This window comes from Helianthus annuus, chromosome 17 (genome assembly GCF_002127325.2).
Source record: "Helianthus annuus cultivar XRQ/B chromosome 17, HanXRQr2.0-SUNRISE, whole genome shotgun sequence".
Taxonomy (NCBI): domain Eukaryota; kingdom Viridiplantae; phylum Streptophyta; class Magnoliopsida; order Asterales; family Asteraceae; genus Helianthus; species Helianthus annuus.
Window position 1 is genome coordinate 159,315,844 of NC_035449.2, and position 72,089 is coordinate 159,387,932.

Here is a 72,089-nt window from a genome sequence, read left to right on the forward strand (position 1 = left end):
CCTTTTCATTGCAACCGTAACAGGTTGCATCCTTAATGTTCCGGCACTCGACAGATTTGTGCCCCTTCTTCTTGCAGATTCCACACGGTTTAGCCTGTGGGTCTTGGTTGCACTTGCCAAAATGCCTTTTGTGGCAAGTCTTACACCTGGGCTTATCACCAGTCTGCCCTTTCTTGGAACCAGAGTTCCCTTTTCCTTTCTTATTCGACTGGGAGGACTGATCATCCTCTCTCTTCTCTTCCCCTCTTCAGAATTTTTCTTCGCCCTGCTCCTCACAATATCCAAAGTGAGGGATAATGATAGATCCACAGCGGATCTATAGGTGGTTGGCTTTGAAGCCTTAACATTCCCCTTAACTTCAGGGCCAAACCACCAATAAAACGCGCAATGCGCTTGGGCTCAGGTGTGACTAAATACGGTACAAGCCTCGACATGGAATTGAAACTAGTCACATAGGATCTACAGTCTAGATCCTTCATCACGAGGGTGAGAAAATCAGTCTCTACGCGCTCTACTTCATGCTGAGGACAATAAGTGTCCTTAACCAGATCAACAAACTTCTCCCATGAGAGATTATACAAATGCACTTTCCCAGTGGATTGTACAAGCGCTTTCCACCATGTAAGGGCATCGCCCTTAAAAGATTGGGAGACAAACATAACCACATCTTCTTTAGCGCAACCGCTAATATCTATCACCGTTTCCATCTCATCTAACCACTTCATACAGTCTATCGCCCCTTTTTCTCCTGTAAAGTCTCTTGGCTTACAGGAAACAAAATATTTGTAGGTACAACCCTTGGCGTGCCTAAGGGTAGCTCAGGAACAACCTGCTTCTTGGGTACACTACCCTGGTTAGACGAGTGCAGGGACTCACTTTTCCTGTGAGTATGTGGTTGAGAATGGGTTTTCGAAAGAGTTTGAGACCGAACAACACTCGGCTCTTTAAACTTAGCCTCTACCGCTTGAGAAACTGCAGCGTGATCAAAGCTTGCAGTTCGGCACCAGTAATATTGATTCTGGTGTTGCCCTCTGCTGGATGACTGTTTGCTTCGTCTGAGCCAGCCATTTCTGATGCTATAATATAGACAATAATAATATTTAAATTACATATAGATTCATCGCATTGATGATCCAATGGTCATGGTATTATTAAACCATTTAGACCATTTCAAATCATAACTAAAAGTTAATAGAATGCATTATTCTTACATTATTGGGCAGGGGAAGGATAGAAATTTCACAACTGCCAATGTCGTAAAAGACATTTTATTCATTATTAAACTCGTCTCGAAGGACATTTAAATAGCTTAGGAAGCTTGTCACAAGGACGAGTTAAGATCTATCTAACGATCTCTAAGATCGTGATCTTTTAAGGGTTGAACAAAGTTCATCGCCTTTTTGACAAGAAGTTTATAAATTGTACTTTCATTGTCATTTTTACACCTTTGCTTAAAAGCATGCATCTCAAATGGATGTCTTGGTGTATACATCATATTGATGTTTACTAGCCATGATTCGCATTGATCATTTTGGCTTTATGTGACTTGGAAGGATCCAAGTACCTTTTGGAAGCTTGTGTGGTTTCTCGTACCGCACAGCTAGGAATGTTAACATGTTTTCAGATGTTAACAGAGATTTGCTATCTTAAAAAGGTTGTACCATCATAGCCAATTAATACTTTGGCTAGGTTATACCTCTAAGAGTTTCTTTGGCAGATCAATTATAAATTGAAAAGATATAACAGGGTAATAAAATACACAATTAAAAACCAAAGTTAAACTTCATTAACTGAAAACAAGTACAACTGCCCTAAACGGGACTTAGAAAAAGACAAACTACCCGCAGGGGCATACAGAAAGGAAAATAAGTCCACGCAGGGACTTGATACAGAAACAAACAAATGTCCACGCAGGGACACGATTACAACAACCAAGAAAACAAAACAACCTCTACTTCTTCTTCCCTTTGATAAGGTTCGCAAGGCCTTTCATGAAGCTAGTATGCTTTCCTTGTTCTTCCTAGCCTTGTTCTCAACCTTATCTAGCCTCTCCAGATTTCCTGGGTTTGTTGCTGTTGCTGAAGCTGCTGGGGAGGAGGCGGCTGGTATGGCGGGTACTGGTAACCCTGACCCGGGTATCCAGCTGGATGCATAGAAGGGTAAGTAGAAGGATAGAGGTGGTGATACTGCGCAGCCGTAAGGTACGGGTCTTGAGATATATAGTCCGAGGGGTACCCGATGGGTTCTCATAAGGATTGTACCCGGAAGGACCTGGGTACGTCGGGATTGGGTTATCAAAACCCACAGGCGGCTCAGGTGGTGCATAAGAAGCTTGCGGAGGATTAGCCTCCGGTGCCGCGTTTGAGGGCCACCCATCTGGGGGTCCTCTGGAATAGGGGGATAGGAACTCGAACCATGAGGAGAACTGAAACGGGGTCCTCCTCTTACGGACATGCGTGCGTTCCTCCTTCGCCTCGGAGGCTCGGGAGGTGGCTGCGGTGGCTGCTGCGGTGGCTCCTCTACCGGGAGTGGTGGTGGTGAGACAGCTTGAAGTTGAGGATCTTCCAAAGGTGGTTGGGCTGGAGAGCTATGGTAAGATGGGGTAAAGAACCAATCATATGTAGCCATTTTCTCCTGGAACGAGTCGGGCCCATGGTAAGGGGATCCCTGAAACGGAGACCCACTAGATATGCTGATAGGGTGGCCCGGGGTTCCTGTTTGCATCTTCCGGGTCGGGGTCATCATCCATTTCCATCTCCTGAGAGAAATGGTCCTCAGGGCCCAATGGGTTGTAGCCAAGAAAATCATTAACATAATCGGCTGGGTTGAACTGTCCCGGGAGTAGGGGAGTCAGAATGATGAAACGAGTGAGATTGCAAAGAGTGATGCGACTGGTAAGATCGTGCGAATGGTGAGATTGATGAGAGTGGTGAGAGTGTTCGGGCTCGACTGGAGCAAATGGCCCAAAGACGGGTGAAAGAAGGCGATGAGCTTAGCGAGACTGAGTGTCTTGCCGGCTCAAAAGGTTGACCCCACATATCGTGAGAGTCGAGGAGGAAAAGGACGTCGATGGAGTGCGTCTGTGTGATGGTCCAACTGATGACGGTCCCACGCATGGGACCTTGCCTCGTCCTGTTACTCTTGGAGGCATGATGGTGAATTTCCTGTTGAAACAAGAAAAACAAAAATAAAATAAAACATAATAACACAAAGGAAAAGTAAAGATGCATCCTAGGTCATTTGCCTAGACTCGAGAGTCTACGTAATGTGCTTATTATGTCATTGAGATTAAACACAAAAGGTTAGTGTTTAATTCACTCAATGTTGGCTCTGATACCAACCTGTCACACCCAATATTCCACGTTCCGGTGGGCCCGGCGGGGATATCGTGACGTAGTTGATATATCATTGTCAACACACACATATAATATAGCACAGCGGAAGGCTGGGTAAAAAAAAACTATTACAAACCATACTGTCTGTCGATTTCAAGTACATGATAATACAGACTGGAATGTAATAAGATCCACAGGCGGATCATAAAGTACAAAGAAACATAAACTACAGACTCCGGGTATCTATGGGATTTCCAAGATCCTCTATAACACCCTATAGCTCCAGCCTATTTCGAGAAGTACCTGTCAATTCAATCTTTAGGAAAATACGTCAGTATGCACTGGTAAATACAATTTAACTGACTCGTTTTGAAAACATTTAAGAAAATTGATTTAGATGCACATGGCACAAATCCTTTATAACTTGGGACAATCTTTATTAAGATCTTGTATACAGCTTTATATATTTGTCATACAAGTGGGGCCGGTTTGGAAGCCGGACATGATTAACTGACTCACCACTTATAGAACCCACAAAGGAGTTATCCACAACTTGTGGGTAATTTAATATTTAGCATTTGCATCTGTCAGGTGCATGCCTGCACCCCGTGCATAGGTCGTGGCTATTAATAATTTAAATGAGCCGAGGATATCCAGGACACGGTCGTTAACCCCCAAATGTTTATGTTATCAAATAATACAGATTAAAACGGGTCATGCGGATTTATTAAATCACAATCTGACAAAATAATCCCATACCCGACCAAGCGGTATTAAGATACCGTATCCCAAGCCCGTATAGGGAAAATAAGTTAAAAGTATTTAGCTGGTGGTAGCAGTAAATTCCTAAGGTTCTTGAAAGGCACTTTTTACCGGAAGCTATTAATCTGTATGGAAGGTTTAATTATCTATTAGGATTAACGGGTCGTTAATTAAGTCAAGGACTTAGACCGGCTAGCTAGAAGGAAACCTTACGGACCTAAACGGTAAATTAAGCGGAGACCGGGATAGAAGTGATTTAGACCCGACAACTTGGATACTAGTATAACATGGGTAAACTAAATACATTCTGGAAAATGAGGATTTAATGACAAGGTTAAGCCCGTATCGGCTATTTACGTAAACTAGTCACGTAAACCGATCCAAATGCGTAAATGCGTAACGGGTAACCAAATAAATTAAATACAGGTCTTAATCATTATTATGCTCAAAATATGTTAATATATCAGTAGTATATCAACATTTATGCCCAAAAAGCAATTTAAACCAAAATAAGTCCCACAAGGGTATTTTGGTAATTTTAATGCTCATAAAAGAGTTTATTTATAAAACTAAGTTCCAGGTCTGATTAGATTAATAAAAACATGTACTTTAATGTGTTACATCAATAGGATACTTAATATATGAAAAATATACCCTTTATTACTAACTATGCACCGTAAGGGCGTTTTGGTAGTTTTACATAGGCTTAAAAGGGTTAAAATAGACTTCTGAGTTTTAAAACTTTAGTTTACTGTAATTTATGTAAATTAGCTTAAAACATCAGTAGGTTATGAAATTTATATGATAAATATAGTTTGATCCATACTAGGTGCTAGAAACGCTAAAAATGTGATTAAAAGGGCTATTATGGTAAAAATAGGAAATCTGAGATTTTGGTCAGTTTATAAAGTTCAAAATATTATATTTATCATATGGAATCAGTATCAAAAAGTTTGGCATTAAAATGTAGGTAAAACTCATTTTATTGATGAAAAGGGTAAAACCGGTAGTTACCGAAAAATTAGGCTATAATCCTATGTTATGCTCAGCCTAAAAATAATTAGAAATATTCAAAAATCCCAAAATATCATTTAACATCAGTAGGCAAAGAGTTTGGTGTCAAAATAGGGTTTAGATAAGCTTCATGCTAATTATGCCTTTTAAATACTAAAAGTTCCTTAATTACGCTATTGAGCATAACTCCCATTCTAGACTTCAAACTGATGTCAAATTTTCTATACATGTCTAAATATCAGTAGCAAAGGTTTTAGTTCATTCACATTGCTAGAAATCTTGGTTTTATGCAAAAAGGGCGTTTTAGGCATTAATGAGCATAATTACGATCAAGAGCATATATTACAAACGATTAGGCACCATGCAATATAACTTCATAGGGTTATACTACAATGCACTATGGTCCTAATGGAAGCTTAAAACATGGAAGAATTAAGATTGAACGGGTCAGAACTGAAAGTCAAAGCAAAAGTCAAGCTTTTGCGACGTTCGGTTATAATCTGCCCTTAGACTATTAATTGTCGGATTAGGACTGATAAAACATGTTTAGATAGTCATTACCAAGTCATTAGAATGTTAAAATGTAATTTAGAACCTCTGGTTTATTAATTAAAATCATTTTTATTTCTGTCCAGTTTGACTTTTTGTCAAACTACTTTGACCCGACATTTAATCAGTCAAACGAGATAATTAGGAGACACCCTTTCAGGGATTAATCATCTATACTAATGTGGTTTCATAACCACTTTCAATTTGATCAGTGGTTAAGCCACATGTAATTAAAACGAAAGTCAAACTAATTATACACTAAGTTTGACTTTTAAGTAATTAGACTAAATTAAACAACTAAATAAGTAATTAGAAGCTTACTTAAGGTCCTAGCAAACTTTTCTACACTTGTAATCCTCTAGTTACTGCTGAGAGCTCCAGAGCAAGTCCCACAATTGAATTGTTGCAAATGATGTTCAAGAACACAAGAGGAGCTCTCCTTATATAGTGATTTCCATGGATTTAGATTACTTCCAGGTGTTTTAGGAGGCCCTGGGATCACCCCAGGTGTCCTAGCTATTGTAATAAACCGACTTACAGCTCCCTAGGTCGTTAAAAACTAGGCTAAGGCGGTGTAACAGGTTAACCCGCACCTGGCAGCAAGTTTCTGTATCTGGCAGTCCCTCGCGGGCCGCGTAAGACCTAAGGGGTGTCTTACGCGGGCCGTCTGAACCTGGTTAACTGGTAAATCAAGTTTCCTTGTTGGCAGATTCAGTCCCTTTTCGTTTAAACCCCTTTTTAACTTCATTTTTGACATGTAAGGCCCTTGTAGTTAGCTTGGTGAAGCTCTAGGGTGAATAACCAAACTTCGTTAGGCTCGGGTTCGTTAAATTTCTTCATGAAAGCAAGTTTTATTAAGTTAACGCTTTTAACCCAAAATTTAGAAAACACGCTTAACCATCTCGGAATCACGTGAAATTTTTATCACACATTCTCGGGAGTATATTTGAATATTATGAAGATTCGGTTTCGTTAAAAGGCCATTCAGAGGTCAGAATTGACATATTGACACTTTTAACCCTTGTAATTTAAAATTTTCCGATTATTTTCACAAACGGCTTCGTATACCCAATCAATCACCCATTTAAGAATATTTTCTTCACGTGTGGTCATTCAGAGGCTCAAGTTTGGCATGTTGACACTTTTAGTCCTTTCGTTTGCATATTTTCACTTGTTGTCAACTTTAGTCCCCTAAACTCCATCTTTCGCATAACCGGAGTTTAGGACACGTGTCTATGTATAATTGGACACGTTTTTACGTGGTGTTACAGGAGTCTTCCTACAACAGTATTTATCACACCACCGTTTAAACCGCTATGTGTGAAGCGTTAGATGGAACGTAATAAGTCAATCCCCGTCGTGTTGAACAGAGACCGAAGATAAACAATCTACTGGTCCGAGATGGTCCAGGAAAAACTAGAGGCAAGATCGTTCAGATACGTGATCATATCGAGACAGCCACGGAATAAAGAAGGATTACGCCGATGAGCGGCGGAAATCGTAAGAATTTGAGATAAGAAGTATGACTTTAATGGGAGCCTCGCCTAGAGAAGGCGTAGTGTGAGTTGGAAAACTAAAAGGGTCGAATCCCCGATGTAGGGATCGGAACCATTGCTCACAAGATGAAACTTCTAGAAAAGATCCGTAGTGATTGCGACACATTCTATGTGTCTAGTCTTTAAAGGAGTCTGACTCAAGGAACAGTCGTAGTTCCCACAAATAAGATTCACGTCAATGACAAACGACAGGAATTACTATAGAAACCTGTTAAGGTTTTGGACCAAGAGTCCACAATACTATAGAAACCTGTTAAGGTTACGGACCAAGAGTCCACAAGATACAGAAAAGACATGATTGATTTACTTAAGTATGATAGAATTCATAACATGACCCAGAGATACATGGGAACATGAAGACAAATTTTAAAACATAAGTGACCACATTTGATTCACAACTCCCCTGCGACCGATGGCATCGCTTGAATTTCGGGACGAAATTCTTTTAACGGGGAGACTGTGACAACCGTCACTTTTCCGTACATTCCGTACACTAATTGAACAGTAATTTGTGCTTTAATAACTGTGCATGATCTAGTTTACAAGACAAATGAATTTTTGATTACTGTTATATACATACAATGGCATTTCATGATACAAGACTTTATTCGTTGCTACATGCAACACAAGATAGTTCAAATGATACACAGAACAGAATTGGCACCATTATCAGACAAACTAAAAATGCTGACTAAGTTCAGTATATAGACAGACAGTATTTTGAGGCCCAGTATGAGCCAGAGATGACGTGTTACACTAGTATAGTGTGTAGGGAAGTAAGGACCACAAAATTGCTTTTCTAGGTGATAGATAAAGTGCCGGAAAGTGCCTAAAAACCACATAAAGTGCAGAATTCTGCATAAATCAGCAAAAATTCAGCATTTTAACAAGTTTATTATGAGCAAAAATATGACAAAAGGGTCCTGTATATGCTTTCCTAACTGTCGGGAATTAAAAGTGTCACTAAAAGTTACATAAAAGACACTTTACGTTATAACTTAGCACTTTAACGGAACAGTATACAACCGAACAACCGGACATTACCCGGAACATAAAAATATTGCTTGAAGCATTGTTTTACTTTTCTGAGCTAGTTATGATCCCCGAACACCCTAACACCCACTAAAGTATCTAGTAACTAATTACACTAACTAGATACTTGGAAATTGATTACAAGGTAACTACATTGGTTCAAATATTACATTTAACCCCCCCCATACTAATTCACGGTCACATTTAGGGCCCCACCTTAATCTTTTAAAAGATCTACTAAATCCCATTAAATCTTCCCAAAATCTTGCATAAGATGTGTAGTGTACTATTGGAGACATAAGGACCATTGGACAAAGGAATTATGAAATATAAGTAGTCATCTTCTCCAACATTTCTCAACAAACACAAAGAACCTCCATCACCACCCCACCTCACGGCTACACCCATTACCCCACCACCTCCATTTTCGGCCATCATTCAAGCAATCCAAGTGTATCTCAAGGTGATACAAGGTGATTTATGAGGCTCGGTGCTCGCGGAACTTGAAGGACCTCTCTTGTGTGCTATTATCCACTCCATTTTCACTTGTGTTCTTCCTAGCTTGAAGCTAGTAGTAAGACTCTTAAAAACTCTTGTTACTTCATATTTTTAGTGGTTAAAAGATATAACATGTTGAAAATCATATGAACACTAAAGATCATACACTTGAAGTTTGAACATAAAGCTAACATAAGATGAAATATTGTTAGAAGAAAGTTGTTTTGAATATGTTGATGATTATTTGTTGATTTCTTGGTAATATGAGGTTGATCATCATATTGAACTTGTTAAAGCATGATTAAAAACATGATTTAACAAGTTAGGAGATGATTATGTGTTTACATGTGATGATCATCTTCATGATTAGACATGAACTTGAAGATTAAAATGATTTCTTGAAAAATAATCATTAAAGTGAGTTGATAACCATGTTAACCCTAGATTTGAGAATGATTTTCTAAAAAGAACCAAGTTCAAAATGTGATTTTTAGAAGATCATGGTTTTACATAAACCTATATTATTTTTGGTGGAAGAACAAGTGTAAGAACACTAGAGAAACAAGAAAATGATATGCTAAATAGCATGGACAGCTCCATTTACAAAGGAAACTATGGCAAAATTTTCTAAAAATACCAAAACTTAGAAAATATTTTCTAAACAAGTGATTACCAATGTATTTTTAACTATGATTTTCTATATAAACCTTGCCATGGATTTTTGTAACAAAATACAAGTATTGGAGGTTGTTTTTTACAAATAAAGATGGGTAAATATGCATTTAGAATATATATTTACATTAAAGACATTGTGTGTGATTATGTGAAGTAGTTATATTATTTTAGGATTTAAAATAATATAACTCACAAATACCAAGAATTTACAACACCAAAATAATACCAAAAATTACATGGAATGAAATATATAAGTTACACACTTGATATTGTGAAACCGAACGCAATAACGTAACTTACAAAATATTTCGAGAAGTACCGTTACAATACATTTTTGGTAAATATTATTTTGGACACAAAAGAAACGAAAGTATGATTTTTAATATATCAAATTTTCGACAGAGAGGAAATATATTACTTTTGGAAGTAAAAATATATTTTCTTAGAATATTTAGAAAATATATGATTTTTGAAGAAAAATATATATTTTCTGGATGATACATTATTTTTGGACAAAACAAGTCTACGTATATTTTCTAAGTGAAAATGTATTATTTTGGAAACTACAAATACAAGAATACATGTATGAAATACTCCCATCCTTGGGAAGGAAACACGAAAACAAATACTTGAAAAGTATTATAACTCTGGATGATGTAAAGACATAAAGAAAACGTAACTCGAAACATGAATACTAAGGCAAGGCACGGCCCGCTCGTCTAATAGACCCTAGCACATTGTAGGTAGTCGTATTGGCTGACGATATTTGAGTTACGAGTACTGAAGACGCAAAACAGTGAGTTCATGCTCCCTCTTTTCTTTAACTGTTTTTGGTTTTATAACTCTCGGGGTGAAATATATGTTACGAATACTTGAACGGTATGAAATGCCTATGAGATACTAGATCATGTGAGCTTAGACTTAATATTGAAATGCCATAAATTCTTGGTGAAAACTAGTACCAAGTTGTAAATACATAATTAGGGACGAGGGTTAGATCTAACGGGTACGGCCGAACCCCACTCATGGTCACAACTAGTACCTAGTAGTGCTTCGGAATCCCAGTCGAGGTTAATCAACACAGTCAAGGGTAATCGACACAGTCAAGGTAAATCGACACAGTCGAGGTTAATGGACACAGTCGAGGAAAATCGACAAGGGTATGAGCCATTATGAGTGCTCCCTATGAGCCATTACGAGTGCTCCCTATGAGCCATAACGAGTGCTCCCTATGTCCTCACATGCCTTGTAAAACATTCATGTTCATACACGCTTTTCATACCTGTTTACAAAGGAGTCTCTCAAAGATTTACAAGAATTACATTATACAAACAACGCATGAACTCGCTCAACTTTTTGTTGATGTTTTCCAAAATTACATGTATTTCAGGTAACAGGATGGATCTTGGACGCAGGTGTCGTAACTAGAAGTTTAGATGTCATCCACTTTTGTTGGTTTGTAACCTAGTCAAAGGTTGTGTTTTAAAAACTTGAATAAACAATGTTTGTCATACATAAATTTTGTGAATGGATGAACATCGTTTTGATCATGTAGTTGTTTATTACGATTGAATGCAATGATATTAAACCAGTCACACATCATACGCTTCCACAAAAGACAGGGTGTGACAGTTTTGATGTTAGTGGGAAGAAGAAGGAAGAAGAAAATGATAAGATTGACTAAAATACACTTCCTCTTTATTTTAAATTTTGCCACATGTCCTAATCCTATTGCTTCCTATCCTTCCTAGCCAAAATAAACTTCCTATTTGATCCTCACCCTTGTTTTCAAACCAGATATTAACCTATGATATGAATTCTTTTTTATAAGCTCTGCCTATTTTTTGTATAAGTCTCTACTGCATGTATTGTGTGAAAATTGAAAGTTTTGCTTATATGTAATACGTCTTAACTCTTAGCATTCATTTTTTTAAGAAACAGTCATGCGACCATGATTTAAATTTACTTTTGCTGTAAAACAGTTTTTTCAATATTATTTTGAATGTTTAAAACATGACAATTAGATTTCTTAAATAGCATTAGACAAAAAAAAATGGAAATTTAACTCCTATTTCAAAACAATTAAAATGTTGATGATCGAACTAAGATTTAGGCTAAACAAAAATTGAGTACGACTTGAAAAAAACAAACGTATATTGTATAACAATATGTTTTTTTATATAAGATATTTTAGATAATCAATATTTTAACGTAAATTGCTAGTGTTGTTTAATTAAAATGTAAATGTTTAATGGGTCGATTGTAAAAAAAAAGTAAACAAAAACTTAATCAGTAACTAGATATGTAAAAAGGTCACCTATTTTATAAAATGGGTATGACTGTTTTTTTTCAAAGAAATATTTTAAAGATTTTATCATAAGATAGACTAGATTGATTTTGAAGTTAAGAAATAAGAAATTAAAAAAGAGTAAATGGGTAATTTCATAAAGAAAGGGGAAAGTATGTAATTGATTTTAAAGGTTGGGTAAATATGTAATAAGGGCTCTTAGTAAGGTGATATATGTAAAATCTCTTTTCATAATTATCAGCAACTATCAAAATTACTCTACAAATGATACTGTAGAGTATTTTTGATCTTCTGTAGAGTAATTTTGTAAATATTCTTGTAGATTAATTTTGTTCTTGTAAGGTAATTATCAAAATTACTCTACAAGTGTATCAAAATTACTTTGCGTCAAAATTACTTTACAAATGAATCAAAATTACCCTGCAAGTTTATCAAACAACATACAATTCAAAATTACTCTACAAATGATCCTGTAGAGTAATTTTGTAAACTGATCCCCTGTAGAGTAATTTTGATCTTGTAGAGTAATTTTGTAAACTGATCCTGTAGAGTAATTTTAATCTTGTAGAGTAATTTTGTTAACCTAAAACTTTTAGTGTTTTCCAATTTAACTTTACAACGTTTTTACTTTCAACTTTGATCTCCTATATTTTTCATCTTTCGCAAATTTTTCGTTTTACACTTCGTTCTAACTTTTGCGAGTTAATACAGTGCAACATGTGTGTGTGTGTGATTCAACGTTTTTACGTTTCGTTTTACGCTTGTTTTTAAAGTTTGCGAGTTAACACGACACAACTGCATGCGTGTGTAGTTCAATGTTATTACGTCGTCTATTTTTATCTCGTTTGACATGTTTGGCGTAACACGCGGGTCCTAGATTGAGTTAGTTATTCTTTATTATGTTATACGTTTTGGTCTAATTTCTTTGCATTAACACGTTGCAACTTTAGTGTTAGTGCTTGTTAATGGTGGTGTGACATTGGTGTTACGCCAGGCACAACACGGGCGATTAAGATTAATTTGTTTTAAGAATATTCCAAATATGTACTTGTATATGTGGTCAGTTGGTTCAATAAGGAATATGAAACATGTGCCTTAAATTGGTCCTAATTAATTACTTTGAATTGAACATGAGAAGCTTCCATGGTGCTCTACCGGTTACTTTATCAACCTTTCAATCAAATAAATGGTTGTTGAGTTTATTTTGATAAGGGAAGGTTAATTTTGTAAAAGAAGAAAGGGTAATTTTGTAAAACATTAAATAGTTTCTTTGTTTATCTCATTTATTATCATTTTTGACTAATTAATTAGTCATAAAACTATTATCCTCCACACAAACTTTTTTTTTACTACACACATCAAAAGTTATCCTACATATTTCGAAATTCATCCTAGACGTTGAAATTTATCTTACACAACTCGTAATTTATCCTACACAACTCGTAATTTATCATACACTTTAAATTATTGTATTTTATTTTTTTGAAAAAAACATATATTTTGAAGATAAGTTACAAAAAATTTAATGTAGCTATTTAAGAACAAGACTACAAATTAATAAGCTATGTAAATTTACCAATGTACCCTTTTAATAACATTAAATACTTATATTAAATGAAGTAAAATAAAACATTCTTATTGGTTGAAATTTCTTATTTTTTTTCTTACAAAAAATTTTTCTCATTTGAACTCTCCACTATTTTGATATAGCCTATCATTCTTTGATTTTTTTAAATTTTTTTTATTTTCTTCAAACGTCTATAATAATTTTTTATACGATTATTATTTTTAAAAGAATTGCATCATAAAATCAAATATTTATCAAATTGAGTATAGCCTTGTTATACTTTTTTTAAAAATTCGATAAATTGTGCGTAATTATGCTTTATAAATAATTATGAAAATAGGTTGCGTAATTATAAGCATATGTTACACAATTATCTTGTAAGACCATGTGTAGTAATCGTGTGATTTTTCAAAAAAAAAAACCTCAAACACGCCCAATCATGCCCCATATAATCCCCATGGGCGTTTTCTTTAGCGTTATTTTTCAAAAAAGCCCCAACGTTTTTTAAATCACGCCAAACATCCAATTGTTTGGCCAATCACATGCATTCATTCCTATGCTTGCCCAATACCATTTTTTGATGTTTTTTTATTTAATTGTTTTAACACCCCTTTTAATATAATGCCCGCATCCCCACTACACCCATTTTAGAAAAAACGCCCAATAATGCCCATTGCTGACTGTACGCCACCCACATAGCGGAAAACGCCCAAGGATAGGGGCTTTATTCCAACCAAACCACTACACCATGGTCTAAGTTGCATAATTTATGTAATTTTTGTGCGAGAATAAATAACTTTTATACATGAAATTGTGGTGGACAAACTTACCCCTTGCCCATGGACATGTGTCACCTTTTGGTGGCTTCGTATCCTTAGTACATATATGTATCTCATATAAGTATACATATGTAACTCGCAAATACATATAAATTTCTATAGCAAAAAATCAATAACATATAAAAGGATTAAATTTAAAAAAAACTTCTTAGTTTATAGTGTTTTTTTTTTGGTTTTTATATAGAATGTATAATCATGTAATGACTTATATAGAATGTGCAATCACGTAATAATTTATGTTGAATGTGTAATCACGTAATGATTTATGTTGAATGTGTAATCACGTATGCTGTAAAAAAATTAAGAAAATTATAGGAATAGTATGCTCAAATTAAAGAGAATGAAATGCTTGTTAATACGGTGTAATTTAAAAAAAAATATCGTATGGAAAAGTTACAGCCATTGAAATCAAGGGAGGAGGGAGAGTTTAAGTGAGAAAAGACCAGAATATCTTTTCTATTGGTTTTTCTCAATTGTTTGATCCTATTATTTACATAAATCTCACCGCCTAATTTTGATTCATTGATGGAAATCTGCGAAGGATTTCTCGCGTACATTTAGTAAGTTTTTTTTTTGTTCGTATTGTACAATATCTCCTCCCAATAGAACATCACACAACGAGGAGGGGGTTTTGTAACCATTTTTCCGGTTATTTTGTTATTATCTATATAACATTTATCAACTCGCATGAACAGTTTGGTTTTTTTTTTTTTTTTTTTTTGCTTTTTGACTTTTTTGCCTCCTTGGACCTAATTTACGATTCTGTCCCGCTTTAAAATTACGATTTAGCCAACAATTTAAAATTACGTTTTTACCTACCGTTCAAAATAAAGTTACGCTTTTACCTTGATGGTAAATTTAATTTTGGCCTCGATTCGAAATAAAGATTTTGCCCCGTTTAAATTTACAGTTTTGCCATTAGTTTTTGTTTCCCTTCTCCCGGGTAACTTACGCTTTTGCTCACATTTACCAACTCGCATGAACATTTTTTTTTTTTTTTGCTTTTTGACTTTTTTGCCTCTTTGGACCCAATTTACGATTTTGCCCCGCTTTAAAATTACGATTTAGCCATGAGTTTAAAATTACGTTTTTACCTACTGTTCAAAATAAAGTTACGTTTTTACCCTGATGGAAAATTACAATTTTGGCCTCGATTCAAAATAAAGATTTTGCCCCGTTTAAATTTACAGTTTTGCCATTAGTTTTGTTTCCCTTCTCCCAGGTAAATTACGCTTTTGCCCTCAATTTAAATTTACATCTTTGTCATCGGTTTGTTGCTTTCCCAGGAAAATTATGATTTTGCCCCCCAGTGTATAAGTACAGACACCACGAAGGGGGCATAGTGCGAGGCAACTGCCTGAAACCCCAATGGCCCAACCAATTTGTGATTTTCCCCGCTTTAAAATTACGATTTTGCCATTAGTTCAAAATTACGTTTTTACCCCAGTTCAAAATAAAATTATGCTTTTGCCCACATCTAAAAATTACAATTTTGCCCTCAGTTCAAAATTACGATTTTGCCCCGTTTAAATTTACAGTTTTGCAATTAGTTTTGTTTTTTTTCCTTCCAACCAAATCACATATTTGCCCTGAATTTAAATTTAATTTTGCCATCATTTTTCTTTGCTTTGCTGTGTCTTTTCTTTTTTTTTCCTTTTCCGCTTTATGTATATATTATAGTTATTATTGCGCGAAACTATTAACAAAAACTTTCGCAATTCAGTTGGTTGTATGAACATTCAAATATAGTGAGTATCTCGGTCCGAAGCCCTTTATGAGGGAAATTTTTTTATTATATGCTGCTAAATAAAAGTTTAAGTATCTATTATTTTTAATAATATTTTCCGTGATTTATTCGTTCTTTTTTCACTTTTACGTTGTTCTCTACTTTCTAAATTTGTTATTTTTATAACCAACCGGTATGGTACCGGTATTTACGGGTAAAATACCGATAGGTAACGAACTGAACGGGTATTGTGCTTATCCCGTTACAAAACAAAACGAATCGATAACGTTTGAATTCCCCACGGGCAGCGCGAGGAATTTCACTAGTTTCTATTCACAAACCACAAATAGGAAAAGTTAATAATAAGATCAACAAATGTTTTCTTTTTGTGGATCACTAAGAGTAAACGTCGTGTCATTCCGAAACCTCCACTAACCATCAAACCGTAAGAATGATACCATGCACAAGTTGTTTTTTTTCTTTGTCGTCACTAAAGAATCCAACCAAAAGATAATATCGGTCGACTTATATGAAGAAGGGGAAGAAATATGGAGTCGAACTAAAAAGCCATCGTTCATAATCGCCACCCTGCCAACAAGGCAAACATAGCGCCCCTGGGGCGCCATCATCCACACCAAGCAAATGAAATGGGGGCGTCATCCTTCTTCCGCCATGCTGCTAACGAGCAAAAAAGGGGTGCAGGTGGGGCCCACCTCTTTTCAACCAATAAAATCTTTTTTTTAATTTTGTTTAATAGAGGGGCGTTATACCACACCTGCAAGTTAAAGGAAGGACTTTAAAGCCTCCTATATGACGTGAAGGCTAGTTGGATATGACGTGATGTGATAAAGCTTATAGGGGCTTTATACCACACCCTCCGGCCTTATTAAGATTAAGGTTATTGGATTTTATCACCCCCAACTATCGGCCTTTAGCCGTTGCCACCCCCAACTAACACTTTGACACCCGGCACCCCCAACTTGACTTTTAGTTTGTGTTGGCACCATTCAGTTAAATATTTATTAAATGAGTTTGTTTCTTATCCTACGTGGCACAGACTTGATGAGATGGACAGGATTATGTGGCGAATATGTGGCAAGCAACTTCATCACCTTCCTTTATAACATAAGAGACTTTGACTTTGAAAACTCCACACAACCTCCATCAAACCCCAAATCTCACCTCGATTTCTCCATCTCAACAACAATGATCTATAAATTGTAACAATGGCCGGACTCCTTACATAATCATCGGCGCCACCGGCTTATTCCTCATCGGCGCTTCCGAATCCTTAATCTCCATCACCCTAACCCAAATCTCATCAACACCCTCAAAAAAATCAACCCCTTTCATCTTCTTCATAGCCTCTTTACTCTCCTTCTTATTCATATAAAAAAACGTCATTGATGCATTTCATCAAACACATGGTGAGCAAGAAACCAAACCCACATGAAAGCACGAACAAACGATTACCCTTTTCCATCATTGGAAGCCACGATCCTCATCCCATCAGCAGACCACTAAAGATCATCAATCCGACCAGACAACACCCGAAACTCATTCTTCAACACAAACCCATTATGCGGCCCCCAGATCCTCATCATCCCAGACACATCAGCGGAAGTGATCCACTCCCCATTAGGCGAAAACCTGGCCACAATGGTCTGATACGCGTGTTCGGAATACACCTGAACCTCCAATGGTCGATCAAGATAGCGAATAATCACCAATCGGTCATTACAGTAGAGAAATGCGTTGGTTTTTGGGTCGCAGGAGATGAGTATTCCTCTGCCGCGTTCGGTTGAGGGGTGCAGGCGTATGTTTCCACGAGATTTGCCATTGTTTTGGGAGCTTTTTGCAGGGGAAATGGGGGGAATTGGGTTTGCAAGTGATTATATATACATATAGTGCCACGCAGGTTTTTGTATATACATATATAGTGCCACGTATTCGCCATGTCATTCTGTCCATTCTGTCCACGTAAGTTTAAATGTGCCATGTAGGATAAGAAACAAACTCAGTTAGTAAATATTTAACTGAGTGGTGCCAGCATAAACTAAAAGTCAAGTTGGGGGTGCCGGGTGTCAAAGTGTTAGTTGGGGGGTGGCAACGGCCAAAGGCCGATAGTTGGGGGTGATAAAATGTCACACCCCAACCGATGGCGGAGACATCGGGGCGCGGCACTGAGCGAAATAGATTGTCCAGAAGTTTCCATAACAATTATATTTACCAAATATTTTAAGTAACATGTCCCATACCATGTCATATAAGATAAAATAATTATTACAGTACAAATCTAGGCAAATTGTTCTGTTCCGACAAGTCAGGTTTCATTAGTACAAACAACTATTTGTTGGTTACTAAGACTCTTTCCTAGCCTTGATTTCCAAGCAAATAGACACCTTAAGCACCTGTCACATACGTTAAAATAACAGTCAATACACATAGTGTAAAGGCGAGTATACAAGTTTGATAATAGCATATAGAGTTCGAAATAGTTTACGCATAACCAGCACGTACACTGGGTAAAACGAAGCATGTTAGTTATCGACATTAACCTATCTATACCAATGATTGCGGGTTAACTGCCCAAGGCAGTTCGTAATATATGATCACCACTGTAATCCATGCAAATAATTGTCCTTAACAACCCCCGTGTGAACGGGTGCTGAGTCCGAACTATAGTACTATCGTTGCTAAGGCATGTAGACAACATTCCATGTGTAAACATAACAAACAAGCATTCATTAAGTCACGTATAACATGCGGTAACGGTTAGCGTTAAAAGTATTGCGTGGTGTGTTCGATGTGATTTAGAATAAGTAACGTATGTAACACCCAAGAGTGCGAAAGCAAAAAGGGATCGAGTATACTCACAGCGGTTGATGGATTGAAGGGAGCGCTTGGGAGTAAGGTTAGCCTGAATAGTTCGATAGCATAACGATAAGTGAAGCGTATAACAAAACAAGTGTTGGTGGGTCAAACAGCTGGTCGATCGGATGGTAGTCTGATCGGACAGCTGATCGTGCGAGTGACAATCCGTTCGGACGATTGTCCGGTCGGATGGCCGTTCGAGTGGATTGTTTCTTTATTTAGGAAGGATGTGTTTGTGTATGATGGCTTGACTTTTGAAGTTTTTGTTGTAGCATTTGAAAACATTGAAGTGTCTCTACCTTCCAGGTCGGTCGATCGATCGGCCGGCAACCCGTTCGGTGGGCACCTCAGTGAGAACAAGTTCACAGCAGGTTGTCACTCGATCGGACAGCAGTTCGATCGAGTGGCATTCCTAGTGCATTGAACATGTTGAAAATTGTTTAAGTGTTGAAGTCTAATGGTCACACGTTCGAGTGGTTAACCCGATCGGATGGTAGTCCGATCGGACAACAACTTGTTCAACGATCAGACTTTGAATGTTTGATGAATAGTTTAAGTGTGGGACCCAAGGTGCAAGCCGTTCGGTTTGGCCAGTCGATCGGATTGGTTGTTCGATCGGATGACAGTCCGATCGGATGGCATTCCGTCTCCTGGTCGACCTGTTCGTCTTACACTTGTGTTGTCTTGATTGTTTGTCGTTTTTATCGAGGTGTTGTGATATCGTGCCAAACAACAGAAACTCTGTCAATACTTGGTTCTCCTGATCGGACAGGAATCACCCAAATCCGATTAGTGAACTGTTCGGGACGGTGTTTCACGTTTAACCCGAAATCGGTGAACCTCGTGGATAGAATCCAGTTCTCGAGCCACACAACCACTAGAATGATTAGTAGGTCGACACAAGCTCCGTTTCTACCGGTTTTGAAGGAATTGAGTGTAAAAGAGTTGGAAGAAAGTTAGAAAAACCATCTTTCAATCCTTTTTATAGTGAAGATGTTTAGATCTATGAAAGATCCTTGTTAGTTTATGTGGAAATCGGTTAGATCCAAGTTATTCTTGGTAGATTGAGGCCAAAACATGAAGTTCTTCAAGAACACATGATGACGTCATCCTAGAACACCTTGAATCTTGGTGATTTCATAGTTAAAAGTTAAGATTCAAAAGATAGAAAGGAGTAGGAGTGCGTGTAGATCAAGGAAGTACAAGATTTAGGACGAGATCTTACCGGAATCGAGAGAGAAATCTGAAGAAAAGTGAGGAGAGCGTGCTGTTCGGACAGAGAGTTGCCAAAAGTAGAAAGAATGAAAGTGACAGTAGGTATTTATAGAATTCCAAAAGAGGAAAGGGGCTGGTCGATCGGCCAGGCAGCTCGATCGGACAGCCTGTCCGATCGGACGGCAGTCCGAGCGGACGGCTGGTCGATCGGCTGGTTACCTGATCGATCGGTCGCCTGATTCGAGTGTTCGGTGCGTGTCCGAGTTTTGCTGTTTCGATTTCGATCGCGAGCTTTGCGATGCGATAGAGTTTCCTAATCAAATTACTTTTAATCCCAACTACTCATATCTCGCGCTATCTCTTCTCCACTAATTATCATACTATATCTACATACAAGCATCCTTATTTCGTATTCGTTTAGCGTTTGCGATTCGATTGCGATAGAATTCGATTGTGATTCGATTGATTACGACACATAACATAAATAAACATGCACAAGTAACACATAAGGCACACACACACACGTATAACAATCACCAAAATGCGTAACTCGAGTTGCGAGCGCGATGTTGATTAGATTAGTTCGATTAGCGTTTAATTGACTTTATCGTATTGTTACTTCCTATTGTTCACAGTCGTAAGGCGATTCTTAGCGATAAGTATACATCGATTACTGCGATTCTTAACAATTACTCCATATACTAATCTATAAGTCAAAGAAGTCAAAACAGGAATTGAGCAAGGAGAGACAGATTGCAATTAGCAATCTTTTCTTCCTTTGACTTCAATTTTGACCTTGACTTGACTTTTGAAAACAAGGGGTGTTACATAAAATCCAATAACCCTAAGGGGCCGTTTGGTTAGCGGAATGATTAGGAATTGGAAAATTTGTATCGGAATTAGAATTTGAAGGAATTTGATTTGGAATTTAAACATTCCAATTGGAATTGGAAATTGTTGGAATTGGAATCTCAATTCCATTTTTGTTGTGTTTGGTTGTCAAAATGAATTGGAACCCATCACCCCGACACCCACAACCACCAGTTCGGGTCGAAACGGTTCGGGTCGGGTCGAAACGGTTCGATTCGAAACGGTTCGCGTCGAAACGGTTCGATTCGAAACAGTACGATTCGAAACAGTACGATTCGAAACGGTACAGGTCGAAACGGTTCGCGTTGAAACGGTACGGGTCGAAACGGTACGGGTCGAAACGGTTCGGATCGAAACCAGTATGGGTCGAAACAATTCGGATTGAAACGGTACGGGTTGAAACGGTGCGGGTCGAAACAGTCAAAAATTCCAATGAATTTACTTTAATTCTTTCACATAGGGAAGGATTTTGAATTCCTTCGGTTAAAGGAATTTGAAAGAATTCATGCCTAATTCCAATTCCATGTCAACCAAACACATGAAGATTGAAATTGGGTTCCAATTCCATCAAATTCTGCGAAACAAACATCTTAAGAGATGGAATTCAAATTCAAATTCCAATTCCCTTAAATTCCATTGAATTCATGCGAACCAAACGCCCCTTAATATTAATTCTTATGTCAAGAAAGTATCCAATACATTCTTGTATATGTAAACTGTTGGTTCAATAAAGAATATGAAACAGGTACCTTAGATTTGTCCGTATTAATTGTATATGTAATCAGTTGGTTTAATAAAGAATATGAAACAGGTACCCTAGATTTGTCCGAATTAATTGTATATGTAATCAGTTGGTTCAATAAAGAATATGAAACAGGTACCTTAGATTGTCCGAATTAATTTTGAATTGAACATGAGAGCTTCCATGGTGCTCTACCGGTTACTTATCAACTTTTCAATCAAATAAAAGGTTGTTGAGGTTAAATTGATATAGTCTAACATTCTTTGATTTTTTTAAGTTCTTTCATTTTTTTTAAGTCTATCAATTTTTTATACAACATTTAAAAAAAACTAAACCATAAAATCAAGTATTTATTCAATGATATTACATCGCCTATTTTTTTCTCGTTTGACATGTTCGCCGCAACACACGGGTGCTAGATTGACTTAGTTATTCTCTATTATATTATACGTTTCGATCTAATTTATTTGCATTAACACGTCATAACTTTAGTGATAGTGACTGCTGATGGTGGTGTGACATTAGTGTTATGCCATGGGGGATTAAGATAATTTGTGTCAAGAATATTCCAAATATGTACTTGTATATGTAGTCAGTTGGTTCAACAAAAATATGAAACATTTGCCTTAAATTGGTCCTAGTTAATTTTGAATTGAACATGAGAAGCTTCCCTATTGCTCACCTTTCAATCAAATAAAAGGTTGTTGAGTTTATTTTGATATAGCCTTTCATTCTTTAATTTTTTAAATTTCTTTTTTTTTAAAAAACTTCTATAATTTTTTATACGACATTATTTTTTAAAAGAATTGTAGCATAAAATCAAATATTTTATCAAATTGAGTATAGTCTTGTTATAACTTTTTTAAAAAGTTGATAAATTGTGTGTAATTATGCTTATACGTAATTATGAAATCGGTTGCGAAATTATAATATACGTTGCGTAATTATAAGCATATGTTACGTAATTATCTTGTAAGTTGCATAATTATGTAATTTTTGTGCATGAATAAGTAACTTTATACATAATTTGTGACGGACAAACTTACCCCTTGCCCATGGACACATTGTCACCTTTTGGTGGTTTCGCATCCTTTGTACATATATGTGTCTCATATATACAAGTATACATATGTAACTCGCAAATACATATAGGTTTCTTTAGCAAAAATCAATAACATATAAAAAGATAAAATAAAAAACTTCTTATTCTCTAGTGTTTTTTTTTTTCGGTTTTCAAGTATCTTTTAAGTTTTCTTACAATCAGTGGCGCAACTTTCAAGGGGCCGAGAGGGGCGTCCGACCCTCCGAATTTTTCGCTTAGTAGTGTTATGTATGTATGTTTCGTATAGAATTTTTTTAGTATATATGTTTTCGACCACCCAGTTTTATAAAAAAATTACTTATATAGAATTTTTAGGCTCGGTGACTTCTAATCCCCGGTGAAAATTTTCAAGCTCGCCACTAATTACAATCCCTCTTTCGGGTATACGTACGTGCGCACATGCATACATACCTGTCAATATCGGCTCCTCTAGCATAATTAATTAACTATGTACAATCTGTTTATGTGAAGTTAATAGTATTGACTAAGCCATGTGCTAATTAGCCATTTCTGATATGAGTCCTTGTAATAAAAGTCAAATAATGTAAACCTTATATATATGGGTCATGTCACGTACGCTTTACATAATCACCTTTCATGTTCTTGCCTTCAAAGACATACATGGCAACCGGTGAAGAATTCAGTGAAAGTTACTTGTTGGTTAATGCTAAAGAAGCAAGTCTCTATGACATAGCTTGTATTTTGATCCGATCAACTAGTTTTTTGAACACTAAAAATTTTTACAACGAACAATCGGAACATGTCGGGAGGTCAGCCTGGGACGATGTTCGCCGGCGATTCGTCATATTCGCCTCCATCGTTGCGCAAAAGGTTCTTATGTGGGCAGAAAAGCCGATCGCTGGAATGGGTCTTTGATCGAGATATGGTTGAATCTTTTGTCTAGCAATGGAGGGTTGTTTGGGCTTCTGATCAATCATATACGAGGTTATTTCTTTAATTATGTATCTATTCTTTTTATAAAAGTTTGTGTTTTGGAGCAAGGGTGGAACCAAGGGTCAATTTTAAAAATCGTTTTTAATTCATACCGTGTTGGGCTCTAAAATGATTCAATCGGTTGAACCGGGTTGTATAGGGCAGTTGAACCGGGTTACTATTAACCCTATAAATTCCGTAAAATACAAATTCATCTAAAAAAATCAAATCTCAACTTGAATTTATGTAACTGATCGTAGTTTTATCTAAAAAACAACTATTTTATTGTAAACTGTTAAGCATTTTAAGAAAATTTTATTAGTTATAAACAATATTGCATTTTTCAAGGTGAGTAACAGTTTCAACAACAATGAAATATTGGAATAGAAGACACTAGGTTAATTACCAGAAATATTGAAGATTAATATTACCTTAATATCGTATTTTATTAAAATTAAGAAATCAAATCTTAAGATAATGCAAACCGGTTCAACGGTTTGAACCGGTAGAACCGGATTTACCGCCGGTACATAAGACATACTGTATTCGGGTTTTAACGGCCTTTATCGTACCGGACTCGTGTCCGATATCCGGTTTAACCAGTATAACCGGCTGGTTCATACCGGTATTTAAAACATTACCAAGGGTCCAAGACCTCTCATTTAACAAAATGGTTTTATAAAAATCTTAGTCGTTTAAGAAAAACAAAAATTTAGTTGTAAACGTTTTTTTAACAAAGAAAAACAAGAATTTGTTGTAAACGTTTTTTAACAAAAGTTTGTGTTTCGGAGTATGGGTGAAGGTCAAGAGGGTCGCTGACCTCTGTGGTCTAAATTTGTTAGATTTTTTTTTTTTTTTATAAAATTTGATTCTATTTAGGAAAAACGTGAGTTGTTTTTTTTTCAAAAAAAGTTTGTGTTATTAGACTTAGCGTAAAAATCAAATATAAATGGGTATTAACATACAAAATATCCTTAAGAATGATGTTTGCAAAATATAAAAAAAAAAACAGTAGTAGAATAATATGTAGAGTAATTATAATTACTCTACAAAATTACATAATTACTCTATTAGTGTAAAATCACTAATTTTTTTTATTCTAGGACTAAAATACGTGCTTAATAAAAATGGAAAAAATTATCTCCTTCACTTCTTTCGTTAAGGGTAGTTTGTATCTTAAGACTCATATATACAATAAGTTAACCCATTTGACTTACGTATATAAAATATGGGTCTTTTTAAGAACAACATGAGTTTGACCCTTACTTCTATCCGGTAAAAAAGATTATGGTTTCGACGACGCTGTTTTAGAGTATACGCATGTCTTCGACGTATTAGCCGAGCATTGTGTGGATGGTTTTGATTTGGGTATTGTTGGATTACAGGGAAGGTGGTGAAGCCTGAGGAATTGTCGGAAAAGTTTGTTGTCATTCATCGGAGAACTTGACCAGCGATTGGAACTCGATGCAAGTATTAAAAAGGCGACGGAAGATATAATTCGTCGCTAGCAATGATGGCTGCAAAGTTATCATATGAAAATGAGGCTTTTGTGGAAGCTGCCATACAAGATCATCTGAAGGTGAGTTGCTATCAGGAATGTTACATGTTGATATTAATAACCAGACGAATTTACATTGAGATAGTTGGTAAACGGGCAACAAGCTGCGCCGCTACCCTTTTTGAATAGCAAAACTAAGCCTTTTAAAAACTACGTCCATAGATCTTGTGGGTGTTGATATTTGTTTGTTTTAGATTGGTTCGATTTCATAATTCTATATTTAGTTGATTTTACTGAGTTTATGGTTATCTTGAGTTTGGTAAGATAGGTGAGAAAAAATAAACTCCAAATCATTTTTTAACTTGTTTGAATTTTCGGTTATGGATTCTACCAAAGAATGGGGATCTCTTATTTTTTTACTCATAATTACTTTATGATAAATCTCTCACAAAAATTTACTTCTCTTTTACAACTATCATATAATTTTTTTACTCATAATTACTTTATGATAGATCTCTCATAAAAATATAATTCTCTTTTACAACTATCATATAGAAAATCTTAATATTTTTACTCATAATTACTTTATGATAGATTTCTCATAAATATAATTCTCTTTTACAACTATCATATAGAAAATCTTAATATTTTTTTTCTTACAAACGTGTTCTAATTTAGGAGAACTATTTGTTTAATGCTACTGGGAATTAATATGGAATTATAAGTAATATTTCCTATCTATTAATTAATTAATTAATTTTCTATTAATATGTAAAAAAGCTTTGTGAGAGGGCTTTTCACTAATCAGTTTTTTATCTTGACCCATCAACTTCCATTTTTTACACTTCATACTCTCAAAAATTACAAGATGACCCTTTGACTTTCATTAAGCTTATTATGTAAACCTTAAACTTTTTATTTTTACCTTTCTAGTTTCTTTTTGATGTTGGTTATTTACGGTTTCGATTTCTTTATAATTTTTTACGATAATGTTTATGTTTTGGTCAAAATTTCATACGCTACATGCGTGTGTGGTTCAACGTTTTTACGTCTATTTTTGCGTTTTAACGCTTTGGTCGCAACGTGCGAGTCATAAATCAACTTAGTTATTATGCTCTATGTTTAACGTTTAGATCTATTTTTTTGCGAGTTATGTTTACTGTTTGTTTGGTTTAACGCAAAGCACGGGTCCTAATACTGGTTTATTTAACAGTTACACGCCTATTATTTTAAAATTAGTCCACTAGTTTTGTAACTTCTTTCTTTTTTTGGTATTTTTCCTCAGATGGCGTTTATAGGCTTCTACAAATTTTGGAACGGTAAGTTACTGTAAATGTGTTATATCAAGCTGATTTCTTGTTTGCATAACATAATATTATACATTATGTTATACATTTAAATTATATGATAGAAATGGACATACGATCATAAAGTTACAGTTTATTTATTATGTATAAATTGTTTGAAAAATTAAGAATAAAACGCAAATACTGTTTACCAAGAATATTGCTACAAAATAAATAATTAGTATATCGTATAAGTATCAAAGGGTTGTTGAAGGGGTAATATTGTAACAACTAATAATGACAACGATAAGTCATTGGAAAGTTGGTTGCTAGCATTTAATCAGCTAGTACTTGTCTTATGTAAAAAAATAAATAACTACTACATCGAATAGGCAGTGGCGTCTCTAAGAATTTATGTACTCTGTTCGAGCTCGAAAAAATACGTTATTCCGTAATGTTTTATTATTATTATTTTTTAAAATCAAATGGCTATTTGGCACACTAGACCTAATGACAATAGGCTAGTTTCTAAACCATAAAAATTGTTTTGTAAATTCTGTACGGTGGTCCTCCCTGCGAATAAGTATCAAAGGGTTGTTGAGGGGGTATTATTGTAACAACTAATAATGACAACGATAAGTCATTGGAAAGTCGGTTGCTAGCATTTAATCATCTAGTGCTTATGTCATGTACTAAGAGTGCAACGATAATGAAGAGAGGTATATTTGAATAGAAAATTACTCATGGTAAGAAAAACGGTGTGCAAAAAAACCGAACTAATTGACCCATATCTGAATTAACTAATAAAACCAAATCGAGAAATTCGAATCAAATTAAAAACCGGTGGATCGGTTATTTTTTTCTGAAAATTGAAAGTAGCGGGTCGGATATGGTTATCAATGTTTCCACCCTGCCATAACTGAACCGACAATGTAGTAAAATTTTTGTAGGATTTTAGACTTTTCACCATTTTTTTAATATTTGGTGTTTTTGATTGATTGATTGATTGTTTGTTAGAATTTATGTGTTATATCATAGCCTTTTAGTTGAATGCTTTTTTTTAAATTTAAGATTATATCATGTCATTTTGTTTAAATATTTAGTAATAATCAGTATTAATATTATGGATTATATGTATTTTTAAAACTATGTAATATACTAATATATATATATATATATATATATGTGTAATAGCAATGTTAAAAAAATTTGAGCCATTTTAGCTAGGCTTAAATTCACGGTTAAGCGACTCATAACCGACCTACTGTAATCTTCAAAACCGATTAACCAAAACGCCATAACCAATCGCTTATGGTTATCTATTAACCAACATCGTGGTTATGCTTATGGTTTTGGACCAAAACCGACCCATGCAAACCGGTAGGCAAAAGTAGAGAGATGACGCGAATACAGTTAATAAAAACAATATGAGAGGGATACGTTTAACATTACTCGCTTTCTCTCTTTAGAATTCTTCTCTTATTATTGAGTTATATCATAGATCCGTCCTAGGTTTTCTTGTGGAGGTTATATAAATGGCCAACTTTGATTCTATTTTGACTTGAATGTTATATCCAGATTATCAAAATCAGTTCACAACATATGCAACAATGTTTCAAGATACATTAGATCCCAACTTGATAGTAGTAGCATTTAGAGGAACCAGCCCGTTCAACGCGAAAGACTGGATGACAGATTTCGATATCTCATGGTACGAGCTCAAAGATGAAAACAACTCCAAAACCATCGGTCGAATCCATGGTGGGTTCATGAAAGCGCTCGGCTTACAAAAGATCAAAGGTTGGCCAAAAGAACTCGAACCATCACCATATGCAACCAAGGAGCACCCTTTTGCTTATTACAAGATTAGAGAAATGCTCAAGGATATTTTAGAAAAGAATATAAATGCAAAGTTTATAGTGACGGGCCATAGTTTAGGAGGGGCGTTAGCGATATTGTTTGCGGGGTGTTAGGGCTACATGAGGAGACATGGTTGTTGAAGAGGTTAGAAGGGGTATACACTTTTGGTCAACCAAGAGTTGGGGATGAGAATTTGGGAGATACATGATGCAGATGATGGAAGATCAAGATGTAAGGTATTTTAGGTATGTGTATGGCAATGATATAGTGCCTAGATTGCCTTTTGATGATACATCTCTATTCTTTAAGCACTTTGGGACAACTCTATACTTCAACAGCTTCTACGACGGCAAGGTATATATACACTTTTGACAACATTCAACTCGTCTGACTCATTTGACGTGCTTTTATCTTAGCTAACTTTGTTGGGTTAACCTGTTTGACTCATTAAAGATTAATATAAACCAAAACTTACTCGTATTTACACTTTGATCAACATAAATTTCTATGCGCTTATGAGTTCATGTTCTTATGACTAATCTTTGCACCTAAACTCAGGTTATGGAGGAAGAACCAAACAAGAACTACTTCTCGATAGTGTGGACAATACCCAAGTATATCAACGCGTTTTGGGAGGTAATTAGGAGTTTCATTTTGCCGTATTGGAAGGGTAAAGAGTACAAGGAATCACATGTTGAAAGATTATGCCGCATGGTTGGAATGATTATTCCAGGATTAGCAGCTCATGGTCCAAAAGACTATGTTGATGTCACTAGACTAGGTACTGAACTTGTACCAACCATAATGAATAAGTTAGCAAAGAAGATAGTATTATTGTAAAATTGATTTGGTCCTAAACCGTGAACCATAAATTCAACTCATGTTTTTCTAGAGAAAATTCTTGATTTAACGCGGTTTACATACAAACGGAATAAATACAAACTAAAATCTTCAAAGCTCGAAAAACACTGAATTTGAAGCCTTATATGTCAAATGTTTGGTGAACATCGTTCTCCATAACGTACAATAAATACCAACTAAAATCATTAAAACTCGAAAAAGTTTGAATTTGAAACCTTTGATGATGGATGTTTGGTGAAGGTCATTCACGATAATGTATCCAGCCCCACTATAAGTCCTTTATGCAGTGGGGAAGCTTGAGATTTCCGACCGGGGATCGAAAACGTATATACCTAAAAAAATTATAAAACAGGGGGGTCGAAAACGTATATACCTAAAAAATTCTATACGAAAACTACATACCAGACACTAATGAGCGAAAAGTTCGGGGGTCGGGCGCCCCCTGGCCCTTACAAAGCTGCGCCCCTGCCTTTATGCAGGTTGCTTGCTCACGGGAGCTTCCGGTTATACAAATTTACGTATATATTGGCAATTGACGCGGGAAGGAACTATACCTGGAATCTCACAGAAAGATTCATCATCTGTTACATCTTCTCATCCCACGATTCCGAATCAACAGACCCCGTTACCGAGATATGGCAACTCTTTTTGAAAGTCATAGTAATGTTCCTTCTGCTGAACCTGGGATATTCAATTTCGATGTTGCTATAGGAAGCTCGAGCGGATGTGGGAATTGCATCTGCTACTTCGGATAGAGTTGATGATACTTGTAAGATTGACAAATCTATATGGTGGGGTGGAACCTACTTTTTTTACCAAAATTCCAATATAAACTTTCTCACTGTTCATGAAAATAATATAGAGTAAAATGCACGGGTAGTCCTTGTGGTTTGGTAAAATTTCACCTTTAGTCCTCACATTTTCAAAATTACATGTATGCTCTCTGTGGTTTGCTCCATTGTTACTCGAATAGTCCCTGAAGTGGATGGATGTTAGTTTTTTCAGTTAAGTGATTGTGAAATGACAAAACTGCCCTTATAGTTAAAAAAATATTTTAAACAACAAAAGACCTCACACCAACTCACAAACCTCTCCCTCCTCCCCGCCCCACTAGCACAAGTGCACCACCACCACTTCTGCTCACTTCCCATCCACGCCACCATTTCCACATGTCTGATTCGTAACTATTTCACAAACTTTGTTCACATCTTCCTAAAAGAGACCCTAATTTGTTGGAAAAGAAAACTCTAGATTCGGTGATGAAGATTATGAAGAATTGACCAAATAGAATCATCCGTAGTACAACAGAATAATACAATTCCAATCCAAAAACTGAATAATCATCAAAAGTAAACAATCAATTAACACGATAATCGATTAAACGTTCAATATCAAACAATCAATCAACATCTTCATCTGCTAGGGTTTCAAATTCAAATTTCTCGATCAAAACCTAAACAAATCGATATAAAGTTCACTCACATTAGAAAAAATACAAGCACATACATCCTTAAACGAAAGCGCCAACTGATAACCTTTCAATTGAAGCAACCGGATCTTCTTCCGGTTCCGCAATATTCCTCTGGCGGCCCGTACTCGCCGGAAAAAAACATAAAGAAGACTGACTAAATCGCCGTACTGGAGGACGTTTTGAAGCACCCACACCATGGCGCTTCGTGTGACCTCAATGTCTTCTACAACTACTACTAGGTTTCAGATTTTTAGATGGTTCCATTTGCGTTGGGGAATTAGTTACAGAAATGGTGGTTCTCTGATCCGTGGAGTGGAAGAGATGGAGTGGGTGGGAGGTGGGCAAAAGTCGCGATGGTGCTTGGGGGAGGAGAAGAAGGAGAGGGTGGGTGGGGTGAGGTCTTTTTTTGTTAAATATATTGTTTTTATAATGGTAATGGTAATTTTGTCATTTCACATCCATTAACTGAGAAAACTAACGTCCATCCACTTCAAGGACTATCTGAGTAATAATTGAGCAAACCACGGGGAGTATACATGTAATTTTGAAAATGTGGGGACTAAAGGTGAAATGTTACCAAACCACAGGGACTATCCGTGCATTTTACTCAATAATATATGTTTAAAACTAGTTATGGATTGACGGCTTGAATTGATGAACCCAAACACAACCTCTATATTTATTTATGTCAAACACATCAACCTTAACACGAATACATTTAAAATCATGGAACTCGAACAGTTGAACACGATATGTTTAACCCATTTATCTAAACGAGTCAAACAGGTTAATGGGTTGGCGGGTTGAGCTTATAAAAAGATATTTGTTTACTCTGGTTCTAAAAGAATTAAAGAGGTGACCTTTTTAATTAAATAAGTTAACCTAAACACTATATGTTTATTAACCGGGTTGGAAATGACAACCCAAACCTGATGTTGATTATTTTCATGTTGTGTTCATGGTAAGGGTAAGGAATGGCCATCTCTTTTTTTGAAAGTCCAACATAAGAATTGTCGGGTACTCCGTACGCGGCACCCATTGGCCGAAAGGTAGCCCGCAACGGCCCAACCTGCACGCACGGAGCCCCTAGCCCACCATGCCACCAGTTTCGGGGAAAACCCGACCCTGCACCCGCCCGAGGGCATGACAATGCAGAGCCGGTAAAACCTGGGTGGATCAGAAATCGAACTCGAGACCATTCGGCCAGGAATCTTTCTCTCATTTCCCCATAAAGCCATAACCACTGAGCTATAGCCCAGGGTTAGGAATGGCCATCTCTAGTTTTGATCTTGTATTCAGGGGCGAAGCTTTATTAGGGCTAGGAGTGCCCTGCCCCCACTGATTTTTCGCACGTAGTTTTAATTTTACCGAAAATTTCTGATTTTTTTTATAGTATATAATATTGGATTTTAATTGTCCGGCCCCACTAATTTGGATTTTGAGAGTCCGGCCCCCAATGAGTTTTCGTTCAAGCTCCGCAACTGCTTGTATAGTTGTATGTATTAGCCATAATGAAAACAACTAGTAATGAAGAAAAGATTAGATTCTACGTGGAATATTGGAATGCATCTAATGAGATGTGTATTCAAGACGCATGATTTATTAATGTTCGAAACTAGAACTTGATTAGATTAAAACAAATACAGAGAACTTGATTAGATTAAAACAAATACAGATAGTTTGTCAAAAAGCAGGGCACGTAAAGCAGCCGGTCAAGAAACGTACATTGCAAGTCTTGATGAGCGACACGGTCTTGTGTGAAGATTTAGCAACTTGGTGAGGCTGGTTAGATGATACTAACTCTCTCATTTCGTGAGCCTTCTTCTGAGCTGACTGTAGTTTATGAATAATCCTGTCCATTGATGACGATCTCTTTTTTTCCAATTTCATCTAAGCAAAAAAAAATCTAGAGTAAGAACCGATTCCTTTGATATTATACGCATGCAAAGGAATCGTAGATGTGGCAATTTTGATGCATTTACTTATAAAAAGGTCAAATAAAAAAATGGCTAAAAGGAAAGGCGTCAAAGTGTCGAACCAAAAAAAACATGATTCAAGTAAGAACAGACTCCCTTGATATTTATAAACCAATATGGTCCTTATGCATGCTAAAGATTAAAGGTGGCAATTTTGATACAATGACTTATAAACAGGTCCAACCAAAAAAATTGCTAAAAGGAAACGGGTCCAACCAAAAAAATTGGCTAAAAGGAAGCGGGTCAAATGGGTCAAACCAAAAAAAAAAATAACTCAAGTAAGAACCGACTCCCTTGACATTTAAAAAATATGACCCTATGCATGCTCACGAATTTTAAAGGCTGTCATTTTGATACATTTAATTATAAGTGGGTCAAACCAAAAAAAAAGGCTAAAAAGAAACGGGTCAAACGGGTTGAAAGTCGGCCGAATTGTGCTTTTAATGCTCATAGCCTCTTAAATCATTTTGTTTTAAAACCAGATCATTTTTGTAATAAACTTGTTTTTTAATTATACTTAACGTGTCAACTATTTATTATGAAAATGGACAAAAACTAATTGTCAAAAATCAAGAAATCTTAAAGAACTGCCTTAAACTGCAAAACGTATCCACCTAATTCTATTTATTTCCAAATAAAACATAAAGTACACGGACAGTCCCTGTGGTTTTTCCAAAATTTTGGATTTGGTCCCTAGCTTTCCAAAAGTACACAGATGGTCCCGGTGGTTTGCACTTTGTAACGCATATAGTCCCCGAATTTTGCCAAAAGTACATGGATGGTCCCTATGGTTTGCACTTTGTAACACATTTATTCTCTAACTTGAACCTCCTAAAACCTTTAGATTTGATGGTTGGGGACTAATTGTGTTACAAAGTGCAAACCACAGGGACCATCCGAGTACTTTTGGAAAACAAGGGACCAAATCCAAAATTATGCAAAACCACAGGGACTATCCGTGTACTTTAGTCTAAAACAAAATAGTATATGCAGGAAAGATGGAAGGAACCTCGAGTTTCCTAATCGCCGCATCTGCTTTCGCCTTTTGCAGGTTCTCCCAAGCAGTAATTTTAGCTTCCTCCCTCTGAACCTTCGAGAGGCTCTTTATCATCTCCGAACCTTCGTCTTTCCAGTCAACTACAATGTTTGACCCCTTACCTGAACTTTGACCACTACTTTTCTTAGTGTATGGAGTCAAAGTGACTTGATCATCCACCTGTACATCTCTGATATCTGATTTAGAAGAATAAACATGCTGCGTATATATGGCCAGGATAGAGCTAGAGGTACTTTTTCTTGGAGACGAACAGGGGCTACTCTCGGGGCTCATTTGGGTTGCCATATCTCTCCTTGATACATCACGAGACACATTGGTTGCAGCGTCTATTGAACAACCAATTTTTTCATCTGGATTGTGATGAAAAAATGATAAAACACAGAGTTATAACATGATACACCACAATATTGTATCTAACCGTTATGTGAATCACAATGTTTGTATAAGTGTTTAATTACGTTTTTTTCCATGTGGTTTGTTAATTACGTTTAAATATTGCTAAAACAGTGGTACTTTCACTTTTGTAACAATTACAGTCCACCTCCGTTAAACCCATCTGGTTTACCATTAAGTTTTTGGTGAAAAGACTATAATACCAAAAACTTAACGGAAAATTGGATGGGGTTAACGGAGGTGGACTGTAATTGTTACAAAAGTGAAAGTACTAGTACTGTTTTGGCAATTTTTAAGCTAATGGACTGTAATGATTGTTTTCAACAAACCAGAGGGACAAAAAACGTAATTAACTCTTTGTAAACTAATGGACTGATTTACCTTGAGTAATCCGCAACTGTGAATGGCCCAGCAACTCAGAGCAGCCATGTATGCTTACTGACCTTGCAATACAATGATCCATCAGCGAAGAAAAGTTCCCATTATTTTCAAACCCACTTTGGTACTGAATCAACGAATTATAATCCACATTTACTCCGGTCAAATGTGGTGATTCAGTGACAAAATTAGCCACTGCAGGAGAGTACGCAGAGTAGCATGCAGCATCATGAGGTCCAAGCGGTCCACTCTTTGACTTTGGTCGATTTTGCTGTTGAACCGAAGGCTTCAAACCATTGTCTGCGGCAACTGGACTAACTATCCACCTCTCCGCATCTTCCCATTTGGAAGGCAACGTCTTTCCATTATTATACGGCATCGATGTGCTCCGGTTAGTACTTGTATGCAACGGCACACGTTCTGAACTCCAACCTTTCTGAACACCAACAGTTGCAAGATGATAGTTTGGTGTCCCCGGGCTTGGAAACGCGCCTCTTCTTCGAGAGGTTTTCACGGTTGATCCTAATCGCGGCGAAGAGCTAGTGACGTTCATGGTTTGACCGTTCAGATCCAAACTTGCGGGTCTTCTCCGATCAGATTTCCGTAGCAGAATTTCAGATCTTAACTTCCGCTTTTCACAATCTAATCAAACAACAAGATTCACATTCAGCCAAAGTCAAAACTAATGATCAAAATCCAACTGGTACCTTTATAAGAGAAAGAGCTTCTTGCTGAACAAACTGTTTGATTCTCTGCATCGGTTTCTTCATCAAGGTATTCCTTTATAGCTGCATTCAATTTGAAACTAAAGTTCACCTAGAAACTTTGAATTTCTTTACAACAAACAACTTTTACTCTTTTAGGTTTTAGCCTTCAATTTCACTTTAATTACAACAGTATGAATTAGGAACCTCACATTATACCTTCCACTTTGTCCACCTTCTTCCCTATCAAGTAGGGACCACCATTGTTACGTACTGTGGATTTCCTTTTCGGGTCTGGATCTGAACCTCTTTCGGACGAAGAATGCTGCATCCAAATTAAAAAAATGCGTTTAACAACGAACGTTTTCAGAGGGTGAATTTGAAATAAAATCAACCCTAGGTTTGTTTATACTAAAACAATTTCATAAGGTACCAATATTCTTCACTGAACATCAATCAAATCAAGTCAAATCCAAATTCATCAGAATTAGAAATGCGTTTAACAACAAACGATCCACAGAGGACGAATTCGGAATCAAATCTAAATCTGATTCATAAGGTACAAAAATTTGTCACTGAACATCAATCAAATTAAGTCCATTCCAAACTCATCAGCATTAGAAATGTGTTTTAATAACAAATGATCCGCACAGGACGTATTCGAACTCAAATTAACACTAGGTTTGCTGTTACTAAAACAATTTCATAATGTACCAAAATTCTTCACTGAACGTCAATCAAATCAATCAGAAATGTATTTAACAACATACGGTTCGAGAGGACGAATTCGGAATCAAATAAACCGTAGGTTTTTGCTGATACTCAATCAAATTCATAAGGTATAATTCACTGAACATCAATCAAAATATCATATCAAATCAAATCAAATCAATTCTGAATTAATGAGAATCACAAATGCATTTAACAACAAACGATCCACAAATGACGAACTCGGAATAGGATAAACCCTAGGTTCGCTAGTACGACGAATTCAGAATCAAATAAACCCTAGGATTTTGCTGATGATCAAATTCATAAAGTATAGTTCACTGAACATCAATCAAAATATCATATCAAATCAATTCTGAAATAATGAGAATCACAAATGTATTTAACAACAAACGATCCACAAATGACGAACTCATAATCAGATAATGATAAACCCTAGGTTCGCTAAAACTAACTCAGATTCATACATTACCAAAACTCTCCACTAAACATCAATCAAAACATCAAATGAATCCAATTCGAACAAAAAACTTACCGGTAACATATCGGAGAGTCGAGAGTCGTGATCGAGAACATCTGAAGCTGACGAACAACGTTCAATGCTAGCAGAACCGGAAGCCGAAGAAGAAAACAGAGTGAATATTGAAGAGTCAGGACTAGCATCACTGGCGGTTGGTCCGCCGTAGGTTGATCGTAAACGGCGGTTAGGGTGATCGTGAAATGCAAACTCCGGCATTGTTAGTTGTGAGACGTTGAGTGATTAAGTGTTAGGATTGTGAATTGTCGGATGAAATAGTGAGTGAAGAGAAGAGAAGAGAAGAGAATCTAACATTGGGAAATTGGAAAGATGGCGTTAGTGGAAGAGAAATGGTGACACGAAGATCGGTGGAGGGAGGAGGAAAGAGACAAGAAGGATAATGGTGATTTCACTGTTTTGTTTAAAATGGAAGTTGCTACACTTTGACAGTTGTGTTGACCTCACTTTTACAAACTACTTGAGAGAAATCGTGTTAAATCAGTAATGGGGCTTTTATCACGTCCCCCTTTAATTTGTATGGTGTGAATGAAGCCTCATATTAAATAAAATTTAAAAAAAAAGATTTTATTGGTTTAAATCTAGGGTGCCCCACCTGATAAAGCCCTTCTCCCTCGTTACCATGATGGAGCCCCATCAATGGCGCCCCCCTTGAATTCCTCAGTGTGGTTGTATAGCGCCCCGGGGCGCTATAGAGGCTGCGTTGGCCTGGGTGGCGCCCCCACACCCTTCGACCTAAGTGTGGACCATGTGTTCCCGAGTTTACTAAAAGAAAGAAATGAAAAGAAAGAAAGTTTAAGAGAGAAAAGAAAATAAGAGAAAGAAAAATATACAAATTTATTTCACGTTCCAGAGTTTGAAGGAAATGAAAAGAAAGGAAAAGAAAATAAACATTTTGTGTGTTCCCGAGTGCAGAGAAAAAGGAAAGAAAGTGACAATTTTACTATTATACCCTTTTAAGTAAAATAAAAATAAAATAACCATGACAACTGATGATACCATAACTGAGTTTTCTTTAAAACATTTCGTTCTTCTTCAAATCCATCTATATGTCTCAGCGTAAACAACTAAAGAATCAAATCACGAATTGAAATAATTACTCAATACCTGTTTGTGCTACTGGACTAAACATGCGTAGTCAATTACATTGTATCATTGTAATCATTAGCATTTGAATACTTTTCATCTCTTGATCTTCTTGAAAGCTTTTAATTATTAGCTTCTTTCATGCAGATATCACCACAAACAAATAACCAAGGTTCCCAGCATGTCAATGAGATTAATTTTAAAGTTTCAAAAAGAACAAGTAACTAAAATGTATTACAACAGTAGATGCTATCTTGCAATAACCATATAGCACTAGAAGAATATATCTGTTAGCATTAAAAGATCTAGCAGCTAAATATTATCGTGTTGATAAATTACTGAATCAGGCTCTTACGACGCGAATTGTTTCGAGGCGTACCGTTTCGAACGCGACCGTTTCGACACGTACTCTTTCGACCTGTACTGTTTCGACGCGAACCGTTTCGACCAGTACCTTTTTGAATCGAACCGTTTCAACACGCATCACATTTCCTCTAAAACACTAGTTCCGCAATTTTTAGCTTAACCCATTTGACCCGTTACACACTTACACATGAAAGATAACAAAACTGACCCATTTGATGTATAATATAATGAAAAACAAATTGATAAGTGAGAGGTGCCATACCTAGCTTAATAGTCGTTTGGTCATATATATAACAAAGCCAAGAACTAGTTGCTAAGATAAGCCCGGGAACAACAGTAGCTGAAAGGGAATCATTGCCTACAAATCATTGCCTACAATATGCAAAAATGTTGCAACATGCTCTTCAACAGACATGCGTTGAGTAGCTCGAAGTCCACCATCACGCTTTAAGATACTGCACAATGTCATAAAAGCTTTCTCACTCATGCGGATAAGCTCACGACATTTACTTCGCGTATCTAATTATCCATTGTAAACTTACTTGCTGTTTGAAATTATTATATTAGATTAGAAAAATTGTTAGTTAAAACTTTACGTTCTTGTTCTATAAATTATTGTAGAATGCACTGAGATGTTTTTTAGTTAATGCTTGTGTCTATTAGAGTTAGTAAATCAAATAAGAGTAAACTAGAACTAGGGTCGAGAGAATTCAATTTTGTGGTATTCTGGTCAACAAATACGACCTAAACAACTATTAGCCTATTAGGTCAGATCTGACTCAACTTAAAGTCAAAATATGTAACACTTGACTAATAATTAATTAGATAATGTGACAAGAAAGATGATCAGATCAGATAACTTCAATCATTACAGGAGAATTGCTAAACAAAACTGGAACACAACACCTGAAGGGTATGGTCCCAGATGAAGTCCGGGCAAGGTCCAATCTCGCCTGCGAGCATCGACCGCTTATGACCATTACCCTTATCAACCCCCATTAGCTAACAACCTACTTATGTCCATGCAGAAACGCATCGACACAGTGGTGAATCCAATCTGTCCAGTGATGGAAGACTTACCTGGAATATTAGAACGTAGAGTGATGCGGCATAACATCACATCTGTGTATGAAAACGGAAGTATCACAGCGATGCGCCTAGCACCGCGTCCAGTGAACACTTCTATCAATACAAGGAAGCTGGATAACAGCAACAGTCACCACAGGCGACAATGCGGCTAGCACCGCATCTCGCGTATTTCTTGATCACAAGCAAGAGACGCGATAACATCAGATGTTACCGCAGCAGCGATGCGGCTCGCACCGCATCCTATACGCCCAACAAGTGGGACTAACACACCAGTGCAAGTAGCGCCAATGACAGTCATCTGTCAGGGCTACGTAGTAACAGACTGACGTGGCGTAACCTCCACACCCGAAAGCCTGACACACCTGCAAAGGTGCAGTCGTCGTCAGTCTGTCCCTCATCCTCCTCCTTCACTCCTCGGCTATAAATACCAACCCCAAACCAGGTTTGAGGTATCTCTTCACAACTCTCTCACTACTATGACTATCATACTTTGCTTCCCAAGCAGATTACTGATTCTCACGCCGGAGAGTGGTAACAAGGAGCACCCCCACCCCATCCTCCTTTTACGAGTCACGGTTTGTTTCCTTGTGCAGGAGATCAACCCACCGGTGATCCAGTCAACGATCCTCGGGAGGAAGGGATTAACCCTTCTTGACGAGATCAGTGAGTTAACCTGCCCGGTTAACCATTGTTTCATCATTGGCGCCCACCGCTACTCTTGGCACTTTTCAACCATCCTTTCCCTCTCTCAAGATCATGACTGATCACCAAAACAACACTGGGGATAACCAAAATCCCACAAACCTAGGTCCGATAGGGGTCAATCCGTCAACCTCGCAACCCGGACACATCGGCACGTCGACGCAAAGGGCCCATCCCTTACGTTCGGACATGACTTATCACAGTACGCAGCTGTGATCCACCAGGCACGGACCTTCATACCTGGTATGACCAGCAGGCAGCCTTCCTGACTGCAACAAACAACCGCGCTTGTGCGGAAGCGCAAATACAAGCCGGGCCTACCCCAGCACCGCACACCCCTGCCGATCGTATTTACAATACGAAGGTAGGGTACATTCACGTCCAGCTTCAAGAAGCAGACGTGAAGACCTCGGATCATCTTACTGTTCGATCCACACAATCAACGAGGACGATTCCTCGTATGGGTCCCACACCAGGGGACCAGTGCATACCCGCCTAGGTCCTTACGTTGAGGACAGGCGACGGTCCGCATCCCGACATGGCTCTGGAATTCAGAGCCGGTTGGGCCCGCAACCGTATACCGAAGGGTTTTGTCGTACGACCCGGACGATCATACATATATCGGGATTCGCATGACACCAACAGCAGACCGGGAGGACGCAACTATGTCCCTCCCACTCATCCCCGCAACACATACCTCAGGGCCTCAAAACGCCCTGAGAACCAGCCATACAGGCCGAAGGCTGCGGCCGAAAACTCCAAATTCGCCCAGCGAATTGCCACGCCCATGTTACCACAACAAAATTCCCTTTCAACGTTTGGAAATACAACGTTCGTCCGACCCGGACGACCACATGAACGTTTTCATGGGCGCAGGTGCAACGGCCTGTGGGACGAACCCACCTGGTGCAATTTTTTCCCCCAGACCCTCACGGGCCTGGCCAGGGCATGGTTCGATTCTTTGCCAGTAGGATCACTGGCCTCATTCGAGGATTTGCATGCAAAGTTCCTCGCTCATTTCAGCCAGCAACGACGTCACGTACGTGACTCATTGGACGTCATGAATATCTGGCGAAGGGACGACGAATCTCTAGAAGCATTCATCGTCCGGTACAATAAAGAGTGCCTAGAGATAGGTGACGTGCAAGACCAAATGGCACGGAACCATTTCATCAAGGCTGTTAGGGACAGGCAGATGGTCATGACCATCTCCGGCAAGGAGGGCTTGCCTAAAAAAATGGGAAGATGTCATGGCCGCGGTCAAGACATACGCCCAGACGCAGCGGTCTCTCGAACCGCATGTGGCAAAGGCACAGCCCAAGCCGACACCTCCCACCAAGGGTCCAAGCATAACAATAAACGCAACCGGGACGTTGGAAATCGCGATATTTCCAAACCATACTTCCCACGAACCAACCCGTTTGACCCAAGGAACTACAACCCCCAACGGACAACCGGGCACCAAAGAAAGATTCTCGGGACCGCAACTGGACCGAGATCACTGTGTCGCCAAGCGAAGTCCTTCTTACGGACGCACACTCTTGCGACCGGCCCAACCGATGAAGTCTAAGAAAAATCAGGATCTCACACTCTATTGTGAGTATCACAAGGACTCGGGCCACACTACAAACAACTGCATCAGTCTCCGGCTGGAGATTGAGCGAGCCTTAAAAGAGGGAAACTACAACATCTTTTGCCGGGTGGGCAGAAACCCACCAAGCGCATCACCCCTCATGGCGATGGCACCTCCTCCGGGAAAGACCATGTACGTGGCCTCCACCCACATGATCAACGAGGTAAAGGAAGGCCGCACAAAGCGGCGAGAAGGCCGGACAATGACTGGAAAGACGAGCAAGTCGTCTTTCCAAAAGTCCGAGGCGGACCGCGCGACAGGCGTGCCGTCGTTATTACAGGCCAACTGGCGCATTACTGCACCGAGCGTCTATTCATCGACCCGGCAGTACTTCTGATATAATCTACGAACAATGCTTCAACCAGTTCGACCAGGAGGACAAAGATCGGTTGCAAGCAGTAGATTACCCGTTGGCCGGGTTCGCAGGGGAAACTGTCTTTCCCCTGGGCCAGATTACTTTTCCTGTGCGTCTTACCAGCGGAAGGCACACAGAACAGAAGAGATAAACTTTATGGTTTTACCTCACACCTCCAGATATGACGTACTCCTTGTGAGGGAATCCCAAGGCGATTTCAATATGATTACGTCCGTCCCCCATTCTGCTGTCGGTTTCCCAACCGAATCAGGGGTCGCGATAATCTACGCATGAAGGGACGTCATGATGTCGGACGAAATACGTTCCGACCAAGGTCGCAAGGCAAACTCCCAACAACCAACCAGAAAAATGGGTTCTCAACGCGAGATACCCAGAACAAAAGATTACATTGGGTCACGCCTTGTCCCCAACCACCAAAGCGCACCTGAAGCAACTTCTCTTCAGGAACCAAGACATTTTCCGTGGACACCCGCAGACATGACAGGGGTCCCACGTGATATTGCGCAACATCACTTGAATACCTTGCCAGGTATCAAACCGGTGATCCAAGGCCAACGCCACATTGGATTCGCTAAAAACCAGGCGATGCAAGAGCAGGTGGAAGAACTGCTCTCCGCAAGCATCCTGCTAAATACCAGACCTGGTTATCCAACCCAGTCATGGTAGAAAAACCATCCGGGGGCTGGCGCATGTGCGTCGATTACAAAGATCTCAACAAAGCCTGTCTCAAGGATTGTTACGCACTTCCAGAAATCGACGAAAAGGTCGACAATCTCGCACCATTCAGATGGAAGTGTTTCCTATTCACAAGGTTACCATCAGGTACAAATGGCAATCGAGGATGAAGACAAAACGGCATTCCGCACTCCTACCGGGAATTACTGTTATACAAAAATGCCGTTTGGGTTGCCAACGCGGGGCAACCTATCAAAAACTGATGAACGACACTTTCCGCGGGCAAATAAGCAAAAGTTGTTGAAATCTACATGGACGACCTAGTCGTCATGAGCATGGAGGATAGATGCTCACAGACATCGAAAGAACATTCCAGACTCTGCGAAGCGTTAACATAAAGCTCAATCCAGGGAAATGCTCGTTTGGAATGGAAGAAGGCAAATTCCTTGGGTTCATCGTGACTAAAGATGGATTCAAGGTAAACCCGGAGAAAGTTCAGGTGATCGAGCGCATGCCATCGCCTTCAACGATGAAAGACATGCAACGGCTGGCCGGCAGGCTAGCCGCACTAAATAGATTCTTAGCCAACCATGCAGCTAAGTCCTATCCCTTCATCAAGACCCTGCGGAACTGTTTAAAGAAAGAACAATTCCAGTGGACCGCAGAGGCGGAAAATGCTTTCCGGGAAATGAAGGAGTGTTTGATACAACTCCCAACTCTGACCGCACCACGCAAGGATGAGCCACTCATATTATACCTATCTGCCGCGGACAACGCGGTAGGTGCGGTATTGATAGTGGAGCGGGAGGGGGTTCAAACACCCATCTATTACATCAGCAAGATGCTCAACGACCCAGAAACAAGGTACTCAATAATGGAAAAGTTGGTATTAGCACTAGTGCACGCATCAAGACGGTTGCGACGCTACTTCGCGAACCATGTCATCACGGTGCTAACCAATTATAGGATCGGCCCGATCCTATCCAAACCCGACATCTCTGGAGATTAGCAAAATGGGCAATAGAGCTGGGCGCGCACACGCTGAACTATAAACCGCGCCCCGCGATTAAAGGCCAATTCTTAGCTGATTTCGCCGCCGAAGTACCGGTGAATCGCATCCAAGAATGCGAAGAAGCACAAAACCCTACACCAACACCATCTTCCTCAGAAACATGGACACTATTTACAGATGGTGCCTCCAACGAAGAAGGTGCGGGCGCAGGTCTGCGACTCGTCAGCCCTGATGGCCAAGAACTTACATATGCAATCCGCCTCGATTTCAAAAGCACAAATAACGAGGCAGAATATGAGGCCCTACTGGCAGGACTACGTTTAGCAGTCAAACTCGGCGTGCAACATCTGGAAGCACACGTCGACTCATTGTTGGTTGCAGGACAGATACGCGGCGACTATGCCGCAAAGGGGATTGTCACACCCCCAAATTCCACCTGCGGAGTATCACCGCTTGGGAGCGTGACTGACCAGGATCAAGCCACCAATCATATACAATACATACAGTAAAAGTAATTGCCATTAAACCAAACCAAATCCATATGAAAGGTGTTCCAAAACATAAGTAAGTTATCATTGTTTAGCGGAAGCGTATAATCAAAACCCAACATAATTAAGTACGAAATGTCATAAGTGTTTAATAAGATAATCACGATCCAAGCCCACAACGACCAGCTCCTCCATGTGCAAGCTCCATGTACCTAACGACCTGCAAAGCATGTAACAGAGGATCAACAACTAGTTGAGCGAGTTCACAAAAAGTAAATGCGTAATAGTAAGTACGTTGGTAACATGTGGCTCTACTGGGCCAATAGTACGTTCTATTGGTGGGGGCTTCCCATGTTGTATATCCACTAGACTATTCGTAACCATAAGTGTTCTACATATCCGAGAACAGTAACACGTACAAGTTTACGTAGGTTTTACGTAAGTAATCCTTCACAACCGAGGATAGGGGTACGCGGGGTTTACGTAGGTTTTACGTAAGTGCCTGACACAACCGAGGCAGTGGTGAGTATAATTTCACGTAGGTTTTACGTGAGTATCCTTCACAACCGAGGATAGCGAGTAGCATAAGTATACGTAGGTTTTACGTATGTGTCCTTCACAACCGAGGACGATGGTATGGTAGTCTAGTAACAGTGTATGTACGAATCTAGTCAATCTCATTCCTTCAATCCCATTCCCAAGCCCTTGGGAATCCCATGCCTTAGTAAGAGTGTGAACTCACCTTGGTTTGCTCGGTATGTTATTGCTTCTAGGGTTTGTTAAGTGTCTAAATCCGTTACACACGACCTAGGTTATATTACACATGATACGATGTAAGTGTTTGCATCAAATTAGGGTTTACACATCTTTGATATCCAAGCGATTGTGTTGTGTGTGTTTATTGTGTACAGGATCATGCAGTTGCAATCAAAAGCATGAAATCATATATCGAATCATTAAGTTATAAGCAAACATGAACAGTTGCATGAAACCATATACAGAAGCATACAGGAAGCTTAATTACTGGTGTTTGTCATAACAGAACATTTATTTACTTATTCAGCATATAAAGTCAACAAAACTTGGACAACACAATCCACTTAACAAACTTTGGACTCCTTTGCATCATAAAAAGGTCGGACAGGAGACAAGGACTTAGAAACCCTGACTACATGTGAAAAAGTCGGACTAGAGGGACTCCCCACCACAAATTCGGACTAAGGGTGGGGGATTTCCTTGCTAAAAACTCGGACAGGAACCCCATCAAAACTGTTTGCTATCCAAAAAGTCGGACCAGCCATCCATGACAAAACTCGGTTTTAAAGCTTCACAAGGTCGGACATGCATAAACAACTAAAAGTCGGACTAGAGCTTCATCCCCAAACTCGGATCATGGTTACTCCATAAACTCAGACCCTTGCTCAATGTTCTTAATATTCGGACCCTCAAGAACATATCAAAAGTCGGACATCAAGTACCTTTAAAAGTCGGACCATGGGGGTGGGGATTAAAGTTCGGACCATGCTCCTCATTAAGAACTCGGACCTTCTAAGGTCATTAAAGGTCGGACAAGGGTGATGGGTCACAAACTCGGACCCCTTGCATTATAATAAAACTCGGATAGCAAGCAAAATAAAAGAACCCGGACATATATAAGTTATTCAAAACTCAGATTAAGCATGCTCTTTTAAAACTCAGACAATTATATTCGCTAAAACTCTGACTAACATACTCAGACAACCATTCAATCACACGTCCAGTATCATCGTAACAGTTACGTTTCCATTGATCATCAGTTACATTCATATTCTGAAACCCTAATTTCACACGTATTGACGGCAGAGACATAACAAATCATCAAAAGCTTAACAACAACAATCGTCACAAGAATAATCTATCAAGTATGAACTAATCATCATCATAATCACAATTATCCAGAATCAAATCAAAATCACAGAACATAATATGAGGAACTAGGGTTTTTGTGAACACATGATCAAGAATCAAGATTTGATGATAATCAAGCAATCAATTAGGGTTTTCATGAACACATAATCAATAAACAATTACCTTGAATGATTCTAGAGAAATGGATCAAAAGTGATGAATGTCTTGCCAATGATTTGGTGATGATTGCCAGAGAATGTGAAGTACGTGTTTTCGATTTTTGTGAGAATGATTAGTGAAAAAGGGATTAGGGTTAAGTATCTCTAGGATTTCACTAATTACCCTCTACCTCCCTAAGTATCATATTTTACACATGTACACCATCTCATAACAATTTCATGTACAGCATCAAGTTTACATATTTGACAAGTTTATCACAATTAACACATAACCATGCACAATCACACAATACACTTCATTGTAACCAAAACGTATACAATTCCATAACAACTAATTGTGCAATTAATCAACTAAACAAGACAAGAACGTGCAATAAATGCGAAATAGAATCTTGGAAATTCGAGTTGTCACATTATCCCCAACTTAAAAGAAATTTCGTCCCGAAATTTAGCATGCGGTTACTGATGAAGCTAGGTAAGTTGTATCGTTTACTGGTTTTCCTGGGGTGTCACATCATCCCCCCGTTGATTTGGAATTTCGTCCCGAAATTCTGTAGTAGTAGCTTCAGCCTCAGTAGTGGATGCATTGGTTCCGAATAACTGGGTACTTTTCTTTCATTTGGTCTTCGCGTTCCCAGGTGTACTCTGGGCCACGTTGAGAGTTCCAACGAACTCGAACAAGAGGGATTCTCTTTTTTTGAGGACCTTAACATCCCGGTCCGTGATTTCAACTGGCTCCTCGACGAACTGCAACCGCATCGATAGTGAGTCTTAAAGGAGACATCATATGACAGGCACTTCTTCAGATTCGACACGTGAAATACATTGTGAACTGCACCGAGTTCAACTGGTAGGTTTAGCTTGTAGGCCACTTTGCCTATTTCTCAATGATTTCGAACGGTCCAACATACCGTGGATTGAGCTTGCCTCGTTTACCAAATCGAACCACACCCTTCCAGGGTGAGACCTTTAGTAAAACCCGGTCCCCGACCTGAAATTCCAACGGTTTCCTACGCTTATCCGCGTATGCTTTCTGACGGTCGCTTTGCCGCCATGCGTTGTCGTATTTGTGCAATCTTTTCTGTCGTCCACTACAATCTCTGGACCCGTGATCTGACTATCCCCCACCTCTGCCCAACAGAGAGGTGACCGGCATTTACGTCCGTACAATGCCTCGAATGGAGTTGTATGCTAGTGTGATAACTGTTATTATACGAAAACTCCACTAACGGGGAGATGTTTTCCCAGCCGTTGCCGAAATCGATAACACATGCCCGAAGCATGTCTTCAAGAGTTTGGATCGTTCGCTCAGACTGCCCATCCGTCTGAGGATGATATGCTGTGCTCATGTCTAACGTGAGCCGAAAGATTTGTGCATCGCTTGCCATAGCTCTGACGTGAATCGTGCATCCCGATCCGAAATGATAGAGGTTGGCACTCCGTGCCTCGAAACAACTTCTTTCAAGTAAGACGTCTGGCTAAGGTAGAGAACTTATCTGTTTCCTTAATAGCCAGGAAATGAGCAGACTTTGAGTCGATCTACGATCACCCAGATGGTATCATTCCCACGCTGGGATCTAGGCAGGCCAGTAACAAAGTCCATGGAAATTTCTTCCCATTTCCACTGTGGTATCCTGGGTTGTTGCAGTAGGCCCGCTGGTTTCTGATACTCCACTTTGACCTTCGCACATGTCAAACACTTGCCGACGTAAGTAGCGATGTGGGCTTTCATGCTAGGCCACCAGTATGTAGTTCTGATGTCGTGATACATTTTATCCGAACCTGGATGTATCGAGTAGCGAGACTTATGAGCTTCATCCATCACAAGCTCTCGTAAACCGCCATAAAGTGGGAACCAAATACGCCCCGTTACATAGTATGCGCCGTCTTCCTTTTGTTCCATTCGTTGCCTTGAGCCGCGTAAGGCTTCAGCTTTGACGTTTTCTGGTTTCAATGCTTCTACCTGAGCATCTCGTATTTGTGCAGGGAGATCAGACTGAATAGTGAGCTGCAAAGCTCGCACACGCCTAGGTATAAGTATCCTTTCGACTGAGAGCGTCAGCCACAACATTGGCTTTTCCTGGATGGTACTTGATGGCGCATTCGTAATCATTAAGCAGTTCGACCCATCGTCGTTGACGCATGTTCAATTCCTTCTGCTTGAAGATATGCTCGAGACTCCTGTGATCGGTGTAAATAGTGCACTTGGTACCGTACAGGTAGTGGCGCCATATCTTAAGCGCGAAAACAACAGCTCCCAGCTCTAAATCGTGTGTCGTGTAGTTCCGTTCATGAACCTTGAGTTGCCGCGAAGCGTAGGCAATAACTTTATCACGCTGCATCAATACACAACCAAGCCCCTGTATCGATGCGTCACAATAGACCACAAAATCATCCGTGCCTTCTGGCAATGAGAGAATAGGTGCGCTGCAAAGCCTATCCTTTAAGTACTGAAAAGCGGTTTCCTGGGAATCTCCCCAACGGTAGGTGACACCTTTCTGTGTCAGCATAGTAAGCGGTGTGCGATCTTCGAAAAGTCTTTGATGAATCGTCTGTAATACCCCGCCAAACCCAAGAATTGGCGTATTTCTGTTGGTGTACGCGGTGCAGGCCAGTTCCTGATCGAATCTACCTTGGATGGATCGACATGAATCCCATCCCTGTTCACCACATGGCCTAAGAAGTGGACTTCACGAAGCCAGAAGTCGCATTTAGAAAATTTGGCGTACAGTTGCTCCTTTCGAAGAAGTTCCAAGATAAGACGTAAGTGCTGCTCGTGTTCCTCCTGACTCTTGGAGTAGATCAGAATGTCGTCGATGAAGACAATGACGAACTTGTCAAGATAAGGTTTGCACACCCTGTTCATAAGATCCATGAAGACTGCAGGCGCGTTTGTAAGCCGAATGGCATGACAAGAAACTCGTAATGGCCGTAGCGAGTTTCTGAATGCTGTCTTGGAGACGTCCTCATCCCGGACTCTCAGCTGATGATAACCAGACCTTAGATCAATCTTGGAGTAGTAACTCGACCCTTGCAACTGGTCGAATAAATCGTCAATGCGTGGAAGAGGATAACGGTTTTTCACTGTGACCTTGTTCAGTTCACGGTAGTCGATGCACATCCTGAAGGTGCCATCCTTCTTTTTCACAAATAGTACTGGAGCTCCCAAGGTGAAGTGCTTGGACGAATGAAGCCCTTATCCAAGAGCTCTTGTAGTTGCTTTGACAGTTCTTCCAATTCCGTTGGAGCTAAACGATACGGCGCACGAGCTATAGGTGCTGCTCCTGGAGCTAGCTCGATTTGAAACTCGACCTGGCGATGAGGCGGAAGACCAGGTAAATCTTCAGGAAACACCTGAGGAAATTCGCGTACAACTGGAATATCCTCTATTCTTTTCTCTTTCGAAGCTGCATCAGTAACTAGCGCCAAGATAGCCGTATGACCCTTTCGTAAACATTTCTGACCCTTCAGGAAAGAGATGATGCCAACCACTGCACCACTCTTGTCGCCTTGAACTTCGAGAGGTTCCTTATCCGAACGAGGAATACGAATGATCTTCTCCTTACATAGAATCTCTGCCTGCTGCCTAGATAACCAATCCATGCCGATGACGATGTCGAAACTACCCAGAACTATAGGAATAAGGTCGATGGAGAAAGTCTGACCCGCTAGAACGATGTTACAACCCTTGACTACATGCGTGGCTTCTACGCTTTTACCATTTGCTAGTTCTACGACATGTTTGGTGTTTAGGGGTGTTGGTGTACGTTTTAAACAATTTACTCATTTTCAAATACATATAACTTGTATCGCACCCGAATCAAACAAAACAGTAACATAAATCGTCGAGAAGAAACTTACCCATAACTACGTTGGGATCATTTCTGGCATCACCCTGCCCCAACACAAACGCACGACCCCTTGCTTCATTGCCGTTGTCCCCACGTTGTTGTTGTTGTTGTTGCCATTTCCCTGATTGTTGTTATTGTTGTTGTTGTTCTGGTTCCTGTTTAGCTGAGGGCAGTGCCTTTTGAAGTGACCCTCTGCGCCGAATGACAATGAACCCTTTGTTGCCCTGTTGTTGATTCTGCTGTGCTGGTGGCTGCTGCTGATGCTGATTCTGATTCGCAGGTCGAGGGCTTCTACAATCTTTGGCCTCATGACCCATCTTGAGGCATCTTTGACAGCGACCCTTGTTACACTGGCCACTGTAGTGTCTGTTGTAGGTGTTACACTTTGGAAGGTTCCCTCGATATCCACCCTGCTGTGGCTACCTGAAGAGTGCTGACCGGGACTCTGATAACTGTCTGTCTTTCGCTGCTGAACTTGTGACTGCACTGAAGCTGATCCCTTGCTAGAATCCCCATCCCATTTTCTCTTATTGTCACTGGGAGTAGCAAGTGTAGTAGAAGCAGTAGCGGTAGCAGTAGCGCTGATACGTTTAGGCAGTCTATTCTGATCCACTGCCTGATCTGTGATGCGATGAGCGAGGCGTTGAATAGCCTGAATGTTGTCAAGATTAGCCGATGTCACATGGCTCTGAATCTCTGGTGCTAATCCCTTGAGGTACAACTCGATGCGCTTGTATGGAGGGTCCACCATAGTTGGACACAGCACGGCCAGCTCGTTTGACCGTTTAGTATAAGCTTCGATTTCTGACCCAGTCATTTTCAAATGATAAAACTCATCCTCCAGCTTGTGGATGTCTTCCCGAGTGCAGTATTCCCTTTTTATCAGTTCCTTGAAATCATTCCGTGGGGTGGCGTTAGCAGCTGCCAACCCTAAGATCTGCACCTGTGCGTTCCACCAAGTGAGCGCAATCCCTTCAAGTGTGCCAGTGGCGTATTTCACCCTGCGAGCCTCAGGGCATTCACACATCTCGAACACAGACTCGAGCTTTTCAAACCAGTGGAGGAGTCCAACCGCTCCTTCAGTGCCACTAAATGTGCTAGGACGACAATCCATGAAGTTCTTGAAAGTGCAGACGGGCTGCTGAGCGTGTTGACCTGCTTGAGCAGCTGCAAGTGCCGCAGCAACTTGTTCATTAACGAAAGCCGTCAACTGGGCTTGTGTCATGTTAATTCGTTCGGCCATTGATCTTCACATCAAAGGCAACATAAGTGAGAAAGGTTCGCGAATAGTGCGATGACAGAAGAGTGTAAGCACATAGGTGTTCTCAAGCAATAACAAGTAGTGAGCAAATAATGTAAGCATACTACGAGCAAAGTTCTATGCAATTCTAGCATGTAGGCAATAAACATAAACCTTATTACCTAGAATGTTGAGTCTTGCACGTGGAGCGAAGCGTCGTTGTGGATCGTTGAGAGCACTGTTCTGGTTATAGTCTGGTTTTAATAAAAACGTTTCCCCATATTAAAACCAAGTTCTCTATAACCAATGGCTCTGATACCAATCTGTCACACCCCCAAATTCCACCTGCGGAGTATCACCGCTTGGAGCGTGACTGACCAGGATCAAGCCACCAATCATATAGAACAATACATATAGTAAAAGTAATTGCCATTAAACCAAACCAAATCCATATGAAAGGTGTTCCAAAACATAAGTAAGTTATCATTGTTTAGCGGAAGCGTATAATCAAAACCCAACATAATTAAGTACGAAATGTCATAAGTGTTTAATAAGATAATCACGATCCAAGCCCACAACGACCAGCTCCTCCATGTGCAAGCTCCATGTACCTAACGACCTGCAAGGCATGTAACAGAGGATCAACAACTAGTTGAGCGAGTTCACAAAAAGTAAATGCGTAATAGTAAGTACGTTGGTAACATGTGGCTCTACTGGGCCGATAGTACGTTCTATTGGTGGGGGCTTCCCATGTTGTATATCCACTAGACTATTCGTAACCATAAGTGTTCTATATATCCCGAGAACAGTAACACGTACAAGTTTACGTAGGTTTTACGTAAGTAATCCTTCACAACCGAGGATAGGGGTACGCGGGGTTTACGTAGGTTTTACGTAAGTGCCTGACACAACAGAGGCAGTAGTGAGTATAATTTCACGTAGGTTTTACGTGAGTATCCTTCACAACCGAGGATAGCGAGTAGCATAAGTATACGTAGGTTTTACGTATGTGTCCTGCACAACCGAGGACAATGGTATGGTAGTCTAGTAACAGTGTATGTACGAATCTAGTCAATCTCATTCCTTCAATCCCATTCCCAAGCCCTTGGGAATCCCATGCCTTAGTAAGAGTGTGAACTCACCTTGGTTTGCTCGGTATGTTATTGCTTCTAGGGTTTGTTAAGTGTCTAAATCCGTTACACACGACCTAGGTTATATTACACATGATACGATGTAAGTGTTTGCATCAAATTAGGGTTTACACATCTTTGATATCCAAGCGATTGTGTTGTGTGTGTTTATTGTGTACAGGATCATGCAGTTGCAATCAAAAGCATGAAATCATATATCGAATCATTAAGTTATAAGCAAACATGAACAGTTGCATGAAACCATATACAGAAGCATACAGGAAGCTTAATTACTGGTGTTTGTCATAACAGAACACTTATTTACTTATTCAGCATATAAAGTCAACAAAACTTGGACAACACAATCCACTTAACAAACTTTGGACTCCTTTGCATCATAAAAAGGTCGGACATGAGACAAGGACTTAGAAACCCTGACTACATGTGAAAAAGTCGGACTAGAGGGACTCCCCACCACAAATTCGGACTAAGGGGTGGGGGATTTCCTTGCTAAAAACTCGGACAGGGTAACAACCCCATCAAAACTCGGACAGTGTTGCTATTTGTCCAAAAAGTCGGACCAGCCATCCATGACAAAACTCGGATTGGGGTTAAAGCTTCACAAGGTCGGACATGCATAAACAACTAAAAGTCGGACTAGAGCTTCATCCCCAAACTCGGATCATGGTTACTCCATAAACTCGGACCCTTGCTCAATGTTCTTAACATTCGGACCCTCAAGAACATATCAAAAGTCGGACATCAAGTACCTTTAAAAGTCGGACCATGGGGGTGGGGATTAAAGTTCGGACCATGCTCCTCATTAAGAACTCGGACCTTCTAAGGTCATTAAAGGTCGGACAAGGGTGATGGGTCACAAACTCGGACCCCTTGCATTATAATAAAACTCGGATAGCAAGCAAAATAAAAGAACTCGGACATATATAAGTTATTCAAAACTCAGATTAAGCATGCTCTTTTAAAACTCAGACAATTATATTCGCTAAAACTCTGACTAACATACTCAGACAACCATTCAATCACACGTCCAGTATCATCGTAACAGTTACGTTTCCATTGATCATCAGTTACATTCATATTCTGAAACCCTAATTTCACACGTATTGACGGCAGAGACATAACAAATCATCAAAAGCTTAACAACAACAATCGTCACAAGAATAATCTATCAAGTATGAACTAATCATCATCATAATCACAATTATCCAGAATCAAATCAAAATCACAGAACATAATATGAGGAACTAGGGTTTTTGTGAACACATGATCAAGAATCAAGATTTGATGATAATCAAGCAATCAATTAGGGTTTTCATGAACACATAATCAATAAACAATTACCTTGAATGATTCTAGAGAAATGGATCAAAAGTGATGAATGTCTTGCCAATGATTTGGTGATGATTGCCAGAGAATGTGAAGTACGTGTTTTCGATTTTTGTGAGAATGATTAGTGAAAAAGGGATTAGGGTTAAGTATCTCTAGGATTTCACTAATTACCCTCTACCTCCCTAAGTATCATATTTTACACATGTACACCATCTCATAACAATTTCATGTACACCATCAAGTTTACATATTTGACAAGTTTATCACAATTAACACATAACCATGCACAATCACACAATACACTTCATTGTAACCAAAACGTATACAATTCCATAGCAACTAATTGTGCAATTAATTAACTAAACAAGACAAGAACGTGCAATAAATGCGAAATAGAATCTTGGAAATTCGAGTTGTCACAGGGATATCATGATCCTCTACCTCGAGCAAGCCCTGCAACTAACATCAAAGTTCACTTCATTTAATATCCGACATATTAACAGAAGTGAAAACAAATCCGCAGATGCACTCTCCAAACTTGCATCCACCAGCTTCCAACACCTGGCAAAGGAGATACGTATCGAAATTCTACAAAATCCTTCAGTACCCCTGCGCCAGGTCAACGTCATCCAATACGGCACAACATCATGGATGACACTGATTATTGCATATTTGCAATCAGGTGTGACTCCCGAAAGCAAGTCAGAGGCACGCAAGCTGCAATACAAAGCGTGCGATTATCAAATGGGAGACGGTATCTTATACCGCAAATCATACCTAGGGCCCCTCCTATGATGCGTCAACCCCCAGGATGCCACATACCTCATCAGAGAAATACACGAGGGTATGTGCGGCATACACGCAGGACCACACATGGTACTGGCCAAAATCATGAATGCTGGGTATTACTGGCCCGGCATGCACCTGGACGCCGTCAAAGAGTTGCGCAAATGTGTTAACTGTCAACGACATGCTCCAAAAACTTTGCGCCCCAAAAACAACCTGGTCCCGGTCACCACCGCATGGCCCTTCCAGAAATGGGCAATCGACGTTGTGGGACCTTTCCCTGACGCACCAGGTGCAGTCAAATTTATCATAGTAGCGGTTGATTACTTCACAAAAATGGGTAGAGGCAAAACCGCTCGCCTCAACCACTGCTATGATAACAAGAAAATTCATATGGGAACACATCATTTGCCGTTTCGGTCTACCAATGTGCATCGTCACCGATAATGGCACCAACTTTGCTGCCGACGAATTCCAAAAATGGCTAGAAGAACTACATATCGAGCACATATTCTCATCAGTGGCACACCCGCAAGGGAATGGTCAAGTCGAGAGTATCAATAAAAGTCTAGTCGAAGGCATCAAAGCAAGGTTGGGAACAGCCAGACGTGGCTGGGTCGATGAACTCCCAAGTATCCTATGGGCTCACTGCACAAGCCCAAAAACAAGCAATGGGGAGACACCTTTCAGCCTAGTTTACGGCTCAGAAGCGGTGATCCCCGCGGAAGTAGGCATCCCTTCTCCCAGAATGTTGGCTATTGAAAAAATAGACAACAGTATGGAACGCAGGATTGACTTAGACCTCTTGGAAGAGAGGCGTGAAAACGCTGCCATCAATGAGGCTAAGTACAAATCCAAACTGGAAAAGTACTACAACTCGTGTGTCCGCGTTTGTACTTTCAACCCGGGAGACTACGTCCTCCGTGACAATGAAGCATCTAATGCTGAACGCCCAGGAAAACTTGCCCCCAAGTGGCAAGGGCCCTACCTCATCAATGAGGTCTTGGGAAAAGGCGCGTACAAGTTGCAAACGTTAGAAAGCGAACCTATCGCACGTACATGGAATGCACAACAGCTTAGACGCTGTTACATGTAAGCCATGTTTTTCCATTTTCATGTAACCTATCGGGCCGCAGGCCATTTGCAATAAAATAAACGAGCAATTCAATGCAATATTGTTTGTTACTACTATTACAAATGCGTGTTCCACTTTGCGGTATCCGCAAAAACAGATTGGCAAAATCTTCATTCGCGATACCCACACAAAGTGCCAACCACACACAAATATTGTAATAGGCCAGCAAAAGGCAGAATTTTAACTATCTATCCGGCCGGATAGACAAGTTTTTACAAATCTTACACAATTCCTAAACCCTAAAAAAGTAAACAATGGAATTGACGCGTACTCATACGACAAAGGTATGGAGTATACTTGACCCCATTCACAAATGGGTAAAGTCCTAGATAGACAAGTTTTTACAAATCTTACACAATTCCTAAACCCTAAAAAAGTAAACAATGGAATTGATGCGTACTCATACGACAAAGGTATGGAGTATACTTGACCCCATTCACAATGGGTAGAGTCCCGCATATACACGTTCAAACATGCAAGAAATTAAAAGACTTGTACACATTGAACAACAAACTTTATATTCAAAAAATTCAAGCACCCACGCGGTGCTTAATGGATTTACATAAAGTTTCCAACATTTACAAAAGGAAAACAAAAAAGGGGGCACACTAGCCAACCTAAACCCTATTTTGTACCACTGGTACCCGCACCATCTTGGCCGCCACCAGCGGGATTTTCCTCTTCTGCATCGGCATACAGCATCCGCAACCGGTCTACGTAATCCGCAGCCTCTAAGCATTCGTCCAACTTCTCCACACAAGAGAGGGACGTATCATAAAAGGAGGCAACAGCCGCGTTAAGGCGCCCTTCGGTATCCACGTCGCGAAACCCGGATTGCTCTTCAGTATAACCGCCTTCAGACATGACGTTTATATGACCGATACAGCGGCTGTAACCAGCTTTAAAACCGGCATCGCGGGCACGTTCCTTGACCAAGTCCAAAACTAGTTGCGGTTTCAGGAGCATCCATGATGGCCTGAACAATCTGCAACAAAAGGATAATAAGGTCATCATATGGTCAACCTTTGATACAAAGTCACAAAATACTTACATGTGCAATGCCTTGACTCCGCATCCACTCACGATCAGCCTCCAGTTGTTGGAGCGAAGAAGTCAGAGCATCTCTGGCTTCAACGGCAGCATTAGCCCGCTCTTCCGCAACAGTCACGCGGGCTGTGAGGTCTGTAACCGCGACCTCCTGGGTCTGAACTTCAGCCTTTCAAAGAGCAAAAAGCAGTTTACTCAAAATAAGTAAACATTCTCAAACGGCGGAAAGAAAAATACAAACAGAAATAACGAATCATACCTGAAGGCTGGCAACAACTTGATCCAAACGGGTGCGCTCAGCATTCGCCACCTCAAGAGCCTTAGAAGAGCGAATCTCACTCTCTTTGGCCTCCTCAAGGGCCTTTGCAGCACGAGCCCCCGCTTCCTTGGCCTCTTCAAGCTCCTTTACAGCCCGGGCCTCCGCCTGCTGCGCTTTAACCGCAACCGCCTCAGCTGCAGCCTTCTCTTTGACCAAAGCAGCGTTCGCTGCCTTGACATTCGTCAACTCCTGACGAGCACAAAACAGATTGTCATTCTGCTTAGCCCAAGATTCTTTCCACTTCTTGCGCTCATTGGAAAACTTTTCGTTCCAACTCTTGCGTTCATCAGAAAGTAATTTGGCAAGAGTACGAACCTGTTTCAGCTCAGCAGTAGCAGCCCACTCTGCGGTCTGTTTCTGCTTCTCAAAAGCAGCTCTATCTCTTTCAAGCTGCTCCGCACCGCACGAGCAGCCCTTACCAACTTTCTACAATGGGGTGCCCAGACCACCCAGAATCTCCTTGCACGCAGAGGGGTCGTTGGAAATATCATCCCCCTGCATAACAGTCCAGGGGGGTCGGTGATAAACAGTACTTCGACCCTGGGTATAGGTGCGGTAATAATACTCCAATTCAAACTCCCCAGGCTGAATTGGAGGCCCGTCATAACCCGCACCACCGACAGACGAACCGGTAACCTTCTCACCAGCAGAAGATTTCTACGGCTCAGCATCAGTTTTTTGCGGCTCTGCATCAGACTTTTGTTTCCCAGAATCAGAAAACCGTAGATCCAAATTATCACCCTCATTGGGAGAGATCAGATTGTTGGAGGAATCAACGGTATCGAAAATCTGGGTCGCGACCTTCTCCGCAGTACCCTCCGCTTGCAAGGTTGGATCAGGCACCACCTTCACAAAAGGCGCCGAAGGTTCCTTAGACACCCCCGCACCCGCACCCGTGGTGTGCGGGGGAGACGAAGGAGCATCAAAGATAGAAAATTCTTTATCTTGAAGCTCTGCAAAAACACAGTCAATAGCTATCAAAAAACAAGTTGTGCATAACACTTGAGACAACTAAAACACTTACCAACAGTAACCGCAGGTTTCTTTGGTGTCGGACCAGTCCTTTTAGACTGCAGCCTCCGACGTTTCGGTTCACCCACCAGCGTCTCTTCTACTTGCCTCTTCCCCCGCAGGCTGAGACCCCGCAGCAGTTCCACCCGCAGCCGCATCACCACCTAGAACACCCAAACCCTCAAGGGTATCAGATACTACCACGTAATCGGTATATCTGCGATAACAAGATCGATAGGTACCTGCGGCCGAGACACCGAAGGAGGGACAACTGAACCTTCAGCCCTCCCCTTACCACGACCCGCGTGGTTTTCTTCACCTGCTGTTTCTCTGCATGTTTCTTGGGACAGTTTTCACCTCAAACAAACCCCCAAGATCACCTGCATGTGGACAAGTAACCAAAGTTACAAGGGTAAACTTTACAAAAGGGAGAAGTTTCATGCATACCTTTGCCTTGCGGCAATGGGGCCTCTAGCGCTGAGCGACCTGGAACGTTCCCAACAATTTCCAAATTAAAACCTTCCCGCTCCCCACATGGAACAACTTCAACCTTGCCCTCGAAATTAGGCTCAAACATCCTCCATAAGCCGATCGCATCCTCTATCATAACGCATGCAAGTTAATAAGAATGTGAAGAAGCAAGAAAACACGAGAGTAACGGACTTACCACCACTCTTTTCCCCAAAACAGGCCTTGCCTTCCTGTCAGGCCTGCCCAAATTCATCCGCAAAACCCGCAGCTGCGTATTGGTCAACCTCTTGAGCTCAATAGGTTTCAACCTTGCAAACCAGTCAACACTCTTTGCGGTAGCAACAACAATATCGTCCGCAGAGAGGTCCGCGTTCACATTCCGCAAGGTCATCCTTGCACATACCATTAATATAGAAGAACTTTGTCTTCCACTTTGTGAGACCCTTGGGAGGAGTCATCAGTTTGGTACTTCCGTACCGCTGATTAAACGAGAAAAAACCGGTGTTCACCGTTAGTTGGTAAAACCTGGAAATTCTCAACAGTAATGGGCAAGCCATGGGCACGAAAGGTATACTCAAAGTTCCTGATTCGGAACCAAACGGACTCAGTTGGGAGATATGAAGCCGGTAGTATTCCAAGACATCGGCAACAAAAACAGTTAATGGCAATCGAAGATTACCATCGCAAAAAAATTCCGCCCATAGGGTAATATACCCGCCGGAGCATTGGCACCGGTATCTCCCTCTTGGGGATAGATAGCCCCATACTCTCGGGGCATTTGAATGCCGGTCATCAGGTTGTCAAACTGATTTTTCGATCACTTCAATACTGGTAAACCACCACCAGGAGCACCACCGTCATCATCTTCATCCTCACCAGCCGCCCCTACCGGCTGTTCAGGGTTCGCACACTCCACATTGTGTGGACTCGATGGTTCAGCCATCAGAAGTATGGAAGATGAACACTAAAAACTCAAATCAACCTCACCGGAAGTTCAGAAATATCGTCGGAGAAGACAAAGGAAATGTTTTCTCTCACTGGAAAATTTTTTGAAATTTCGAACAAGTGAGGGGAAACCACGAACGGTTTCCCCTTATATACCCATCACAATTAATGCGGAGGGAGAAAACGAATCATCACGTTCAAAAAGAGCGAATTACGCGACACCACGTGTCAAGTGCCGTTTCCGCTGACAGCTACCACGCGCGCGTGGCCGCCCACGCGCCTGACAAGAGAGACCTTTACACTCCTTGCTACATTGCATTTAATGCCTCGGGCAGTGCAAATGTCCTTTCATTTCAGTACATGCCAGAATGATCTCACCAACTTCCACCAACTCACACGTGAGATCAGCCACGTATGCAACAAAAAGCGACTACATATCCAATTATAAGCGGCATGCGGTTTCTCTGGTATACCGCACCATAACCCATACTGCATGTCGTTTTTTTACATACCCCTAAAAATAGGCAAAAATATATATCTCCACACTATAAGGGGTATAATACCTGTCCGCACTACCCACGAGCACACGTGGAACATGCGGAAATGACACACACGAGCCCGTTCAGGTGTGTCAGATACTCAGAACCAGCATTGTTCTTTGGACTGAACCGCATCTCAGAACCAGGTAAACCGCATTGCCTTCATTCTCTTCAAGCTTCAAATCCCTCCTGTCCAGTTCACAACCACAGAGGGTGCATAAACAACAACTTTAACAAGAAGAAGGAAGGGAATGTACGCGCACGCACATCAGCAACCCTGACTCCTGATCCTTCAAGAGCCACATCCGAGCAACACACCCGTTTCAAGCGAATATCGGGTGACAAAACCGCAGACACTCATAAGTCACTGCGGACACAACCATAGCTTCCGCAAACGGTTGCTACGGAAGAGCCACAACTAACTTCACATCGAGGAACGAAACTACTTCAAGGAAAACTCCTCGGTATTGGAGCGTGAAGGAAGGTGCCTAAGGAAGAGATGCGGACGAGATCCCCAATGATCATACGAGACCTTGTCGAACAACATGCGATCGAACAAGCGGTAACAAGTCTGCCTATGGACTTTGTACCCTACTTGTAAGATGGATAGAATAAACAATGGTGGGCCATTACCATGCCTATGGACCATGTTTATTTGGACCGTTATCCAGGAAGTCACATTGTTCGACCAAACATGGCCAACAATGACGCAAGTACTCAACGGTGTTCCCCACAAACCGTGGCCAAACAATGTCAAGCAACGAGGTAACGCAAAGCGACGTGCGGTTACTAGAGAGCTAATTGGAAGAACATGAACACCCCCCACTAAAGGATCATCATTTGATGTCCAATCATGACATCAGAAACTGTCTTCTTCGTTCACCACCTCAAAGGTTGGTTCGAAGTTTGTGCACACCTTCAACCACTATCTCAGAGATAGGTTCGAAGTTTGTGCATACGCCCAGCAAGGTCTCCAAGGTTGGTTCGACACACCAACAGGTGGCACCCAACTCGAGGCTTGAGAATTTCGCATCAGACGAAACATTCTCACAGGTACGGAAGAGGCGTCAAATGACCCTTCAGACCTCCAGCTTGATTTACCAAAAAGCAAAGACCATCCACATGGCTAAGGATCTTCTCCAGACTCCAAATTACCTTCTAAACACCATAGTCCAGTACTCCTTCACACATGCAACTTGCATATGGCAGCAACACTAGACTGGGGGACTTTGAAGGGTATGGTCCCAGATCTCGCGTCAGCATCGGACCGCGAGTGACCATTACCCTTATCAAAACCCCCATTAGCTAACAACCTACTTATGTCCATGCGGAAACGCATCGGCACAGTGGGTGAATCCAATCTGTCCAGTGATGGAGGACTTACCGGGAATATTAGAACGGTAGAGTGATGCGGCATAGCATCACATCTGGTGTATGAAAACGAAAGTATTCACAGCGATGCGGCCTCGCCACCGCATCCAGCTGAACACTTCTATCAATACAAGGAAGCTGGATTAACAGCAACAGTCACCACAGGCGACAATGCGGCTTAGCACCGCATCTCGCGTATTTCTTGATCACAAGCAAGAGACGCGATAACATCAGATGTTACCGCAGGCAGCGATGCGGCTCGCCACCGCATCCTATACGCCCAACAAGTGGACTAACACACCAGTGCAAGTAGCGCCAATGACAGTCATCTGTCAGGGCTACGTAAGTAACAGACTGACGTGGCGTAACCTCCACACCCGACAAGCCTGACACACCTGCAAAGGTGCAGTACGTCGTCAGTCTGTCCCTCATCCTCCTCCTTCACTCCTCGGCTATAAATACCAACCCCAAACCAGGTTTGAGGTATCTCTTCACAACTCTCTCACTACTACGACTATCATACTTTGCTTCCTAAGCAGATTACTGATTCTCACGCCGGAGAGTGGTAACAAGGAGCACCCCCCACCCCATCCTCCTTGTTACGAGTCACGGTTTGTTTCCTTGTGCAGGAGATCAACCCATCGGTGATCCAGTCAACGATCCTCGGGAGGAAGGGATTTACCCTTCTTGACGAGATCAGTGAGTTAACCCTGCCCGGTTAACCATTGTTTCATCAGCACCCTAGACCCCATCGAGCAGTTCTTTAAATTAAACCATACTTATAAATTATAACCTCAATCAATAACGAGCAGTTCTTCAATTAATTATTCTCAAATTTTGAATACAAACGAAACTGAAACTGAACTAAGTGCAGGGTTCAGGCCTCATTCATACATACATACATACAGTTCTCATACTTCAAATTAGCACTTATCAGGCCTCATTCATACATACAGTAGGTAAATTAGCACTTATCAGGCCTCATTCATACATACATACATACATACAGTTCTCAAACGGCAAATTCAGGCCTATGCTTCAAAACTTTTGGCTATAAACAATCAAAGTAATCTAATTTAATCAAATGTAAACAATTCAAGAAGCCAAAACCCGAATTGGACACATTAATTTAATCAAAATTTTAGATAGAAAGACCACGCAAAGGAGAGGGCCGCTCAAAATTGGATGTGAAATAGGAACATGATGTTACCTGGAAGATGAACTGCTGATTACTGAGGAGAGCAGGTTACGGAAACAATGATTGAACAGTTTTGCAATTGAGGGATAGATGATGGAAGGTGGGTTGATGATTTGGCGGGATGTGGAGATATACCCACCATATTTCTTATGAGGGTAAAATTGGAAGAGAATTAGGAACGTGATGTTTATCTCTTCTTTCCTCTGAGAATCATTCCGATTTGGAAGGAAACATATAAGGATTAAAAAAACCTCCTCATTCTCTTCTCTTCTTCCTTTTTTCTCCTTATATAAAAATCTCTGGAACATCATTACTATCCTTTTTCTTTCCAATTCCTTTCTCTTCTCTAGTTAAGTGAGACTCTGGAACATAGTGTAAGAGTTAGTATAACACTAAGGGGTTGTTCGTTTAGAGTATTCACATCCATTCCACCATATTTTCACCCTAAATTACACTAAAAAACACTTCATTTTCTCTCTCCTTTCAATTAAATAATATTTTATACCTTTATCCTTATCTTTTCTCTCTCCTCCACTCACAACCACTTTCAAAATAAATTAAAAAAATATAGAGGGTGAACAGTGTGAATGTTGTTAGCTCTTACTGTGACTCTTAATGATTTAACACTTAATGGTTTAGGCTGTTTGTTTCCCGAGCGGATGTTTGAATGGTTCAGACATTTGCCTCTGAATAGTTAAGCATTATACTAAGTCTGAATGGTTAAGACCTATAATATGAATTGGTTAGACATTTATCTTTGAATGGTTAAGCATTATACTGCCTCTTTCATAGTTCAGACCTCTTACTGATTTCAGCATTTATTGGCTCAGACACTTACTGGTTTAGCACTTAACCATTCAGAAGTTGTCAAACAGCCAATGTTTGACCAATTCAGACAAGAGGTCTTAACCATTTAGACTCAGTATAATGTTTAACCATTCAAAAGCAAATGTCTGAACCATTCAGACATCTGCTTATGAAACAAACAGACTGAACCATTAAGTGCTGAACCAATATAGATGTTAGGTGCTGAACCACTCAGAATTGTTTTTTTTAGAATCGTTAGTTTAGTATTAAAGTTTTTAAAAGGGTAAATGACACTTTTCCTCCTTTATGTTTGTATCGAATTGTAATGGATGTCATTTAACTTCAATAATTACAGTCACAATCCTTTCTTTTATAAACGCATTACACTCTAGGTCCTTTACCACTAACCTAGTTTATTTTAAACGTTAATTTATGGTCACGCTGCACCTCATGTTGAGGGCAATAATGTCTTATTACCCTCTCTTTCTTCTCTACTTTATAAAACCTTCACAACCCTAACCCTTATCCCCCACCTTCACCAGCCAACATTGACCACCACCCATCAACAACCCACCACCACACCACCACCCAACACCTACACACTTTCTACTCGCTTCTCTCTCTAAAAACACACAAGGTGGTAGATTTCGACGGTGGCTCAGGCGGTTTTGATCGTTTCAGGTGGCGGCTCAGGCGGTGGTCGGTTCAGCCGGCTCTGGCGGTGGGCGTTTCAGGCGGCTCAGATGGTAGTCGTTTCAAGCCGTGGCGGTGGTTTTCGCCAAACGACGGTTTAACATTTTTTGGGGATTTGGCAGCAACATTCACACTTTTACCCACTAATCATCCAAACAAACATTCAAGTTCACCGGTAATGAGTTTTCCAAAGATTAGGGCAGAAATATCACTTCAAGAAACACCCCCCCCGAACGCCATGCGAAGAAAGCTTGATTCCAGTTGGATGGGTGGATTTAGTCTTAGAATTGACCTGGGTTTGTCTCGAACTGGGCTTGCTATCAGTAAATGATTTCTCTGTTCGTCCCCTCAAGGTTTGTTCTTTACAGTTTGTAGATCTAAATGGTCACAATTTCAGTTGTTTATAATCTTTTTAATTTGGTTTGTTTCATGTGTTTAGGTTCTTGAATTAAGGGGCCAAAAGCTTGAGATGAGTCTTATTGAATTGGCTCAACAACAGGTGGTTTTTATGATCATTTTGGTGGTAGTGGTGGTGGTGATGGATATGGTGGTGGTGGTGGTGGTGGCTGTCAAAGTGGTGGTGGGTGGGTTGGTTGGATAGAGAGAAAGGACTGAGCTTGAGATAGATTGGGGTTGTTTATTTTGTTTAAATATATTCTAAAATGCTAGTATAATTACTAGCTTACCCTCATGTGCAAGCACATGCCATATTTAACTGAAAATTTTAACCAGATTAGAGCCAAAGGACGTAAGGTGTAATGCTTTTAATGAATAAGGATTGTTGACTATAATTATTGAATTTAAAGGACATCCATTGCAACTTGATACAAACATAAAGGATGAAAAGTGTAATTTACCCTTTTAAAATGGTAAAGATGTTAGGTAGATATCCTTTTATCTAATAAATAGGGATTAAGGCTAATGTCATATGGACAAATTCACCCAATCTAAGTAGGAATTTCAAAATAATGATGTCAATTTTTCAATCCATGATGTCATCCCCTTTCAGATTTTTAAACAATAAAAAAAATTAACTTAATTAAACCTTTTTAAACAATAACCGAGATTAATTAAGATCCTTGCAACATATTCATTAGGCCAAACTTCTCTCTCCCCCCCCCCCCAATTAAATGTTGTTCTTTTGCACGCTCTTTTGTCCCTTCATCATCATGTTTCAAGATTTAAAAAATTTTCAATCACACAAACCCTAATCCTAATCATCTTCTACCTTCCGACATCCGGTATGTTGTATCAATCTATCATATTTCTTCTTCCTCTGTTCAATCTTCTCCATCATTCATCGTCTTTTTTTCACAGAACCATTATGTGATTGCCTTGGTTTTATCTTTGTACGAATTATATGTATGCGATTGTATATTCATGGAACCATGTATTCAGCTGCTCTCTGTTAGCTTTCCCCTCTTTTAGTGAAGGCAACCTAGAGGGGTTAGGGTTTTGTAAGAGATGGCGGCGGCTGGAAGTTTTAGGATTCTAACGAAGTTCGGTTAACTCCGGTGAGAACCCGATGACCTGAACCAGGTATGCATGCATCCTTTTTAGTCGGATCCAGTCTTCCATGTTTTTATATTTAACAGACTTTTGGTTGCAGTTTGGGTTGCGTTTCTGACAACGTCAATCTGAATAAGGATTTTAATCTGGTACGTTTGATACAACACATATTTGTTGCAAGCGATTGTTAGTTGTTTTTTAAGTTTTTGTTAAGGTATTGAAATAATCTACGTTTTGAATCTTTTGCTAAACATATTGTTAAGTTTATTCAAAATACCATATCTTTTATTACTTGTTGTATGATAGCACAACTAACATGTTATATTTGAACTCAACTAAGGAAAATTTTATGGAATTGGCAAGTTCGGTTACTATTCTTAAAATGTAGCAGCTTCGATTCCTGGGTTTTGGGTAGCTTTAGTCCAGTTCCCATGATTAACGTCTAAGGTCAGCTCCCAAAGCATCCCTATATATGATCACTTACAGTTTTTTCTTCGCCGAATGTATAAATTCACTACTAGAATTTATTGTAAAGCTTTTTGTCCTCGTAAACTTTTTGATTTTATATGCTACTCTTTTTAATATGGTTTTAGATTAACAATGGTCATCGGCTTTCTTGCTCATTGACTGTTACATGATCTACCATTTTCATAAATTTGGATGGGCTTTGGTGACTAATTTGCTTACCCGATTCAAATAATTTGCAAGTATCTTCTGAAAAGAGGAGCTTTAGTTAAGTATCTTTATAGTTCACAAGTGAAATTAATATGAAATCTACAAAATCAGAACGTGTTATGTTTAATGATGAAGAGCAATGCAGCTTGTGTTTAATGATCTTTATGGTGTTCCTCAGGTTAAGATTTTATCCAGGAGGTGTTGGAAATGGAGATGCAATGAAACCGGTGGTAAACATAATCCTGGGAAGGTTATTCTAATTCATAATATTTTTCATTTTTCATGTTTGGCAGTTCATTTAACAATTAGTTGGTATACTCACAATTGATATATAAGTTATATATATATATATATATGAATAAAAACAACACAAAAAATGTTGGTAGGACATCCCACCTGAATGTTTTAGAGTGTCTTAGCCCCTTCATACTAATGGGCTTGAGTTTGCAGGATATGAGGCTTGCTTTGGGTTTAGCTAAAAAATTTTTCTCAACCGACACCAATTGCAGCTGCTGCAAATAGGCTTTACAAGGTGGCTTTACAAATGGTTTTCTCAACCGACACCAATTAATGAGGAAGAACAGGTATATGTGGTGGTGTTTTCGATCTATCTACTTATAAATGGGTCAATATAGGTTTTGTTTTATTATTACTGTTATTATTAACTATAACTTATTAGAATCGAAATTTTTTGTTCGTTACCAGGTGTTGAAAACTGTTGATGTTGCAATATTAAACAATATAACCCTACACACGACTGGAGTAATGGACAAACTATGTAGTGCATTTGAGGTAAATTTATTCAATTTCTTATTGCAATGATGGTAAAATCAACTATTCTTTTACTGTGTTAGTCAAGCTTGCTTATTTTGTTGCTGATATGTTGATGTGAAATCATCCCTATATTAGATCATTACAAAGAGGATTCTAAATGAAGAAATTGTGGTGAAAATGCATAAGGATTTTATTCTAAATTAGAAATTTGAAAGTGCTAGGGTTGACTTTGACAGTCTGATGTGAATTTGTGTAGTTATATATATATAAGATATAGAAGACTAGGAATCAGGAAAGGTAACCATGTCGATATGGACCTCTTAACAAACCTGGTTCCAGTCGTCTTAGAAAATCTCTAACAGATGTTACAAATGGTCAGTATAATGAGTCAAGGTTTACTATTTGGCTTTTGGCTTTTGTCTGTAGGTTTGTTCTTTATTTTACTTATTGACGTGTGCGCGTATATACATGTTTTTACAAAGAATATAACACACGATTCGATTTTAAATTTATAAAAAGGATTTATACTTCAACATTAAAACACACACGAAAGGGCAAGTATACCCCGTCATATATGTAGTAAAGTATCGGTAAGAACCAAGTATCGATCCAAGGATGTGGGTGGAGAAATAATGCTAGACCTTTGTCAATAAACTACCGGTAGGAAGATAAGTGATTGATTTTCTAAAAACTAAAATAATCATAAACAAATATTTATAAAGACATAATAGACTTCAAACAAGAAAATAAATATATAGCCTTGCTTTATACACAACCAAAGTATATGAACTAAGTCGGTTTTGTCACTTGAAACATTTGGTCAATTTTCCATTTTCAAGACAATTCGTATCCCTTTTGGGAATCCTAACATGGCAATCACTCAGAAAGCTAAAACGATAAACACACTTTAACCACCTAAGATTGTTCTTTAACGTGCAATTGATAAATGTCTATGAAAATCCCCTAAAGATAAGTTAGTCACCCGTTAGGAGTTTTCTAACCTCACTTAATCAAGGAAAGTGACACCGATAGACACAATGCAACCACCGAGACAAGCATAAACTAGATTAAATCACAACCGAGTTCATTTTACAAATCTTGCACATAAATTCACCAAGATAGCAATTTTGGCTTAAACTACTAACTAAGCTAACAATTTATGACAAGAATTCATAACAACACCATTTAACCCGTTAAGGTCCTTACGTGAGGGAAATCTTTCTTGATTAACAATAATTACCCCTTATTAAACCACTAACCATTTCTAGTATCATGGTGCACACATTTTAACCAAGTTAAGCTAGTTAACCAAGTTCAAAGTCTACTAATACATGATTAATTAAGCTTCATCTTTCAATTATCTCAACTAACCATATACCAATCATCCTAGATAATTACTTATAATCAAGAAATCAACATCAATAAACAAGGTTGCAAACTAATCATCAAGGATTAACATAGAAAATGCTTCAAAGTGTCATTACAAACATAATTAACATACTAATGGTTGTAATTAAGCTTGGGATTCTAGTGTTTTTGCCCAAAGGCTTACAATAATACATAATAATCAATCTAAATGCTTGAAACATAACAAAATCATGGAAAGATTTAGGAAATCAAACCATAAACAAGCACAAGATTAAGAATCCGGATAGTAACAGAGCTAAACGGCACAATGTGGCTTGAATCCGGGTGAAAGCTAGTGCCCCCGGAGCCTGTGAATTCGCCAAAAGAGCTCCCAAAAGTCCAGAATTTCGAACAGAATGTTGTCTTCTGTTTTTTATTACATTTTCAGATCGCACGACCATGCCAATAAAGTGCACGGTTGTAGGACCGTTTTCGGACCCGAACGAGTCGTTCAGAAGAGTTCTCGGATCAAATCAGAGGCGGAATACAAAGATTTGATCTTCGTCCAACTTGTTATACACTTTAACGGTCTCTTTTATTGATTAACGTGACGATACAATGGCTGGAGACAATTTGGCAGCACCTCGGTACAAAATCCTGATTCCCCACGAAATGACACTACCACTACCCTATTTATAGTAGTTTTGATTTCCCACGAAAGTGCAACTTTCTGATTTCCCACGAAAGTGCAACTTTCTGATTCCCCACGAAAATGTCATGTCCATTTCGTGGGAAATCAACCTTTCTTGGGAAATCACCATTTCGTGGGAAATTAACATTTCATTGGAAATTAACATTAAAACCCTATTTTTCTAAACTACATGACTTAATCTATTATTCTAATTACAAGACTCGATACAAGACGAAGTCAACAGACATATGCACTAACAGTCTCCCCCGGATGTTGACGCAGTCTTCAGTACGAGACGTCAGTACGTCAAAACTTCAGTCTTGATCAGTCTTCACGCTTTCTCCAAAAAATTTGACGCTGAAGCATCCTTTAAACTCTCTTTTGCTAACAGACTCCCCCTTATGTTGTTCCGGGATCGCATTCTGATATAGCACTCTTTATCTTCTCAGCATAAGCAGCTTTCACAGATTTAGGACCATCTCTTGGTTCTTCGTAGCAACAAGATCAGGAACCTGGCTTTTATGTCTTCAGACTCCCCCTTTCGACAAGCTGGGATCGCAGTCTGGAATTCACTAGCTGCATACCTGCATATACTTTAACCAACAATAAGATTTGACTTTATGCTTATCACTTGTATTTAAAATGATTAAATTGGTTTCAAATTAATGAGCCATTTATCCATTTCAAAAACAATTCTCATTTCCAACAAACTTCCCCAAACTTATGTTCTTCCTGTTTAGCACTTAGAATTTTAAATATCAGCTCTCCAACATCAGTTGTCAAAAATCTTTTTGGATTTTTCAAAATTTCATGCTAAAACACACTAAAAGCAGTAAAGAAATATTTACAGATAATATTTTTGTGAGTTTGTGAAAGAGGATCATATCAGTTTTTGAGACACATCACAAGCACCGTTAAGCTTTTAGACATTTTAAGTTCTAAACGTTTCACGTTGATTGACGATATAATTGTCCTCTTAAGCTCAATCTAAAAACTTTCGAAAATGCTTACCGATACGTTATGGTATATTAATTTTGCACTAAATTCTTATGGACCCCACGATCTAAGCATATCCCCTCATCATGCAATACACTAACTCAAGTAATGCCTTTAAACTTTCATCAACTGTGATATGTGCGAAAATAACACAGAATGTTTAAACATTAACAATCAGGTCGATACTTCCGTATACGCAGAGAAAGTCCAATGTTTAAACAAAATAAGAAAATAAAACAAGTTGAAATTGTTTAGGCTTTAACCACCAGGTCGATACTCTCGTATACGCAGAGGAGGTCCAAAGCTTAAACGAAACACCAAAGAAAATAAAGCAGAACGTTTAGGCAATAACATCCAGGTCGATACTCACGTATACGCAGAGGATGTCCAATGCTTAAACAAAATAAAGAAAATAAAACAAGTTTAAATCTTTGCAAAATGAAATGCACAATCACAGTGTCATTTTCAGCAAAGTTGTGAAAGCTCACAAACTTAACTAGTTTTTATGCTTTTTTAGCATTCAGCGATTACTAAGTAGGCACACAATCAAGAAGGACAAAACTAAGTACTATGCTTTCAATCGTGTTTCCCACTAGAACTAGGCTTTTTCATTTTAGTTTTGTGTGTCGTTTCACAAACATGGGGATTAATTCATCACACTGTTTTCAACTTCTTGTAGGTTTATCACAAACACAGTTACCAATAGTCATACCACTTGTAAGATAGTTAAATCAAGTACAACTTAATGTCCTTGATTAACCACTTGTAAGTCGAAATATCACAGTTACCAACTTGTGAATTTCTCAAGAAAGATGCCGATTCCTACTCCCCAGTTACCAACCTGGGAGTTCCGGCAAGTCAGGTTTTTCATTTAAACAGTTTCACCCAAGCCTGACGGTCCTTGGGTGCTTTTGAAATTCCTTTTGACAATGATGGAAAATTTTCAACATTCATTGTCAAACCGGAATCACCACTTTTTACCTCAACCAATGGCTCCTCTGGTTTTGACAAACCAGATTCATTACCTGAACATGGCTCCTTTGACTTTGATAAGTCAAGATCATTGCCAACAACTGGCTCTTTTATTTTAGAAGAAACAAATTCATCACCAGGAACTTTTCCTTTCTTCACACTCCATTCTGTCCTCAGATTTGCATCTGATGAATTCGTTTTGCTTGATTTGTCATTCTTTGGAGAGCAAGACGATTTATCAAAACTCTTCTCTGATTTTCTTGTTGTATCCGAGGACAAAATCCTTTCGAGATACTCTCTCGCCTTCTTCCTTTTCTTCCTCAGTCTGTCTTTCTGCCCTTGTGTAAGCTTCACTTTCTGTTCTTTGGGCTTTACTTCGACTTTGACTGATTTCTTTGCCATTTTCTGAGATTCAACCCTCGATCTTTCATTTGAACTCATTGGGCAATCTCTGGCAATGTGACCTTTGATTTGGCATTCATAACATCTTCTTGTCTCAAATCTTTGTCTCTGGCAGTTAACAGCAATGTGTCCTTGAAAACCGCATCGGTAACACACTCTGTTATCATACCTCTCACTACTTTCAAACCTCACACCGTCTTCATACCACACACTTAGATCAAAGCATTGAGTTGCCTTGTGGTAGTCATTTCTCCTCTTGTATCCTTGATTTGGCATTTGAGCACTGTGGTCAAACCTGCACCACTGATTACTAACTTTTTGTAAGTTTTTGTTTTTAGATTTTTGTGATTTTGCATAATGATTGGATGACTGAACTGATGACCTTTTATTTTCATTTTGAAAAATTTTCGAATTTTTAATTTTTTGTTTCTGTTCTATAATCTTCTTAACAGGTTTTTGCTTTGAGCATTCACCTATTTCAGTTGATTGCAAAACAGTATTTTTGAATTTTTCTTTTAATTCTAAAAATATTTTTCTTTTCTCATTTTTCTCATTTTCATCATCAGTTTTATTATCACAATCCTTAATTTTGACTTTATCAAAATTTGTGACATTGTCACTTATTGGAACAACATTGATCGGTTCTGGACACACATATGGTGCAGAAGTCACAAAACCTTTCAGCTTATTTTCTAACTCAGCAATTTTATTCCGATCACTTTCAGCTTCTTTTTCAAGCTGAATGATTTTAGCAAGATAAGAATTTATTGCAATTTGTTTTTCAAGATTATTTTTACCAAAAATATCTTTCTCATCTTCTAAAATCTTTATTTGATTTTGAAAATCTTTCTCAATTTTTACTTTTTCATTTTCTAAATTTTGTTTTTGATTTTTCAAAACATTTTCTGATTTTTTTAAGATTTTCATTTTCTAATGACAAACTCTCTAAATCCCTCAAGAGTTTGGCATTTTCATATTTCAGATTTTCACAA

The 72,089-nt window shown here is 39.3% G+C and overlaps 1 protein-coding gene and 1 pseudogene across 1 annotated transcript; one reads left to right on the plus strand and one right to left on the minus strand.

The window, feature by feature from the left end:
* The first annotated feature begins 23,227 nt into the window (after positions 1 to 23,227).
* Positions 23,228 to 29,081, plus strand: LOC118488915 (annotated as a pseudogene).
* Positions 29,082 to 32,153: 3,072 nt separating this feature from the next.
* Positions 32,154 to 36,786, minus strand: LOC110936097. The gene is made up of 6 exons (XM_022178435.2): positions 36,346 to 36,786; positions 35,301 to 35,406; positions 35,085 to 35,165; positions 34,381 to 35,019; positions 33,559 to 33,956; positions 32,154 to 32,463 (listed from the first exon to the last, which is right to left on the minus strand). Exons 1-6 carry the CDS (start codon positions 36,544 to 36,546, stop codon positions 32,257 to 32,259), a joined length of 1,632 nt encoding a protein of 543 aa, XP_022034127.1. The 5' UTR covers positions 36,547 to 36,786; the 3' UTR covers positions 32,154 to 32,256.
* Between the last annotated feature and the right edge of the window lie 35,303 nt (positions 36,787 to 72,089).

Coding starts and splice junctions, on each gene's coding strand:
- LOC110936097 (XM_022178435.2), bottom strand. CDS start 36,546: ATGCCGGAGTTTGCATTTCACGATCACCCTAACCGCCGTTTACGATCA. Junction 33,957..34,380: donor ACAGTTGCGGATTACTCAAG/GTAAATCAGTCC, acceptor ATCACAATCCAG/ATGAAAAAATTGGTTGTTCA. Junction 32,464..33,558: donor CGGCGATTAGGAAACTCGAG/GTTCCTTCCATC, acceptor TTTTTTGCTTAG/ATGAAATTGGAAAAAAAGAG.